The sequence below is a fragment of the Somniosus microcephalus genome, unplaced genomic scaffold (assembly GCF_052327205.1).
Source record: "Somniosus microcephalus isolate GS21.2 unplaced genomic scaffold, FLI_Smic_1.0 unresolved_chr9, whole genome shotgun sequence".
Classification (NCBI taxonomy): Eukaryota; Metazoa; Chordata; class Chondrichthyes; order Squaliformes; family Somniosidae; genus Somniosus; species Somniosus microcephalus.
Genome location: NW_028225187.1, coordinates 36786285 through 36858373, shown reverse-complemented (window position 1 = coordinate 36858373; position 72089 = coordinate 36786285). Strand labels below are relative to the sequence as shown.

At 43.0% G+C, this 72089-nt stretch overlaps 1 protein-coding gene across 1 annotated transcript; it reads left to right on the top strand.

The window, feature by feature from the left end:
- Positions 1–37137: 37137 nt before the first annotated feature.
- Positions 37138–57509, top strand: LOC147085073 (uncharacterized). The gene is made up of 9 exons (XM_085979420.1): positions 37138–37153; positions 38842–38877; positions 39861–40151; positions 42156–42461; positions 45066–45167; positions 48892–48919; positions 49088–49140; positions 56413–56450; positions 57343–57509. Exons 1-9 carry the CDS (start codon positions 37138–37140, stop codon positions 57481–57483), a joined length of 1011 nt encoding a protein of 336 aa, XP_085835546.1. The 3' UTR covers positions 57484–57509.
- Positions 57510–72089: the final 14580 nt, after the last annotated feature.

Here is a 72089-nt window from a genome sequence, read left to right as displayed (position 1 = left end):
CTTGCTGTAATATATTCTCCTTAATAAACTGTGTTATGTATTGTCACAGATGTGATTCTTATGTTAAAAGTTATTAACTGTTAAAATTAAAATAAACGAAGACTGAACATGCCCAGGTAATTCAGTTTCTCTTCTGATGGGAACAATTGTTCTAATGATGCACGATGCTGCATCATTCTTCCAGCGGACACTAAATCCATCCAATCAATCATCTTAAAGCTTGCCATAAACAGAGGGACAACCAGTAAATCTAAGAAAAGAGTGTATACAAATTATATGAATGTATATTTATACATTGTATATTTATAAACATCTGTTTATACACTGTATGGATAGATCTGTGTTTGTGTTCAACCATAAATGTTTTTCGATGCTTTGGCAACATAAGATGCACCTTGTCATGCCAATAAAGCGATTTGAATTTAATTGAATTGAGTGAGATTGGGAGGGAAACCAGGAAAAGGACACGGGGGAGCTGGAGGGGTGTCAAGAGCAGAGGGTTTGGGAATGCGGACAAACTGAAGAAACGGGTGAGGAGACAGAGGATTCAATGCAGGGGGAGGAGAGGCTGGGATTCACAGGGAGAGACTACAGCAGAGAGTGAGAGGAAGTTAATGTATAGATCACAGTAACACCACTCAAATAATAAATTCAAACATTCATTTCTGTGTTTACTGGTGTCAGCTTGTTGGGTTTAAAATGTGGTCAAATAATTAACTCAGCAATTCAGTTACATCAAATTCAAATTCAAATATATCCGTTATAACTGCCTCATTTTTTATTGAATTCATCTGTTGCACAGTTTTAAAAATCCACTATTCCAATAATTGATTACGATTACTAATTCATGCATCCTATATGTTAATTAATTTTTAAGAATGTGTACTTATAAGTCATAAAGTAAGGAAAAATAACATTCACGAAAACAGACAGAGGATCTGACGCACAAACACAGGGAGCGGGTCCAACAATAACATCTCACCAAATCTGACCACATCCTAATAACACCTTGAAGTCACATCTACTTGTAATTTTACTCGAGGTTTCAGTAGCTCCCTCTCTCTCACTTTCACTAAACATATCCTTCTCGCTTGCCTTCTCCCTCCCTGTTTCTCTATAGCTCCTCTATCATTCCGCACTGTCTGTACTCTCTTTGCCAAAGCTTTTTCACATCCGATTCAATCCTATCCTACAACGCCGAAATTCTGCTCACATGCTCCGTGCTCATTGATCCTATTCTCAGTGTCAGTTTGTCCATTGGCGAGATCTCTGAAAAATTAAATATCTCTGCAGATGATCCACGTCTCCTCCTGTTCATCTGCACTCTTCCCTTCATCTGTAATACATGGAATCAACAGAATCGAATATCTCTACCAAACAGAACTATAAGTAATTGAAGTCCTTTCTCCTGTAATTATAAATTGCAGCATTAGATGGGACGATTTTTCAGTTAACAAAACGCCAACATCACCGCTGCTCCTTATAATCTCCAGATCAATAGAAGGGCTTCTGATTCCAACAGATACAGTGCAAACTGATACAGCATATCCTCAAAATATTTCATTTTACAATGAAGTCCAGTGACAGTCAGTGAGTCCATCACACTGAAGCAGAGAAGGATCTATGAAAGTGTCAGCAGCAATGAAGGTAATCACAAGGATCCAGAGATGGAGAACCGAAGGAAATCCATCATTTTACTCTTCAGTATATTTGGCAGTTTTATACTGTTATGGGTGACCCTGATTTTATATTTATTCTCTATCAGCGAATTGCAAAGATTTATGCTTCCTCCGTCAATGACCCTCTTTATATCCCAGGAGCCACAGCAGGAATGCTGCAGCTTCTCAGTTCCTGCACCAACACGTGTATTTATGCTGTGACCCAGACTACATTCAGAGAGGAGCTGAAGAACGCGGTGAAATACCCTCTCAATCTAATAGTTAAATTAGTTAAATCATAGAAAGAGCGGAAGGGTTTCAAGCAGTAAAACTGATTCCCATTCCATGCTTCATTCCCTCAGTCCCCACTGGGCCGAAACTACATTTTTATTAACAGCCCAGAGTCCTAAAATGATCTTAAATCTGATCCTGTTATTATTTTTTGTTGATGATCTGACCTATTGAGGCGGGACTCGCTCCGATGACGACACATTAATTGTTTCTCAAAAAGGCGGCACTAAAGTGCTCAGCTGGAGTTCCAGTAAAGGCCTGCCCTGCACCGACAGCAACATGGGCAAACCCGCCAATCACAGTCGCCGCTCTGGGCCTGGTCAGAGCTCTGCACTGCACATAAATGGAGACACAGAATGACAGAGATAGATAAAGAGATAGGTTATCAATAGATAGAGAAAGGCAAAGAAAAGAATATAGAGTTACATAGAGAGATAAACATACATATAGTGGCAGGTGGAAAGTGGAAATGACAGATAGTGAGAACCCTAAAACAGAGACAAAATATAGGTCAGAACTCAGAAGGGAAGAAAGAGACAGAAAAGAAACGTAGAGCAACCGAAAGTGAAACTGATTGCAGAGCGTAGAGGGGCAGAGGTAACACGTTAAAGAAAGTAAACACAACAAGAGACCAATCAAAATAGGTAAAGAAGCAAAGAGTAAGAGATGTAGATGTTGAAATGGATAGAGAAACAGGAGAGAAAAAAGAATAGAGAGAAAGAGGGAGAGAGGGAGAAATTAATGGGCAAATACACTGAGAAGGCAGAAAGAGAAACCGGCAAAAGATGAGATGGAGGAAAATAGAAAGATATAAATATAATGAGGAAAGTTACACGGAGGATAAACATAAACAGTAAAGGCACAGGTATATAAATTTAAAAAGCAGCACACATTCAGCAGAAATTAAGAGAAAGATAGGAGTTTGTGAGCAAGAGAAAACTGCGAGAAATTTTTGGAGAAATGGAGACAGAAACTGACAGAGGTAGAGGAAAGTTAAAAAGGAATAATACAGTCACGCAGGGGATTTATCAGCTTTCATTCCCATTAATTTCTCCAGCACTATTTTTTTACTATTAATGATTTCCTTTAATTCCTCCTTCTCACTAGACCTTTGGTTCGATAGCATTTCTGGAAAGTTAACTGTTTCCTCTTCCATGAAGACAGAACCACAGTATTTGTTTAATCACCGCACCATTTCCTTGTTCCCCGTTATAAATACTCCCGTTTATGACTGTAAGGGCCCTCCATTTGTCTTCTCTAATCTTTTACTTTTTACATACTTGTAAAAGTTTTTACAATCCGATTTTATGTTCCTTGCAAGTTTTCTCTCATTCTCTTTTTTTCTCCTCTTAATCAATCTCTTTTCCCTTTTTAGATGAACTCTAAATTGCTCCCAATCCTCAGGCTTGCTACTTTTCCTGGCAACTTTATATGACTTCTCTTTCGATCCAATACTCTCCTTAATTTATTTTGATAGCCGTGGTTGTGGCTCTTTTGCTTTTGTGTTTTTGCGCCAGAAAGAAATGAATAACTGTTGCAATTTCACAGTGTTCCGTTTGACGGTCAGATGTAGTTTTAATTACATTAATAGAGCCATGTTCAGAGATGTTTGATGACACTGAGCTGCTTAAAAAATGCGATGTTCAAAAGTGACTCCCGCTGTTACACTGCCTCCGATCCCTCCCGTGCTGATGGCAAGAATTCAGTCATGGCCATGTGATGCCGCGTTGACAATCACCCTATACATCGATGATAAGCAGAAACTGCACCACGGGCACATAAGGTAAATAGCAGAGGATCCACAGTGCGAGTTAGGAATTTTTTTTATGCAGCAAGATGTTATGTTCTGGGCTGTCCTACTTGAAATGGTCGTGCTAGCAGATTGAATGTTAAGTCTTGAAAGAAAATTGGATGTACACATGTAAAATGAAAAACGTGCATGGCAATGGGGAAAGAGCAGGAAGTGGGATGAATTGGATAGCTCTTTCAAAGAGCCGCCACAGGCCCGGTGGGCCGAATGGCCTCTGTCGGTGCTGTACCATTCTAAAATTCTATGATTCTATGATTCGGTTTCTACGATTATATAACAAGTTAGGAAGTGACAACATCCAAGCTTCGACAATTGTTGTATTTGCCTGGAGATCACTAAGCTGCTCCTGTGCAAAGTTTTTCAATTGCTCCATTATGCTTTTCCATTTAGTTCTTCTCCATCCGCTGGTCGGAGAGGCGATAGAAAGTGAGCATGTGACATTAAAATTAATGCCCAATTTATTAATATAAACCTGAGTGCACTATTACGTGACTGATTCATGATTGATTGATAATCGTAATAGATGTAGAGCTCTAGGGCGCGTTAAGTTATCACATAAATTGTTATTTATTCATTCATGGGATTTTGGTGTTGAAGGCAAGTTCAGAATTTATTGCCCATCGCTAATTGCCCTTGAGTGTTATATAGGCCAGACCAGGAAAGGACGGCAGATTTCCTTCCCTAAAGGACATTAATGAAACAGATGGGATTTTTTGACAATCCGGCAGTTACATAGTCACCATTACTGGTACGAACTCTTTATTTTGGATTTATTTAATTAATTGAATTCCAATTCCCCAGTTGCATTTGAACTCTTGTTCCCCACTTATTAGCCCAGGCCTCTGGATTACTAGTCCAGTAACATTAACACTATGCTACCGTTCCCACAATGGAACATTAGAGAACAGTTTCTTAAATTTCTAACATAACCAAATAATATTTCTTTTTTCTCGAGGGGTCATCACCATATTTCCCGTATTTTAAATTTGTTTTTAATAACACTGCCTTTTGCTGTACAAACAGCTTTTATTTCACGTGTTGTATTCATTATTTGGATTTGGCCGTCGCTGATAATGCCAGCATTTATTGCCCATCCCTAGTTGCCCGTGAGAAGGTGGTGGTGAGCCACCTTCTTGAACCGCTGCATTCCGTGTGGTGAAGGTACTCCCACAGTGCTGTTAGGGAGGGAGTTCCAGGATTTTGATCCAGCGACAATGAATAACCGGCCCGATTTATTTACAAGTCAGGATGTGTGAGCTGAAGTGGAACTTGGAGGTGATGTTGTTCCTATGCGTATGCTGCCCTTGTCCTTCTAGGAGTTTGAGGTCATGGATTTGGGAACTGCTGCCGAAGAAGCCTTGGCGAGTTGCTGCAGTGCATCTTTCAGATTGTTCACACTGCTGCCACAGTGCACTGGTTGTGAAGGGAGTGGTGTTTAAGGTGGTGGATGGGGTGCCCATCAAGCGGGCTGCTTTTCCCTTAACGGTGTCGAGCTTCTTGAGTGTTGTTGGAGCTGCACTCATCCAGTCAAGGGGAGAGCATTCAATCACAATCCTGACTTTTCCCTTGTAGATGGTGTAAGGGTGTTGGGGAGTGAGGTGGTGAGACACTTGCCGCAGACTACCCAGCTGCTGACACGCTCTTGTTGCCACAATGTTTTTGCGGCTGGTCCTGTTAAGTTTCTGGTCAATGGTAACCCCCCCAACATTTAATACCGTTGAGTGTCATGGGAAGATGGTGAGACTCTCGCTTATTGTCGATAGTCATTGCCTGTCACTTGAGTATCGCAAATGTTATCTGCCACTTATCCCTGAAGGCTAAATGTCATTCACGTCTTTCTGCATGCGGTCATGGATTGTTCATTTTCTGCATGTTACTGATATCTCTGTAACAATCATTAAAAATTGCATGTCAGTTCCGAAGATGTAGAAGCATTCAAAAGCAGAGAGCATGCTGCCTTCTGACAGTATTTCCATTGATTGACGGATGCCTTTCTGGTACAGAACACATTGAACATGCTGTATTACAATAAGATAAATGTAGGAACCTCGGCTGCCCCGTGTCCTAACACGCAGCAAATTCCCTTCACCCATCACCCCTGTGCTCGCTGTCCGACATTGGCTACCGGTAAAGCAACACCTCGATTTCAAAATTGTCATCCTTTTCTTCAAAACCCTCCAATGGCCCTCGACCATCCCTATCTCTGTAATCTCCTACGGCCGCACAGCTCTGCGAGATATTTGTGTTCCTCTAACTTTGCCCTCTTGAGCATCCCTGATTATAATCGCTCAACCATGGTGGCTGTGCCTTCTATTGCCTAGGCCATAACCTCGGGAGAGCCCTCCCTAAACCGCTCCACCTCTCTACCTCTATTTCCTCATTTAAGACGCTCCTTAAAACCTACCACTTTCACCAAACTTTTAATCATCTGCCCTAAATTCTTCTTATGTGGCTTGCTGTCAATTTTTGTTCGTTTTATCGCACTCCTGTGAAGCACCTTGGGACGTTTTACTAAGTTAAAGGCGCAATATATATATATATATGCACAAGTTGTTGTTGTAGCTTCCTTAAATGAATTCCCTTGCGCAGGAGATGCAACACATGCCCTTATACCAGTCCCTTCCCACTGCCCAGGGCCCCAAACACCCCTTGCAGGTGATACAGCGATTTACTTGCAATTCCTGCAATTTAGTATACTGTATTCACTGCTCACGGTGCAGTCTCCTCTACCTTGGGGAGATCAAACACAGATTGGGTGACCGCTTTGATGGAACACCTCCATTCAGTCTGTAAGGGGGACCGCGAGCTTTCAGTCGCCTGTCACTTTAAGTCTCCACTCCACTCCCACTCACACCTCATGGTTTGCCGCCTTTTACACTGTTCCAATGAAGCTCAACGTAAGCTTGAGGAACAGCACCTCAATCTTTCGATTCGGCACTTTACAGCCTTTTGGACACAGCATAATTTTCAACAATTTCAGATCATAACCTCTGCCCCTATCTTTTTTTATCTATATTTTTCTCTCTCTCACATGGCAGCTGTCCTTCATTCTGCCATTGCCATTTCCCCTTCATCTAGAGCCATCTTTTGTTTCTTAACTTGACCCATTGTCATCTACTTTTGCCTTGCACATCATCCCTTTTGTATCTTAATCTCTCCTGCCTTCCATCCTATCACAGACCTTCCCTTTTGTTCTTTCCTCCCCTCCCCCCTGCCCCCTCCACCTGGCCCTGCACTTCCATCTCCAACCTTATGCCAGTTCTGACGAAGGGTCATCGACCTGAAACGTTAACTCTGTTTCTCTCTCCACAGATGCTGCCTGACCGGCTGAGTATTTCCAGCATTTTCTGTTTTTATTTCAGATTTCCAGCATCCACAGTATTTTGGTTTTGTATCACGATTGATTTAGTTGAAAACACGGTTGCCTTCTCTGATTAATGGTAAGAGTGAATGAAATCATGCAAAGAGTTCATCTCCCAATGCCAAAAGTTACAGTTTCAGATGGGAAAACACACAGTTCAAATCCGAGCGTCTCCGGCCATGGTTTCATTCCTTAATGCTCTTTTTACATTGAATTAGATGGAATTAAAAGCACAGAAAGAGGCCCTTCGGCCCAGTTGGTCCATGCCGATGTTTAGGCATCACGTGAGTCTCCTCCCACCACTTTTCATTTAACCCTATAGCATAACCTAATCCCTCGTGATTTATCTATCTTCCCTATTAACTGCATCTATGCTATTAGCACCAACACTTCATGTGTTAGCCAGCTCCACATTGTAACCACACTCTGGCTGAATACATTGCTCCTAAATTTCCTGTTTGACTTACCAGTTATTCTCTAATATTTATGGCCCCAATTTTGGTTTCCCCACAAGTGGAATCCTTTCAATTTCTCTCATATTCTTAAAAGTCTCTTCAACCCTCAGCGTTCCTTTTTCTACAGAAAGGATCCCCAGTCTGCTCAATCTTTCCGGAGATGTATTACTTTCGGTTCGAGTTAACTCAATTCGTGTATATTGCTCTCTGAGATAAATCCTTAGTTTGGCACTAACCTGAAAGTGTGTTCTCTGATCCTGACACACAGTTAAACTATTCGCAATATTCCAAGCATAGCTTATTGTGCTTTAGTGAAGGAAACATACGAATACAAGAACATAATAAATAGGAGCAGGAGTATGCCATTCGGCCCCTCCAGCCTGCTCCACCATTCAATAAGATCATGGCTGATCTGATCGTGGCCTGAACTCCACTTTGCTGCCCGCTCCCCATAACCCTTGATTCCAATGTGTTTCAAAATCTGTCTATCTCCGCCTGGAATATATTCAATGACTCCGCCTCCACAGCTCTTTGTGGTACAGAACTCCAAAGAATCACGACCCTCTGAGAGCAGACATTCCTCCTCATCTCCGTTTTTAATGGGCGACCCTATATACTGAAACAATGCCCCCTAGTTCTAGATTCCCCCACGAGGGGAAACATCCTCCCTGCCTCTACCCTGTCGAGCCCCCTCAGAATATTATAGATTTCAATAAGATCACCTCTCGTTCTTCTAACCTGCTAAACATTTCCTCATAAGAAATCTACAGTCCTTACCCGGTCTGGGCTATAGATAACTTCAGCCACACATCGATGTTTTTGATTTCTAACTGCCCTCTGAATTGGTCAAACAACCACTCAGTTGTATCAATACAGCTAGAAAGGAATAAAGCAATAACATCGAATTGATAATTACGCTATGATCTAGACATTGAATAAAATCACAACAACGGCTTATCTCGCACACTAGACCCTGCAATGTCCTCCTCACTGGCATCTGTGGACTGCTGGCCAGTTTGGGCGAACCTAGTGAAGTAAAAGCCTGACGTACGCATATTCATAGAATAATAACTTTCAGCTAACGTCCGTGGTTCTGTCCTGCCCCACCAGCAATGTCTAGCTCTACAATAGGCTCGGAAATAACAACATTGACCGAACTGGCCGGGACCTGAAGGGCACAGATGCCAGACCGGACTTGCTGCAGGTGGAGAGAGAACCAACACGAGCAAATAAGCTATTCAGTAAACCGGTCGCAGAATTATCAGCTCAAATCTGGGCATCGATGTGGCGTAGTTGGCAATCAGCAGCAGCAGAATTGTGTTCCTGCACAATCTGTAACCTCATGGCCTGGCATATCCCTCACTCAAGCATTACTGATAAGTCATGGGACAAACCCTGGTTCGAAGAGATGGAAGGTCTCATCGACAGTTGTATCAAGCAACACTTACTCACCAATAACCTGCTCACTGATGACAAGTGTGGGTTCCGTCAGGACTACGTGACTCCAGCCCTCATTACAGCATTGGGCCAAACATGGACAAAGGAGCTGGCTTCCAGAGGTGAGGCGAGATTGACTGCCCTTGACATCAAGGCCGCCTTTGACCGAGTATGGAATCAAGAGCCATAGTAAAGCTGAAGTCAATGTGAATCGGGTGGGGGGGAACAATCCACTGGCTTGAATCAAACCAAGCAAAGAGGAAGATGATTGTTGCTGTGGATGTCAATCAGCGCAGCCCCAGGATATTGCTGCATGAGTTCCTCAGGGAAACCTCGTAAGCCCAACCATCTCCAGCTGCTTTATCAATGGCCTTTCATCATCATAAGCTAACAAGTGTGGATGTTTGCTGATGATTGCACAGTGTATAGTTCCTTCCGGAACTCCTCAGGAAATAAAGCATTCCATGCCCCATGCAACAAGACCTGGATGACAATCAGGCTCGGGCTGATAAGTGGCAGGTAACATTCACGGCACTCAAGCTCCAGGCAATAAAGATCTCCAACAAGCAAGATTCTAATCACCACCCCTTTACAGTCAATAGCATTGCCGTCGCCGAAACCCCCAACATCAATATACTGGGGGTCAGCATTGACCATAAACTTAACTGGACCAGCAACATAAACACCGTGGCAACATGAGCTAGTCAGAGACGACGTATTCAGCGTCGAGTGTCTCACCTCCTGACTCCTTAAAGATTTTCCACCATGTACAAGGCAAACGTCAGGAGTGTGATGGAACACTTGCCTGGATGAGTGCAGCTCCAACAACACTCAAGAAACTACAAAATCCATGTGAACGCAGCCCTCTTGATTGGCAGCCCAACCGCAACCTTCAACTTACAGTCCCTCCACCACCGGCGCACTGTTGCTGCAGTGTGTACCATCTACAAGATGCACGGCAGCAACTCGCCAAGGCTTCTTTTCCAGCACCACCTAAACTCGCGACATCTACCACCTACAAGGACAAGGGCTGCAGGCGCATGGGAACAACGTGACCTGCAAGTTCCCCTCCAAGTCACACATCATCCTGAATTAGAAATATATCGCCGTTCCTTTATCGTCGCTGGGATAAAATCTTGGAACTCCCTTACTAACAGCACTGTGGGAGCACCTTCACTGCAAGGACTACATCATTTCACCACCTTCTCAAGGGCAAATAGGGATGGTCAATAAATGGCAACCTTGGCAGCGATGCACTCATCCCAGAACGAATGAAAGGAAAAGATCCACTTGGCATGATAGGATTGGCAGGATGATCAACTCACAGTACTGGTAAAGACCAGGTCCTATCTTTATATTGAGGACGCCCTCTGTGGTGAAGTATAGCATTATCGCCATTAAAAGTGGGATAGATTAAGGGCAGATCTATGAGCTCTAAAGTGTGCATTCAAGAGTCGTTGTGCAACATCAGCAGCAGTAGAGTTGTATTCCATCACAAATATGTAGCCCACAAACCAGCATAACCCTCACTCCTCTGACACAAAGATGTCAGATGAACAACTTAAGTTTAATGCGTTTCAAAGTGCATGCGATGATCATAACCAGGTGAACCAGTAAATGAAGTGCCTCTCGGGTGAAGCTGGAACACATGCCTAAATGCAAGATAAAAGTCGGAAGTAGCATGACAGCGCCATTCCAGAACCAACAAATCAGGTCAGAGGTCTGCCATCCTACAACATCCAGTCGTGAATGTGGGTGCAAAATTGTGCAACTAACTGGAGGAGGAGACGGTTAGAACATCGCCATCCGACATAATGACGTGTGAATGCAAAACGCAAGGGGGATGAGTTCGCAAGCATGCTCAGCCAGAAGTGTTGTGCACATGCAGTTTCTTGTACAGCTCCTGAGGTCCTCAACAGATGCCAGCATAAAGCCAATTCAATTCTCTTCACGTAAGCTCAAGAACCTGCTGAGTGCCCTGGACACCTAAAGAACTATGCGGCCTGACAAAGTAGTGCTGGATTCCGCTCCATCAGACTAGTCACAATCATCACCTCACATTCTGCGCCTTTAACTCAGTAGGTGCTTCCAGTAATTGTTGGTCAACATGGAAGAGCACTAATTCATCACTTGTCGAGGAAAAGATGTTCATTGTCAGGAAGACTCCTTCAGCTTGTTTGACTCAATTCCTCAATCCATGAGATTTATTGAGTCTGGATTCAATGTTCATTACCCAATGATCGTGCATTTTTGTCCGGATATAGCATGTTTGGCCTATCCTGAGGATGACACTCGAACTTTACAGGCTTGATGGTGGGATGCTAAGTCATAGCTATGACTCGTTGTAAACAACTATGGGACGCTGTCTATGGGACAGAAGAACGGAAGGTCATCAGAAATAGGAGCAGGCTTTGGCCATAAGGACCCTGGAGACTGATCCTCTATTCAAAAAGATCATGGCTGATCATCGACCTCAACTTCACTTTCCCACCCGAGCTCCATATCCCTTCAATCCATTTGCATCAGCCTTGTATATAATCAAAGACTCAGCATTCACAGAACTCTGGGGCAGAAAACTCCAAGGATTCACAACTCTCTGAGTGAAGACATTCACCCTCAGCTCGGTCTTAAATGGCTGACCCCTTATTCTGAGTCTATGCCTCCAAGTCCTAGACACTCCAGCCAGGGGGAAAACAACCTCTCAGCATCTACCCTGGCAATCCCTTCAGAATCTTGTATATTTCCATGAGATCACCTCTTATTCTTCTAAACTCCAGAGAGTACAGGCTCATTCTGCACAACCTCTCAACACAGGACAGCCCGCTCATTGCATCTTGGAGGCCAGACTGCCCATGGCATTGATTGTGGTGGGAAATACTGGATTGGAGGCAGATTCTCCTCGGTGAAAGACTTTAATGAAACAATTGTAATTTGTATAACAACGCACAGCTTTGCTGAGTATTTTTGCTGCTGAAACTGGCTCGGAAATACCAACACTACACGTAATTTCTAGGCTGCTGTTTCCATACCATAATCAACACACCAAGTGTTCACACCTCGTCTGCAGGTCGGATGTTAAAGTGACAGCAAATCCATCATTGCAATATCATGAAGAGGTTGAGTCAATAATCAAAAAGGCTAATGGAATGTCGGTCTTTATGTCTGGATGACAATATATAAGGGTTTATAAGTTATGCTACCACTAACCAAAACATTGGCTAGACCAAACCTGGTGTACTGTGAGCAGTTCTGGGCAGCACATCTTAGGAATGATATGTTGACCTTGGAGGGAGTGCAGCGTATGTTTACCAGAATGATACCCGGACTTCAAGGGTTAAGTTCAATGTAGAGCTTAAACAAATTGGCTTGTATTCCCTAGAATTTAGAAGGTTAAGGGGTGATCTGATCCAAATTTTCAGGATATTAAGGGAAACAGATAGGGTAGATAGAGAGAAAATATTTCCGCTTGTTGTGGATTCTAGCACTAGGGGGCATAGTCTAAAAATGAGAGCCAGACATTTCAAGTGTGAAATTAAGAAACACTTCCACACACAACGGATGGGAGAACTTTTGAACTCTCTTCCATCAATGGCAATTGGAGCTAGGTCAATTATAAATCTTAAATCTGAGATTGGTAGCGTTTTGCTAACTAAAGATATTGCGGGATATGGGGCAAGGGTGCGTATCTGTACTTAGGCTCGAGGGGCTGAAAGGCCTATTCCTGTTCTTATGTTCCTACATTCCTATGTTCAAACTGCAATGGATAAGGTATGAATTGTTGAAGGTATGAATTGCAGTGCCTCAGAAAAAAGCAGATGGGTTCAATCTTCATCTTAGGAAATGCATTACATTAATAATTCGGGAGTGTATAATTTAAATGTTTGAATAATTTTATTTTCACTTGAGGCAAACAGATGTATGTCTGCGATTGTATCTTCAAACCTGTTCAGTCGCAATGCCCAGAAAATGTCCTCTGTGGAACGATTGACTACATGCCTGTTATCTCACTCGCCAGATAACTTCTCCAACGGCAGGAAGTAGAACAGAACCGTTATGAGATTGTATGTTGCAAATAGGGAAGTGGTGGCAGGCCAGTTAGGCAGGAGATATATTATAATACTGAGAACTCGACATTTTTATGTGCACATTGTGTTTGAATATTTAACCCTTCCATTGTCAAATCAACCGGCATTGTAAATATTAGTTTTCATTTTTTTAGACAATATGGCAGAATGTTGTTCTGTCCCCAGGAATAGATATTAATGCCGCTGCTCTTTTTTACATAGACTTTGACTGGATTTGGTAATAAAGGCAAAATTTCAACGTTTGCAGCTGACACGAAATTTGGAACAGACGGAAACAATGAGGAGGTTCTGGAAACCGATTTAATTTAAATTTTCAATAAGGAATTGGATACATCCTTGGAAAGGAAACTTTGGCAGGGCTATGGTGAAAGAGCAGGTGAGTGGGAACAGTTGGATAGCTCTTGCAAAGAACTGCCACAGGCACCATTGGCCGAATAGTTACTTCCCACTGTAAACACAATTTGGCAATCGAAGAGATCTACTACAGCCTTCTGAGCTGATTCACAACATAATCAAATTACTCTTCATTATCCGTGCTCAATAATTGCGAGTTTACAAGCAGTTTGCGCCACTGGATTTTTGCTCAGGTACAATCGCGTTGCCATGACGTTGTGTTTCAAGGGAAAGAGAATAGAAGAGTTATTCGCTAAGAGAGAAAATATGATCATCCGCCATGTTGCAATGAATTGGAGTGAGGAGCGGAACGTAGATGGACAGGACCGGAAAAAGTAATGATCTGGAAGTAGAGCAATGCCGAGGTCATAATCCGTTGCGTAGGTAGCACAACAGCTGCAGAAGGAAGTGCCAACAAAACCATTTAATGAGGGTAAAATGTATCGTAACAAAATCCTGTCAGTAGCACAGCATTCGTTTTTGTCAGGTTTCCTGAATTGTAGGTGTAGTTTGCTGAGAATTGTCTTTAATGGTGTTGCCCTTTTCTCCCTTTACTGCAACCCTGTGATTGATATATGGAACGTAGAGTCAGTGAAACAAATCCATCTGTAATACCAGTAAGAGTAAATTGCATGTTTTGAATACCCACATATTTTAATGATGCATAACAAAAAACTCTTCCAGATATCTTATGGCTGCAATGCGAAGGAAAATTTCAAAGATATTGTAAAGCTCCCACTTCCTGTTGCTGCACTAACCCTACTCTTAATGCAATGACATGAAAGCAGGAAGGAAGGAGCAGGCTCTTGCTGTGTGAATGCAGTGGCTGCAGAATTTATCAGTTCTGAGTGGACCTCAACAGAAACTGGCCGCTTCAGAAATAGTGAAAGATTTCTCCTCTGATCAGGTTCCATATTTCATGATACCTGTGAGTGGTGAGTATTAACCTGTTCAGACAGTAAGTTATTGTTACATCTCGGTAACGGGAACTGTACTTTATTTGATTTTTTCCAATGCTGTCAACTCTGGTTTAAAATTGTTTAGTTATCTTCTGTACAGTACGCAGTGTAGTTAAACAGGCATTACAGGTGATTGTAAAAGCTGACATTCAAACGTATGGCTTTATCAGCAGGACTACAGTGGAAGTTTGCAACACATAACAGGGCCATTGAATTCATTCTGTCTCTGCTGGCTGTTTGTTGCAGCTAGCCAGAACACATCCTAATATCCTGCTGCTTCCCCACAGCCCCTGGGTTTTCATCTGATTAAAACGTTTATTCACTTAAAACTTTACACGTGGCAATGTACAGTGCTTGCGCTTGCTGCTGGCCCTGACACTTCATCCGGATCCCTCCTGTTATTCCTCGACTTTCAATTAATATTTAGTGACTGTAATTTCTATAGTCGTGGCTGCTTATTGTCGTTCCATCAATTATATTATTAGTAGGGCAGTAGCAGCGTGCATACAACATTGGCTAATGGACAATAAGCACAGTGGTGCTGCACGCTTATTTATCAGCCTTGGGGGGAGAACTTCGTGGTGTTCCTCCGACGTCGGTTATTGAGAACGCTGCTCTTTTTAAGATACATTAATGACCTGGACTCGTTTATAAAGGGCATAGTTTCAAATGGGCAGGCACATGCCATCTGAAATATAATGCAGAGAAATGTGACGTGAAGCATTTGCGAAGAACTATGAGATGCAATACACATTAAATGGTTCTGTTTTAAAGGAAGTGCAGTAGCAAAGAGAATTGACAGTTCACATTGACAATTGTGACGATGACAGGACAAGTAGATACGGCTGATAAATAAAATCATACGGCAGCTGGGCTTTGTAAAGAGAGGCACAATGTAAATTAAAATGAACACATAACAACATAAGAAATATGAGCAGGAGTCGGCCACTCGGACCCTCGAACCTGCTCCGCCATTCAACAGCTGATTTTCAAACTAAACTCAACTTTCCTGCACTATACCCATATCGATTGATTCCCTTAATATCCCAAAATCGGTCGATCTCTGTCTTGAATATACCCAGTTATAGTCCAACTGTTTTATTTGAAATCACAAGCTTTTGGAGTGCTGCTCCTTCGTCAGGTGAAGTGGAGAGATGCCTATAGACACAGATTATATAGCCAGAGAATAATGCCAGATGATTACAGGTAATCTTTCTAACTGCCATTTATCACACCTCGGCAGAGAGATAATCACAGCAATCATCATTGATGTAATGTTTTCCTGACTGACCTGTTTGGACACCATTCACACCTTTGATTGCTGTGATTATCTCTCTGCCGAGGTGTGATAAATGGCAGTTAGAAAGATTACCTGTAATCATCTGGAAATATTCTCTGACTATATAATCTGTGTCTATAGGCATCTCTCCACTTCACCTGACGAAGGAGCAGCGCTCCGAAAGCTTGTGATTTCAAATAAAACTGTTGGACTATAACCTGGTGTTGTGGTGACTTCCTACATTTGTCCACCTCAGCCCAACAGCGGCATCTCCACACCTTGAAGCTACTCAACGACTGAGCCTCCAGAACCCTCAGGGGTGCAGAACTGCAAAGATTCACTACACTCTGAGAGAAGACATTTTTCAACTCAGTCCTAAACGGTGCCCCACTTATTCTTAGACTGTAACCCCAATTCTAGATTCCCCAACCAGGGGAAACATACTCCCTGCATCTAACATGTCAATCCCATTAAAAATGTGTATGTTTCAATTAGATCACCTCTCATTCTTCTAAAATCTAGGGAATATAGACCTCAATCTCTCCTCACTGGACAATCACCACATCTCATGAATCAGTCTGGTGAACCTTTGTTGCACCTCCTTTATGACAAGTATATCCCTACATAGGTAAGCAGAGCAAAACTGTACATATTAGATGTGGTCTAAACAAGGACCGATGAAATTGCTTTAAGATGTCATCACACTTATACTCAAATCCTCTTGTAATAAATGCCAACATATCATTTGCTTCCCAAATTGCTTGATGTAGCTGCATGTTAACTTTCAAACATTAGTGCACAAGGACACCCAGGTCCCTCTGAACACCAACATGTTCCCCGCGAGAATCGGCGGGAATCACGGGCTGAGCGGCTGTATAAAGGCTCGAGAGACACAGGTAAGGCCTCAGTGCGAGAATCGGCGGGAATCGCGGGCTGAGCGGCTGTATAAAGGCTCCAGAGACCAGGTAAGGCCACAGTGCGAGAATCGGCGGGAATCGCGAGCCGAGCGGCTGTCTAAAGGCTCCAGAGACCAGGTCAGGCCTCAGTGCGAGAATCGGTGGGAATCGCGGGCTGAGCGGCTGTATAAAGGCTCCAGAGACCAGGTAAGGCCTCAGTGTGAGAATCAGCGGGAATCGCAGGCTGAGCGGCTGTATAAAGGCTCCCGAGACCCAGGTAAGGCCTCAGTGCGAGAATCGGCGGGAATCGCGGGCTGAGCGGCTGTATAAAGGCTCCAGAGACCAGGTAAGGCCTCAGTGTGAGAATCGGCGGGAATCGCAGGCTGAGTGGCTGTATAAAGGCTCCAGAGACCAGGTAAGGCCTCAGTGCGAGAATCAGCGGGAATCGCAGGCTGAGCGGCTGTATAAAGGCTCCCGAGACCCAGGTAAGGCCTCACTGCGAGAATCGGCGGGAATCGCGGGCTGAGCGGCTGTATAAAGGCTCCAGAGACCAGGTAAGGCCTCAGTGTGAGAATCGGCGGGAATCGCAGGCTGAGCGGCTGTATAAAGGCTCCAGAGACCAGGTAAGGCCTCAGTGCAAGAATCGGTGGGAATCGCGGGCTGAGCGGCTGTATAAAGGCTCCAGAGACCAGGTAAGGCCTCAGTGTGAGAATCAGCGGGAATCGCAGGCTGAGCGGCTGTATAAAGGCTCCCGAGACCCAGGTAAGGCCTCAGTGCGAGAATCGGCGGGAATCGCGGGCTGAGCGGCTGTATAAAGGCTCCAGAGACCAGGTAAGGCCTCAGTGTGAGAATCGGCGGGAATCGCAGGCTGAGTGGCTGTATAAAGGCTCCAGAGACCAGGTAAGGCCTCAGTGCGAGAATCAGCGGGAATCGCAGGCTGAGCGGCTGTATAAAGGCTCCCGAGACCCAGGTAAGGCCTCACTGCGAGAATCGGCGGGAATCGCGGGCTGAGCGGCTGTATAAAGGCTCCAGAGACCAGGTAAGGCCTCAGTGTGAGAATCGGCGGGAATCGCAGGCTGAGCGGCTGTATAAAGGCTCCAGAGACCAGGTAAGGCCTCAGTGCAAGAATCGGCGGGAATCGCGGACTGAGCGGCTGTATAAAGGCTCCCGAGACCCAGGTAGGTTTAACAATCTCCAGTCTTGGAACTCGGAGGGAAGGAGAGAGGTAAAAAGCAATCCAAGTGTGACGTCACCAGAAAGCGGGTAAGTGATTGGTTGGTAAGTATTTCTCCCTTTTTAAGCTTAAATCTCTTTGGTTTATAGTTTCTAAGGTGTGATATTCACCAGCTAGAATCGGGGCAGAGGGTATTTAAGATTAATATTAATAAATTTAATTAATTACATAGAATGGGAGATCAGGTGATGTGTTGCTGCTGCAATATGTGGGAGCTGGTGGACACCATTGATGCTCACGGTGATCACATTTGCAGTAAGTGTTGGCTGCTCGAGGAATTCCGGCTCCGTGTTGAAGAGCTGGAGTCCGAGCTTCAAACACTGAGACACATCATGGAGGGGGAGAGTTACCTGGACTCTGTGTATCACGAGGGATTCACGCCAATTAGATTAATTAATTCAGATGTAGTCCGTGGCCAGGGTCAGGATGGTGTGACTAGAATTTTGGCAGGTACGGGGATCCAGGAGGTAGTGTTGGAGGAACCACAGCCCTTGCACTTGTCCAACAGGTTCGAGGCTCTTACTCCCTGTGAGAATGGGAACAGGGACTGCGGGGAGGATGAGCAACCTGGCAACAGAACCGTGGAGCACGGGGGCCATTCAAGTGGCGGGAGTTAAAAGAAATGTTGTAGTGGTAGGGGATAGTATCGTTAGGGGGATAGATAGAGTTCTTTGCAGCCGAGAGCGAGAGTCCCGAAGGCTGTGTTGCCTGCCCGGTGCCAGGGTTAAGGACATCTCCTCTGGACTGGAGAGAAACTTGGAGTGGGAGGGGGAAGATACAGTTGCCGTCGTCCATGTTGGTACCAACGACATAGATAGCACAAGGAAGGAGGTTCTGCTGAGGGAGTTTGAGCAGCTAGGGGCCAAATTAAAAAGCAGAACCACAAGGTGGATTATTACCTGAGCCACGAGCGAATTTGGCAAGGACAAATAAAATTAGAGAGTTGAATGCGTGGCTCAAAGACTGGTGTGGGAGAAATGGGTTTTGATTCCTTGGACACTGGCACCAGTACTGGTGCAGAAGGGAGCTGTTCCGTTGGGACGGGCTTCACTTGGCCAGAGCTGGGACGAGAGTCCTGGCGGATCATATAACTAGGGCTGTAGAGAGGGCTTTAAACTAACTCGTGAGGGGGAGGTTCCTAGAGAGCAAATAATAAAAATTACAACAGAGAAGGTCATAGACTTAGGTAGAAGTGGGGAAATTAAAAACGAGAGCGTGTCAGGAAGTGGCAGAAGGTATGGAGTATAATGTAAAGTAATAAAAAGGGCAAAAGCAGGAACTAAGTGTCACAAAACATCTTTGAAAGTTCTCTATCTGAATGCACGTAGCATTCGTAACAAAATAGACGAGTTAATGGCACAAATAACTACATATGGCTATGATCTTGTGGCCATTACAGAAACATGGCTGCAGGGTGACAATGCCTGGGAATTAAACATACCAGGTTATTTAACGATCAGGAAGGACAGGCAGGAAGGAAGGGGAGGTGGGTGGCTATGTTAATAAAGGAAGGAATCACTATAATACAGAGAAATGATATTGGGTCAAAAGATCAGGGTAATGAAACAGTTTGGGTGGAGGTAAGGAATAATAAGGGGAAAAAAACACTAGTGGGCGTAGTCTATAGGCCTCCGAACAGTTGCAACTCTGTTGGATGGAGTATCAATCAGGAAATAGTTGAGGCTTGTAATAAGGGAGAATCTATAATTATGGGGGATTTTAACTATCATATTAATTGGACAAATCAAATTGGGCAGGGCTGCCTTGAGGATGAGTTAATTGAATGTATTAGGGATGGGTTTCTTGAGCAGTATGTAACTGAACTGACCAGGGGGCAAGCAACCTTAGATCTGGTCCTGTGTAACGAGACAGGATTAATCAAAAATGTCCTAGTAAAGGATCCCCTTGGAATGAGTGGCCATAACATGGGTGAATTCCATATTCAATTAGAGGGTGAGAAGGTTGGTTCTCAAACAAGCGTGCTAAGCTTGAATAAAGGAGACTATGAAGGTATGAGAGCGGAATTGAGTAGAGTGAATTGGGAAAATAGATTAAAGGGTAAGACGATACATGATCAGTGGTGTACATTTAAGGAGCTATTTTACAACTTCCAAAAATATTTATTCCACTGAGAAGAAAAGGGTGTAAAAGAAAAGACAGCCATCCGCGGATAAGTAAAGAAATTAAGGATAGTATTCGACTAAAAACAAGGGCATATAAGGTAGCCAAATCTAGTGGGAGGATAGAGGATTGGGAAAACATTAAAAGACAGCAAAAAATAACAAAAAGATTGATTAAGAAAGGGAAGGTAGATTATGAAAGTAAATTAGCAAAAAATATAAAAACAGATAGTAAGAGTTTTTATAGTTATATAAAAAGAAAAAGGGTGGCTAAAGTAAATGTTTGTCCCTTAGAGGATGAGACCGGGAAATTAATGGTGGGAAATATGGAGATGGCAAAAACACTGAATGAATATTTTATATCTGTCTTTACAGTAGAAGACACTAAGAATATCCCAACACTGGACAAACAGGGGGCTAAAGCGGGGGAGGAGCTAAACACGATCAAAATCACTAAGGAAGTGGTACTCGGTAAAATAATCGGACTCAAGGCAGATAAATCACCTGGACCTGATGGCTTACATCCTAGGGTCTTGAGGGAAGTGGCGGTAGGGATTGTGGATGCATTGGTAATAATTTTCCAAAACTCCCTGGACTCGGCAAATGTCCCGGCAGACTGGAAAGCTGCTAATGTAACACCCTTATTTAAAAAGGGCAGCAGACAGAAGGCTGGAAACTATAGACCGGTTACCCTAACATCTGTGGTAGGTAAAATTTTGGAGTTCATTATTAAGGAGACAGTAACAGGACATTTGGATAATCATAATTTAATAGGACAAAGTCAGCATGGTTTTCTAAAGGGGAAGTCATGTTTAACAAATTTGCTGGAGTTCTTTGAGGAAGTAACATATAGGGTGGATAAAGGGGAACCAGTGGTCGTAGTGTATTTAGACTTCCAAAAGGCATTTGACAAGGTGCCACACAAAGTATTATTGCTTAAAATAAAAAATCACAGGATTGGGGGTAATATTCTGGCATGGATAGAAGATTGGCTATCTAACAGAAGGCAGAGAGTTGGGAGAAATGGTTCATTCTCACTGGCAATCAGTAACTAGTGGTGTTCCGCAGGGGTCAGTGCTCTTAACTCTTTACAATCTATATTAACGATTTGCAGGAGGGGACCGAGTGTAACATATCAAAGTTTGCAGATGATTCTAAGATGGGAGGGAAAGCAGTGAGTGAGGAGGACATAAAAAACCTGCAAGGGGACATAGACAGGCTAAGTAAGTGGGCAGAGATTTGGCAGATGGAATACAATACTGGAAAGTGTGAGGTTATGCACTTTGGCAGGAAAAATCGTAGAGCAAGTTATTATCTTAATGGCAAGAAACTGGAAAGTACTGAAGTACAAAGGGATCTGGGGGTCCTGGTGCACGAAACTCAAAAGGTTAGTATGCAGCTGCAGCAAGTGATTAAGAAGGCCAATGGAATGTTGGCTTTCATTGCTAGGGGGATAGAATATAATAATAGGGAGGTATTGCTTCAGTTGTACAAGGTATTGTTGAGACCGCACCTGGAATACTGCGTACAGTTTTGGTGTCCATACATAAGAAAGGACATACTTGCTCTCGAGTCAGTACAAAGAAGGTTCAATCGGTTAATCCCGGGGATGAGGGGATGGACATTTGAGGAGAGGTTGAGTAGATTGGGACTCTACTCATTGGAGTTCAGAAGAATGAGAGGCGATCTTATTGAAACATATAAGATTGTGAAGGGGTTGGATCGCGTGGATGCGGCGAAGATGTTCCCGATGATGGGTGAAAGTAGAACTAGGGGGCATAGTCTTGGAATAAGGGGCTGCTCTTTCAAAACTGAGATGAGGAGGAACTACTTCACTCAGAGGGAGGTAGGTCCATGGAATATGTTGCCCCAAATAGCTGTAGAAGCTACATCATCACATAAATTTAAAACACAAACAGACAGTTTCCTAGAAGTAAAGGGAATTAAGGGTTACGGGGAGCGGGCAGGAATTTGGACATGAGTCTAGGTTCGGATCGGTCATGGCCCTGTGGGTAGCGGAGCGGGCCCAGGGGCCGTGTAGCCTGATCGTGCTCCTATTTCGTGTTTCTAATTCTGTGAGATTCAGGAGGTGGTTCTGTGATAGTGGATTGGCGGTTAGGATCAGATCAGCCATGATCTTATTGAATTGCGGAGCAGGCTTGAGGGGCCGATTGGCTTACTCCTGCTCCTATTTCTTATGTTCTTTTGTTCTTATGTTTTCTCAATTATATTAATTAAGAGCCAGTGGCAGCGTGGGTATAAAATCAACTCAGGGTCAGAAAGAAGTGAGTGGAGCTGAAGGCTAGTTTTTCAGACTGGAGAGAAGTATGTAGGGGGTCCCCCATGGGTCACTTATTGAGACCCCTGCTCTTGTTCCTATATATTAACGACCTGGACTTGGGGTTAAAGGGCATCATTTCAAATGTGCAGAGACCTGGCTGCTGAAATGTAATGCAGGGAAGTGATGCCTGTTGGAAGGAAGAATGAGGTGAGACAATATAAATAGCTTGGTGTAATTTTAAAGTGGGTGCAGGAGCAGATATACCTGGAGGTTCACGTACACACATCTTTGAAGTTGGCAGGCCAATTGTAAAGGCTGATAAAAAGTATACCGTATCATGGGATTTATAAATAGACCCATAAAATAGTGATGAATAATTATGAGGTGATGCTAAATCATTACACATCATTTTTAGGGCTCAGATGGAACATTGTGTCCAGTTCTGGCCATCAGATTTTACAAAGTATGTAAAGGCCTTGGAAAGGATGCAGAGAAAATTTAACAGAATGGAACCAGATGAGGAACTTCGATGATGTGGACATAGTAGAGAAGCAGGGTGATGTTCTCTATGCAGCAGAGAAGGGCAAGGGGTTTTAATAGAGTTGTTCATAATTAGAAATTATTTTGAAAATGCAAATATGTATAACCGTTTCACTGTCCAGAGATCAACAACCAGAGGGTGCACATTTAGGGCAGATGGTAAAATCGCCAGAGGGAGCGCTGCACTGTCGGAGGTGCCCTCTTTAGTATGTGATGTTAAACTGAGGCCCCTTCGTCCTCCCTCAGGTGGATGTAAGTTATCCCACAGCATGATTCAATGAAGAGCAGGGCAGTGTCCTGGTCATTATTCCTCACTCAGCCAACCCAAAATAGCATTTGTAAAATCCACCCGTTTGTGAAGTTGTTGCAAATTTGAGGACAAATGACTATAAGATGAAACGCATTGGAGAATAAATTATCAATATGTATATCTCGGGTACAGGTCTGAGAATAAAACGTGAAATAAGATAATTAACTGAGCAATCCTGGCACCGGCAGTTATAGAAACAGAATAATTAGTCAAAGTCTTCCCTGGGCTGAATCACCAGCTGCCTGCAGTTAGAGCAAGCGTGATTCAGTCATTGCAAATTTTAAGGTGTTTCCTGTGAAAACTGATATCTCTGCTGAAAGCTACTGCTGGCATTTTCACAGCAATACCATCAGGTCCCTATAATCCAAATTTCTCTGTGCAGAATAGTATAGTCGGGAAAGTCTATTTCTGTACTCCCATCGCAAAAAAGTTAGCACCTAAGATTATTGAACCATCATTTTTCACATTGTGCTCTTTGTGATCAGTGTCACAGATACTGTAAATTGTGATACAGCTCCTCTCTAATCAAAAGCGCCAGGAATCTTAGCTCATAGGACATGCCTGTAAATGTATTCTGGATATCAATCAATACATTTTCAACAATGGGCCAGAAATTAGGATCGGGGGCTTGCCGCGCGTGCATGCCCCCGATGTGCACTCACCCGGCGCACCGACATCTGAAGCCCGAGCCTGCTTGCATTTCCTGTCATGGGCCCGGTTCAGATGTCGGCGCGATGTGCTTACCTGATCCAGTGGCGTAGCTGGTGCGATGTGCCGGGTGGGATCAGGTGAGCACTGTGCATCCAATCAGGGGAGGGGAAACTCATTCATGAGTTTGATAGTAAAGACTGTCAAACTCATGAAAAGTACAGGCGCCCAAAAGACTTGTTTAACTTTAACTAAAATTTAGAAAAACATCCCAATAATTAAATAAACTATAAATAAATTTAAAAAACTATTTAAAACAATTAATAACATTTTTGAATTTTATTTTTTACGAGTTCGGATCTAAAAATAAACTTACCTTACTGTAAAGTCCATAAAAACAATGAAGCTATGGAAAAAATGAAATAATTTTAAATATTAAGCCACTTACCTTCAAGAATCCACTGCTTATGCCTCCTTTTTTCATTTCCAAAAAGTTCAGGCCCTTGCACACGCGCAAACCTGTCAAAACGTTGGACCTCTTAACCCCTTAGTTTGATGGAGAGGAAATGCTGGTTTCCCGCGCATGCGCTATGCATGCTGGAATCCAGCAGTTGCAACGGGCCCACGCGTGAGTACACCGTCCGTACTCACGTGTTGGGCCCGGAATTACTGGCCCAATGTATTCATTATTAAGTTTATCCGTGTCCTGCATATATGTAAGCTTATATAAATGTCTCTCTCGCTAAATGTACATTAGAGACAGAGAGAGAGAGACAGAGACAGATAGAGACAATGAGAGACAGACAGACAGAGAGAGACATAAAAAGAGAGACAGAGAGAGACAGACAGAGAGAGAGAGACAGAGAGAGAGATAAAGGGAGAAGGGCAGGGGGAGAGAGAGACAGAGAGATCGAGACACGGATGGAGAAAGAGAAAGTGAAGTACAGGGAGAGAGAGGTAGAGAGAGAGACAGATAGAGAGAGAGGGTGAGAGAGAGATACAGAGAGGGAGAGAGAGAGAGAGAGTGACAGAGAGAGTGACAGAGAGAGATACCACAATCTGCACCATGTCTCTGTGAAGAAAATAAAGTGTTGTTAATTATGAACGGTTTGGATACAGTGAATAAGGAACAAGGTTTCCATTGGCTAGAGGTCGGTGACCAGGGGATGCACAATTATGATAATTAGCAAAAGCATCAGAGGGGAGATGAGGATTTTTTTTAATAACCACTTATTTTGTATCTGTCTTCACTGTAAAAGACGCAAAAAGCAGACCAAAATTTCTGGGGAAGCAAGAGTCCAATTAGGGTCAGGACTTAAACTTACTAATATAAGTAGAGAAAAAGTACTAGAGAAACTAATGGGAGTAAAAGCCAACAAATCCCCTGGACCTGACGGCCTACAAGCTAGAATTCTAAAAGTGGTGGCTGAAGAGACCGTGGATGCATTGGTTTTGATCTTCCAAAATTCCCTAGATTCTGTAGAGGTCCCAGCGAATTGGAAGGTCACAAATGTAACACGGCTATTCCAGCAAGGAGGAAGAGAGAATACAGGGAATGACAGGCCAGTTAGCCTGACATCAGTCATCGGGGATATACTGGAATTCATTGTTACGGAAGTTGTATGAGGGCACTTGGAACATTTTAACATGTTTACGCAGAGTTAACATTGTTTTATGAAAGGGAAATCGTATTTGCCAAATTTGTTAGATTCTTTTGAGGGCAATCTGTGGATGTAGTATATTTTGATTTCCAAAAGGCATCCGATAAGGCATCACGTAAAAGGTTATTACACACGATAGGGGCTCATGGAATAACAGCAGAAAATGCTGGAAAAACTCAGCAGGCCAGGCAACATCCGTGGAGAGATAATAGAGTCAACGTTTCCGGTGAAAACCCTTTGTCGAGACTGGAAAGGCACAGGAAATGAAATAGATAAAGAGGTCAGGCTGGGAGAGAACAAAAGAGTAGTGAAGAGACATTAAGAGGTATTCAAAACAAGACGAGATCGTGATAGGACTAGTGGAGAGACAAAAGACGGCTCTAGATTAGATGTGAAATGCGCTGGCAGAATGGGAGACAGCTGCCATGTGGGAGAGAGAAAAAAAAGGTGGGGGGGAAAGGTCAAAAACAAAGGTGTGGATAAAAATATAAGAAAAAATGGAATAGGGGCCGAGGTTATGATCTGAAATTGTTGAACTTGATATTGAGTCCGGAAAGCTGTAAAGTGCCGAATCGAAAGATGAGGTGCTGTTCCTCGAGTTTACGGATAGGGGCTCATGGGGTTGGGGGTAATACTGTAGCATGGATGGAGGATCAGTGTTGGGGCCTGAGCTTTTTACAATCAGTATCAATGACCTAGATAAAGGGACCGAGTGTAATGTATCCGAGTTCCGGATGACACAAAGATAGGTGAGACATTAAGCTGTGAGGAGAACTCAAAGAGTCTCCCAAGGGATATAGATCGACTTAGTGAGTGGGCAGTACGGTGGCAGCTGGAGTATAAATAAGTGTAACATTGTAGGAATTGGTAAATTCCTGACGAAAATACTGAGAGCGAGTCAATCAGATAACCAAACGATGTTTAATGCAAACTGGAGGAAGTAACATTCAAAACTGCAGGAGAACTAATCAACAGGTGTTTGCTTAAGGCTGGCTCCAAGAGGACTGAGAGGGGAGGCTCCTCAGTCCGACGTCATGACGTCATCACGTTTCCCGCCGTTGGGAACATCACGTGACCCACGTGGTGACGTCATCTCGTTTGGTCTTAATCCTTTAGCGACCGCGCTGCTTACATGCAGCAAACGAATACAGATACCGATTCACTCTGTTAAAGGCAATTATGTACATCCATATAAGAGTCCCTTGGTGGCTCTGCCACAACCTGACGTTATTCACTTTGGTAGGAAGAATAGAGAAACATAATCTTTTTTCGATGGTGGGAAACTTTTAAATGTTGGTGTTCAGACAGATTTGGGCGTCGTCGTGCAAGACACACTGACAGCTAGCATGCAGGTACGGCAAGCAATTAGGAAGGAAATGGCATGTTGGCCTTTATTGCAATGGGTCTGGAGTATAAATGTAAGGAAGTCTTGCTACAATTGTACAGGGCCTTAGTGAGACCACACCTGGAGCACTGTGCACAGTTTTGTACTCTTTATCTAAGGAAGGAGATACATGCCTTGGAGGCGTTGCAAAGAAGGTTTACTAGATTGATTCCTGGGATGAGAGGGCTGTCCTGTGATGAGAGGTTGTGTAGAATGGGCCTATACTCTCTTGATTTTAGAAGAATGAGAGGTGACCTCATTGAAACATACAAGATTTTGAAGAGAATTGTTAGGGTAGATGTTGGGATGTTGTTTCCCCTGGCTGGATTGTCTTCAACAAGGGGGCATGATCTCAGGATAAGTGGTAGGCCATTTAAGACCGAGATGAGGAGGCCTTTCTTCATTCAGATGTTTGCGAATCTTGGAACTTCACTGCCCCAGAGGACTGTGAATGATGATTCTTTGAATATATTCACGGCTGAGATAGATTGATTTTTCAACTCCAGGGCAATCAAGTGATGTGGAGATCGGGCAGGAAGGTAGAGTTGAGGTCAATGATCAGCCATGATCTTATTGAAAGTGGGAGCAGTCTCGTGGGGCCATATGACCTACTCCTGCTGCTATTTCTTATGTTCTTATGTTCTTATTATCAGGAATTAATTGTCTGAAAGGGTAATGTAATCAGATTTAATAGTTATATTGAGGCAATTGGATCTATGCTTAAAAATAAAACATTTACAGAGCTATGGGTAAACAACTGGGGAAAGGGATAAATTGAATAGGTCTTTCTTGGAGAGTGCATAGGCGCAATGGGTCAAATGATCACATACTGTACTGTTTCGTTCTAAAATTCTATACATATATGCATATGTATATTTAATACATATTGCAAAAACATTGTCAAGACCTCAATTTATTTATTTATTTATATGAATTCATTAATACAACAAATTGCCACTAATCAAAAAAATATCTCGTTGCAACATAACTATTTCTAAAATAACATAGGGAATATATAGGAGCAGGGAAGATCACATTTATCTATCAACTAACCAATTTATTCCATTGGTTATGTCTGTGGTCTGTAGCCGTTCCAACCTTAGAATAGAAATGAAATCTTGAAACATTAGCACACTTGGAACATGAGGAGGCCATTCAGCCCCATGAGACAGATTTGATATTCAATGAGATCTTGGATGGTCTGAACCTCAAATCCATTTACCCACCTTTGCTCCATATGTTTAATACAATTAAGAAACAAAATTGAATTTATCAATCTTGTCATCTCTATCTGATTCAAGATCCAAAGCGTTTTGATGGGATTGTTTGGGCCTTCAAAAATCCTATGTTTGAAATATATTCTCCTTATCTCTCGCTGTTTTTTTCTGCCAGTTGTCTTCAATCTGTGATCTTTGGTTACCCGCCCTCCTAGCAGTAAAACCACTTCCTCCTTGCTTACTCTATCAAAACAACTCATAATTTGCAATAGCTCTAGCAAATCTCCCCTTAACCTTCTCTGCTCTATGGAGAACAACCCCAGCTTCTCCAGTCTCTCCACATCACTGAAGTCCCTCATCTCTGGTACCATTCTGGTCAATCTCCCCTTAACCTTCTCTGCTCTAAGGAGAACAATCCCAGCTTCTCCAGTCTATCCACATCACTGAAGTCCCTCATCCCTGGTACCATTCTAGTCAATCTCCCCTTAACCTTCTCTGCTCTAAGGAGAACAATCCCAGCTTCTCCAGTCTATCCACATCACTGAAGTCCCTCATCCCTGGTACCATTCTGGTCAATCTCCCCTTAACCTTTTCTGTTCTAAGGAGAACCCCAGCTTCTCCAGTCTCTGCACATAACTGAAGTCCCTCAACCCAGGTTCCATTCTATTAAATAACTTCTTGTACCTCATCATGGCCTTGACACACTTACTGAAGTGTAGTGCCACAGTTGCACACAATACTCCACCTAAGGCCAAACACGTTGTTTATAATTTTTACCATCACTATAACTTCACTGTATTTGTTCTAAAGTTTTAACATAATTGATTTAATCTATTAATCGGAAAAAACGTTTGCATCACGTTCTTTTCATATACTGGAATGTATCTCTTGATTCTCCCAAATATTGCCAATTGATACATTCCCATTGTGTTTGTTCGCCATCTTATCTGCCAAACTCTCTTCCCAATTTTATCCAGCGGTTACCTTTTATCTCATCCAAGTTGACTTTTTTATTTCCAGTACAGTGACATTGTTGTTGACTATCTGCTTTCAGATTCATTTAACGGCCTGCCTAATGACATATTGGCTCTTTTATAATCCCATATTCCTAATTCATTTAGTAGAGTTGTGCCCAGGGATGCCACCTTTCCTTTGCTTTTAGTAATATTGTAACCTAGTAATAGTTGCAGGCAGCGGAATATCTTGTCCAGCTCGCCCACCTATCCCAGGTGTCAGCCTTGTCTAAGTGGTAACACTGTTTCATCTTAATCAGAAGCGCATGGGTTAAATTCTAACGTGAGAAATTTGATCACGTAATTTAGACTCACACATCAGTGCAGTCCTGAGGGAGCGCAGCAGTGTCGGAGTTACCGCCTTTATCATGAGACGTTAAACCGAAGCACCATCTGTTCTCTCAGCTTGAACAGCATTATTCAATTAAGAGCAGAAGAGTTTCACTGGTGTCCTAGTGACTACCTAGTGACTAGTGAGCCCTAAACCAACCCAGGAACTTCCCGACATTGGCCGTCTGGTCTCACACGTTGGGAATGCTTCCAACATTTCGACGTTAATCAATGTCCTGCCTTGGAAAAGGAAGAGGAACTTCAGGCATGAAGCAATATAAAAAAAAGCAAGTGTCAAAATATCCGTTGATGAGCAATTGAATGTTTGAAGACAAATGATTATGAGATAAAACACAATGGAGAATAACTGATCAACATGCATATCTTGGGTAAGGGCCATAGATTAAAGCATGGAATGAGATAATTAACTGAGGTTTCCTGGCCCATGCACTATTAGATGCAGAATAATTTGTCAAAAACTTCACTGGGCTGATACGCCAGATGCCGGCAGTTAGAGCAAGTTTCGTTCAATCATTGCTCAATTTAACATTTTTCCTGTGAAACTGACACCTCTGCTGAAAGCTGCTGCTTGCAATTTCATAGCAACACCATCAGTTGAGGAATATGCCTTGAATACAACTGTTTGTGCAGAGCAGTGTATCTAGGGAAGTATAACTTCTGTATTCACATCTCTGTCAGCTGTGCTTCAGTTGCTAGCACACTCGCCTCTGAGGCAGAAGGTTGTGAGTTCAGAGTCTCAATCTAGGGTCTTGAGCACGTAAAGCCTTGCTTAATGCTCCAAAGCAAAGCTGAGGGAGAGCTGCACTGTTGGAGGTGCCGTCTTTCAGATGAGATATTAAACCGAGGCCATGTCTTCTCTCTCAGGTGAATGTTAAAAAGATCCCATGGCCACTATTTCAAAGAAGTGCAGGGGAGTTATCCGCGGTGTCCTGGCCAATATTTATCCCTCAACCAACCTAACAAAAACAGATTATCTGGTCATTATCACAGTGCTGCTTGTGGGACCTTGCTGTGTGCAAAATGGTTGCCGCATTTCCCACAATACAACAGTGATTTCCCTTCAAATGTACTTCATTGGCTGTAAAGCGCTTTGAGATGTGCGATGGTCGTGAAAGGCGCTATATAAATGCAATTCTTTCTTTTTTTTCAATTTTCCTTCTGTCTTCTTTGCAGATAGATCAGTGCCGCTGAAGCGATACATTAATAATACAGCTCCCTTCTAATCAATTAGCGAAGGAAAACTGTGGCTCAGACAAGGTGCGTTTATATGTTTTCGGGATATCAATCATTACATTTTCAGCAATGTATTCATTTTCGGTTTAATTTTATGTTTGTCCTGTATATATGTAAGCTTGTATAAATGCCTCTCTCTCTCTCTCTCTCCGGAGCAGGAGGTGAGTTGGGGTCACTCGGGCCGGGCCTCACAACCGATCGGCCCGAGACACAGAGCGGGGGAGTGGCAGCGGCCGGCCGTAAACAGCGCGGCCCTGTAAACTGCCATTTTATAAAAAAGCCTTGGCAACGCCGGGCCCCCCCCCAGCTACTATATATGTAGTGAGGAAATAAAATTAATTAAATCCGCACACTAGTCTGTAAATAGTAAAATAGCCAAGCAATTTATTTAAAATACAAAATTATTTAACAGTACAATATGGACAGTCCGCGCAGGTATCTAAGGGCTGATCAGGGAGTACAGCTTAGAGTTCCTGCCAATTGTTGCTGGCTGACTCCCCGATTGTCTTTGGTCTCTGGTATTTAAGTGTACAATAACCGTGGCAGGCTGGTGCATAATCCATTAATTGGCTTAAAGCCCACGTGCACATTTGCTAATTGGCTGATTCCCTATCTCGCATCACATAATCTTTCCCCTGTATTTATTGTCACATGATCTTTATGACCTCACCTATTATTGTATCTTTGCGACCTCTAGTAAAGTTGCATGTCTACATTTCTATCTCACTGTGGCCCGTGTGATTTTACTTAACTCTAGGTTCCATTATTTGTGGTTGGTGCTTCTGTACCTGTTTTATCTAATCTTGCAAAAGCATCAAGTCCTTGCGGTTAACATGTCTGAACTGTCTCCGCTGTTGTCTCGTGTGCAAGCTGCATTGTTAACCCCTTAATTCCTGAAGGGTGCCAATGCTTCACTTCTGAGCCATATGCAAAGCCTCTTTATTTCTGGCTGTTGTTGCCAGGCAGAAATGCATTGACTACTTATTCTTACACATGAAGCTATGCTTCTGCTAAGTGTGATTTCTAAAAATCCACTTCAATATATATATAGTGAGAGAGAGTGATAGAGAGAGAGAGAGAAAGAGAGAGAGAGAGAGAGAGATACCACAATCTGCATCATGTATCTGAGAAGAACCTAAAGTGATCATAATTATAAAGGGTTTTGATAGGTTGAATCAGGACAAACGGTTCCCACTGGCTAGAGATCATTGACCAGAGGATACACATGTATGGTAATTGGCAAACAAAGAGGGGAGTTGCGGATATTTTTTTAGTACCCTATTAATTATTACCTGGAATTCATGGCTTGAAAGGAAAATAGAAACAGATTTCAGAGTTAATTTAAGGTAAGTGATTTTATAGTTGAAAATGAAACATTTACAGGGCTTTGGTGAAACAACGGGGGAGTGGGTCAAATAAATAGTTCTTTCAAAGAGACTGCACCGGCGCGATGTCCACAATCTGTGCTGTTTTATTATATATATACAATCATTTGTAAAATGTCTCTGAAAAGTACACAGAACACTTTTGATTAAACAAATTGTTTGCTGCATGTCTTTGGAATAATACAGGGTATCATTATCAGAGATGAAATATGTGTAAAGTGATTTGTTCACTATCCATGTGTATTAAACATTTCTTCCTCCTAAATATTGAAATGGCTGCAGATAGGCTACAGTAGGTGAAGCCAATATTTAAACAAATCTGCACTTTGAATAATGTAGTGAGTAATCTTATTGTTGTACAGAGAAATAAACAGCATTGTTGTGTGTTTAGCAATTAAATGTAATAATATGTACATATATATGCAAATATATTAAGATAACGTCAACATACAATTAACATAATCTGGAATAGAAATTAATCCTTCTGAGCTTCTCTCTGCGATCCTAGAAAAGTCTCTGATTTTTTAAATTATGGTTTTCAGTCCTTTATCATTGAAACAAGATGTTTAATATTGAAAGGTCTTCAGAGAGGCGCCGGTAAGTTATATGTGATTGCCTAAAACGCACTGTCATTGTAGGTGATTGTTTCAATACATTGTTTAATATGAGCTACAGGCTTATATATAGGTATATAGGAAAAGGAGGCCATTCAGACCCTCAAGCCTGTTCTGCCATTCATTGAGATCATGGTTTATCTGCGATTTATTTCCACAAACCCGCCTTTGGCCCATATCCCTTAATTCCTTTGGTTAACGGAAAGCTATCAATCTCCGATTTAAAATTAACAATTGATCTAGCAACAATTGCCGTTTGCGAGAGATAGTTTCAATCTTCGACCAGCATTTGTGTGTAAAATTTTGGAATTTCATATTTTCACTCCTGATAGGTCTGGCTCTAATTTTAAGACTATGCCACCTAGTCAAGGAATCCCTAACCAGCGGAAATCGTTTATCTCTATCTATCCTATCTGTTCCCCTTGCTATCTTGAAAACATCGAACAGATCACACCCTCACCTTCTAAATTTTAGGACATACAATCCTAATTTGTGTAATCTCTCCTGGTAAATCAATATATTAAACACACACACACACACTGATGTAACATGTCAAATTCATGTTCAGAATGAGTGTGTAGCAATTATATGAGCTGACAGGTCAGGAAGAGAGTGTTTGAAGATCAGGACCTCAAACCTGACACTAAGCTCATGGTCTACAGAGCAGCATTGATACCCGCCCTGCTGCACGCCTCAGAGACATGGACAATGTACATCAGGCACCTCAAAACACTGGAGAGGTACCACCAACTGTTCCTCCACAAGATCCTGCAAATCCTTTGGCAGGATAGGCGCACCAACGTCAGTATTCTCGCTCAGGCCAACAGCCCCAGCATCGAAGCTTTGACCATGCTGGATCAGCTCCGATGGATGGGTCACATTGTCCGCATGCCCGATACGAGACTTTCAAAATAAGTGCTCTAATCGGAGCTCCGGCACGGCAAGAGAGCCCCAGGTGGGCAGAGGAAACGCTTCAAGGACACCTTCAAAGCCTACTTGAAACAGAGCAACATCCCTACTGACACCTGGGAATCCCTGGCCCAAGACCGCACAAAGTGGAGGAGAAGCATCCGGGACGGCACCGAACACCTCGAGTCCCTTCGCCGGGAGCAAGATCAAGGAGCGCACGTCCACCCAAGCACCCTACCCACCCGTGCCTTCAACCACTGTCTGCCCCACCTGTGACAGAGACTGTAGGTCCTGCATTGGACTCATCAGTCACCTGCGAGCTCAGTTTTATTGTGGAAGAAAGTCATCCTCGGTTCCGAGGGACTGCCTATGAAGAAGAAGAAGAAGATTATTCGTTCCTTTAGTACCAACTTGATTAACGTGATATCTGTGTTGCAATCTCGGTTACTACAGCAACAGCCACATCATATCCGTTATGTCCAAACCAATGAATAAGGATATTAAGAAAGAAAACTATCTCGGTCCTTTGGAGGATCCGAAAATTGTGCACGAATCTAATTAGAACATGTATACTCTCTCAGTTCTTCTTGGGATCGGTGAGTATGATTCTAGTGTCTGTTAATTTTAACACCTCGAAGATTTTTATTTCAATGAAAAGTTGAAATAGAGAGTTACGCAAACTGTTTGAATTGAGGAACAGTCTACACAGGGCATTGCTCGCTGCTGTTTTTTTTTCTAATGAGCATAGACGGTCAAACTCGACCTGTATTTGTAATTGTTAAAAGGTGGGCGAGCAATTCACAGGTTACAAACTGGATGATGTGCTCTGGTAGCTTAACAATAAATCACACAGACGTTTCTCAAGATCTGGACACTGTTCTCGTACAGTTTTAAAAGCGGATTAAAGGATGTAAGGGCAGGGTATGTGTGGCTGCTGTATCACTAATTCAAAGACACATTGTCTATCTAACTTACTTCAAACAGTAAGTGCTGGACACACTCAGAAGGTCAGGCATCAACTGTGGAGAGAGAGTAGAGTTATTGTTTCAGTTCAAAGAACTTTCATCAGAACTGGAAGTTGTTAGTGATGAGCAGCTTTTAAGAATATAAAGTGCCAGGATAAAGTCGACGGGAAATTAATAAAAGGAGGCAGTCTGTGATAGATTGGAGGACATGAGTGATTCAGTGACAAAATGGATGATGGTGTAAGGCAAATGGGAGTGCTAATGTTGCAAGTCTACAAACACATATTGGGTGCGAAGGATTTTTAATGGTTACAGTAGAACAGCAACAGGTAAAGGAATCGTGGAAAATCTAACAAGGTGGAGAAGCTTAACCTGGTTCGGGAATGAGGCGGAAGATAGTAGGTAAACTCCCACGGGTGCGGTTGGTGGTCGGAAATTGTTTCTGGGAGGGAAGGGCTGATGGTGGAAGTGTGCGAAAGAGGTTTCTGGGAGTTGTTCCCAGTCCCTGCTCTTATTTTAAAAGCACCTCATCTCTAATATCTTCTAGTTCTCATTTCAATTATCGACCTGAATCGTTAACTCTGTTTCACTCTCCACAGATACTGCCTGACCTGCTGAGTGTTTCCTGAATTTCCTGTTTGTATTTCAGGATTCCAGGATCACAGTGTTTTGTTTTATCTATCTGCCTCACTATCTCGTTGTTTTTTCTTTCTTACACTCTCTTTTTCTTTCTTTCCTTCTTTCTTTATTTCTTTCACTCTCTCTTTCCTTCTGTGCCTCTTTCTTTACTTCCCTCTTTCTTTCTTTCTCCCTCTTTCTTTCTTATTTACTTTCTTTCTACCATTCCTTTTTTCTTTCTCTCTCTTCTGTCATTCTTTCTTACTTTCTTTCTATCTTTCTTTCGTTCTTTCTCCTCTTTCTTTTTTCTTTCTTCATTTCTTTCTACCACTCTTTCCTTCTCATTCTTTCAATCTTTCTTTCTTTCTTTCAATCTTTCAATCTTTCTTTCAATCTTTCTTTCAATCTTTCTTTCTTTCAATCTTTCTTTCTTTCAAACTTTCTTTCAATCTTTCTTTCAATCTTTCTTTCTTTCAATCTTTCTTTCTTTCAATCTTTCTTTCTTTCAATCTTTCTTTCAATCTTTCTTTCAATCTATTTTTCTTTCAATCTTTCTTTCAATCTTTCTTTCAATCTATCTTTCTTTCAATCTTTCTTTCAATCTTTCTTTCAATCTTTCTTTCTTTCAATCTTTCTTTTTTTCAATCTTTCTTTCAATCTTTCTTTCTTTCAATCTTTCTTTCTTTCAATCTTTCTTTCAATCTTTCTTTCAATATTTCTGTCTTTCTTTCAATCTTTCTTTCAATCTTTCTTTCAATCTTTCTTTCAATCTTTCTTTCTTTCTTTCAATCTTTCTTTCAATCTTTCTTTCAATCTTTCAAACTTTCTTTCAATCTTTCCTTCAATCTTTCTTTCTTTCTTTCAATCTTTCTTTCAATCTTTCTTTCAATCTTTCTTTCTTTCAAACTTTCAATCTTTCTTTCTCTTTCTTTCTCTCTTTCTCTCTCTCTTTCACTCTCTCTTTCTCTCTCCCTTTCTCTCTGTTTATTTATTGCTCTGTGTCTATATCGATGTGTGCATCTATCACCTTTTGCACTATTCCACAGGTTGTTCCCCTGTGTCTATTCCCGTGAGCTATTTGACTGGCAGTCTGGACCCGAGCCGTTCATTTCTTTTTCCACTTTCTCTCCCCTTTTACTTTTCTTGCTATCCCTCCATGACCGTGCCCTCCTGTTGTTCTGCCTCCTTCCCTCTCTCCACTTTTGGATAGTCTACCCTCCCAAATCCCTACTACAATCCAACATAAAGAATAAGAGAAGTTATCCATTCCTTTTCATGACAACTTGACTAATGTTAACCCAGTGCCCTAATAAGTGACTTCAGTCTGTGTTGAAATCTCGGTTACTACAGCAACGTTCCTGTCATATCCATTATCTCCAAATCAATAACAAAGGCAATTAACAAAACACAATATCTCGGTATTTTGGAAGATCCGAACAGTGTGCACGAATCTAATTAGAACATGCTTACTCTCGCAGTTGCTCTTGTGATCAGTGGCCATGGGTGTACTGTCTGGTAACATTAACTACTCGAAGATCTTTATTGCTTGAAATGAGGAACTGCCGACACAGGGTTCAGCACACAGCTGTTTTTTCTCTAAAGTGCATATTTGATCATATTCGACATTTCTTTGACATTTTAAATACATGAAGTAGCAATTCACAGGATACAAACTGGATGATGTGCTCTAGTAGCTTATAATATAAATCGCACAGATGTTTCTCATGATCTGGACAATCTTATCGTACAATCTAAAAGCTTATTAAAGGAAGAAAGCAGAAGGTATGTGAGGCTGCTATAGACATACGTCAAAGACACATTGGCCCTGTATTTCCGATCGGTGGCTTTGTGCGTGCGGATGTCTCCGATCAGGAAAAATCTACGCATTAACCTGTTGGCTCTGTAGGTGCCGAGGATTGCGATCCTCGTTCTCTCCACTACAAAATGCGAGGAGGACCATGTATCCCAGGGACTCATGTGGTTCGGAGGCTTGCCCTGTTCAAAGTGCAGAGGCTTGTCCTGGATCGGCAATGTGGCAGACGGAAGGTAGTTAGACTCCCAAGGGGGGCGGATATTTATTATAAATGCTCTTCATCTCTAATATCTGCTACTTCTCATTACATTTATACACCTAAAACTTTAACTCTCTCTCTCTCTCTCTCTCTTTCTTTCTTTCTTTCTTTCTTTCATTCTCTCTTGACAAATGTTTGAGGAGGTTGGGCCTATACCCATTGGAGTTTAGAAGAATGAGAGGTGATCTTATTGAAACATATAAGATTCTGAGTGGGATTGCCATGTTGGATGCTGAGAGGATGTTTCCCCTAATGGGGGTATCTAGAACTAGGGGGCATAGTTTCAGAATAAGGGGTCGCCCATTTTAGACGGAAATGAGGAGGAATTTCTTCTCTCAGAGGGTCGTGAATCTTTAGAATTCTCTACCCCAGAGAGCTGTGGAGGCGGAGTCATTGAATATATTCAAGGCGGAGATTGACAGACATTTGAACTACAGGGGAGCCAAGGGGTATGGGGAGAGAGCGGGAAAGTGGAGTTGAGGGCAAGATTGGATCAGCCATGATCTTATTGAATGGCGGAGCCGGCTCGAAGGGCCGATTGGCCGATTCCTGCTCCTGGTACTTATGTTCTTATGTTTCTTATGATCTTTAACTCCCTCCTTCTTTCCTTCCTTCTGATTCTTTCTTTTTCTTTCTTTCCTTCTTTCCGTCTTTCTTTCTGTTGTTCTTTCGCTCTTTCTCTGTTTCTTTCTTTCTTTCTTTTTCCTTTGCTCATTCTCTATTTCATTCTTTCTGTTTACGTGATTATCTCGATGTATCCGTCAATCTCTTTATCCCCCTGACTATCTTTCTTTCTTTCTTTCTGTTCACTTGATTACCTCGATGTATCCATCAATCTCTTTATCTACCTGACAATGTTTTTCTTTCTTTCTTTCTTTCTTCTTCTTAGTTTTTCTTTCCTTCTTTCCCTCTTTTTCTTCTGTCGATCATTCCCTCTTTCCTTGTTTCTTTCTTTCTTTTTTCTTTCTATCTTTTTTCATTCTTTCCTTCTTCTTTCTTTTTTCTTTTTTCTTTCTTTCCTTCCTTCTTACCATCTCCTTTTTTCTTTCTTTTTTCTCCTTTATTTCCTTCTTTCTTTCTTATTTGCTCTTTCTTTCTTTGGTTCTTTCTTTCTGTCTATATGACTATCTCGATGTATGCATCAATCTCTTTATCTACCTGACTTTCATTCTTTCTTTCATTCTTTCATTCTTTCATTCATTCTTTCTTTGTTTCTATCTCTTTCGTTATTTATTGCTTTTTAATTTATTTTTCTCTCTTCCTTTGTTTGTTTCTTTCTTGTGCTCATTCTCTATTTCTTACTTTCTCTTTCTTTCTTTGCAACTATCTCTTTTTGCAACAGTCTAGAACAAAATGTATTAACATTTATATCAACTACGAAACACAAAGTGGCATTTCAAAATGTTTTTCTCGGTGTATACGATCTGTTTAATTATGTAGTAGTATAATTATGCTTGTTGTTGTCTGATAATTTTGATTCAATTTGAATTTTGTGCCATACCTGTACTGAATTACAAAGGTACACCTAATTCTGGGAAAGAAAATCTGATGGCAATTTCGGAAGTGATAACATGCGAGCTCTGGGAGCAGTTGGTTAATGCGACAAGTCAACCGGTTATTGATAGGCAAAAACTTTTCATTGATTCATTTTTTTTCTTTCAGTTCATTTCCAGGCGTTGTTCGTACAGAAAATAAAATGTATGTATGCGACATTAAAATGAATAGTCAATTCATTAATATAGTCATCAGTTAGCCGAAATTAATACTTCATAGTTGGAATTTCGTTTAACTCCAGGGCGCACTGATCTAATGCAGGAAGTGTTGTGCAACATCCCGCAATTGTTTCTTAAATTCTGATATTCAAAAAAAAAAATTGCACTTATTTGAATGGCGATCACGGCTTGTACGCGTTTTGTAAAATTGTATTTATTAATACTGTCCATCACTATTATTAGATAGGGCTCAACATTCATCTCGGGCGGGGCGCAAAACGGGCAGCATCGGATCAGCCGCCCGTAATACACAGCGCCTGATATTCAGTATTTGGGTGGATCAATTGGTTGGCGACCCTTTCGGGATGCCAAAGTCGCCGGCGCTAATTTTTGCGCCCCGTAAATGTTAGCGCCACTCCGCCGGAAATTCATTAGTAGTGTCCCAAGCAGAATGTGGAGAGCGACTGGAAGAGCCCCACCTCCTTCTTGGGCTGCCATAACGGATGATCGGGTGGCTATGTGCAACAGCATCACGTGCGTTGGAGCATACCGCTGCCTCATTGCAGGGTTCCTCCCCTGATTAATAGGGTGGAATCTAGCGCCGCATATATCGGGGCCCTGCTAGACCACCAGGGAGCGGGGTGCAGTTAAAACAATCTGGTATGCCCCTGTGGGCGCTAACGGGAGGCGCTAATCCACCTAATTTACCCGTTTCTAATATGACTGCTGTTGCACTTTCCTGTTGTGTTGTTTGAAACATCATGTCACTGTTACAGCAATTTAAAAATTGCACATTAATTCCAATGATCTACAAAGCGGAGAGCTCGCTATCTCCTGACACATTTACCATTTCAGTGCGGGGGCATACATTGGTAAAGGGCAGGTTGAACTTAGGTTATTGCAGTGATATTGATGTTAATTGATTGAAGCTTTTCGGTGCTTAAACTCTTTTGACTGTGCTTTCCTCAGATGATTTATCGAAGCCAATCTTCACTGTGAATCCACCATATGAAGTCATTTTAGATGGAGAGACAGTAACTATGACTTTTCGCTGTCAGTGTCCCCTCACAATGAACCGTTATTACCGAAGGCAAGGTTTATTCACGGAACTGGAAGCTCCTGAAGGACAATGTTATACCGCTTGTGAATTCATCGCAGATCATGGCTATCAAAATCGTTACTCATGTGTATGTCTACACTCAGAGAATGAACAATGGAGATCTTCAAGACCGAGCAACACTATTCAGATAATTATTCGAGGTATGTTAACAAAACCTATTCTCCCAATGGGATTAGAACAATTTGTGCTTACTCAGCAATCAAACGATCCAGTGGAACAGAAGGACACTTGCGCTGCAGTTATATTGGACCTTGGATGTTAGTTTTCAAACCCAACCTCTTTACATGGTGTGAGCGGATTTCTTAATGGTTACCAGCACAGCAAAGGGTTATCCGGTGACAATAACTCAACTTAAGATTCACACACGATTTTTTTTTCTATTAACAGGTTTAGTACATACACTATTAACATTAATTTTATATAACTGTTCTACAAGGTTATATTATTTCACAATAGAACCTTAGATTGGTTACAGCACAGAAGGAGGTCATTCGGCTTGTCGAGCCCATGCCAGCTCTCTTCAAGAGCATTTCAGCTATTCCCGCTCCTCCCGCAATTTCTCCATAGCCCTGCCATTTTTTTCCCTTCAGGTACTTATCCAATTCCATTTTGAAAGCCATGATTGGGTCTGCCTCCACCACCCTTTCAGGCAGTGCTTTTCAGATCTTGTTGCTCGTACATCAACATTCTGTATTGTCCAGTCAATGCACATTCCATCAGCAGATTCATACCCACACATGTTGACATTTCTCATACATCAATATTCAGTAGTTACTGGTCTTTGCACTGTAATTCAGACGCCTTGTATGCACACAAGTTTACACTTCTCGTAGATTAACATCCCATTGCTTAGTTTGCAATTGGGCCAGAAATTCGGGTCAGAGGCTTCCCGCGGGTGCAAGCCCCCGACCTGCACTCACCTAGCATGCCTGCCATTGTGCTGTGGGCCCGCGTGGGATCCCGATCCTGGGCCTCCTCCAGCTGCCGGCGTGCAGTCCTTGCATATCCCAGGGGTGCAGTTAGTTCAAAGCGTATCCTGGGATCACGTGGGCCATGGAGAGCCAATCGTAGCAGGGAATCTCTATTCATCAATTTGACAGGAAGACCTGTCAAATCTATGAAAAGAGATCAGCCCCAAAACCTAACTAAAACTTCAAATACATTTTTTAAAATCACATTTTTAAATAACTATAAATTACATAAATTAACTATTTTAAACAATAATTTTAATTAAAAAAAAATTAATTACAATTTTTAACGGGGCTAAAATTAAACTTACCTTTCTTTAAAGTATTTAAAAATAATAAACCTGTGGAAAAAATGTTTTAATTTTACATAATTCACCACTTTCTTTGTTAAAACCAGGCCTTATGTCTGCTTGTTATAAGCATAGCTGCTGGAGACTTACACTCCTGAGCAACCTGGAAAAAAACAGAATTTCCATGCATACACGCTGCCTCTCTGGCGCATGCGTTTGACCTCCGAACTCCTTCCTTCAAGGGAATGGAAGTTCCAGTTTCCGGTGCATGCACGAAACCGGCACTTCCGTTGGGCCTACGCATGAGTATCCAGCGCATACTTACCCGTGGGGACCCGAAAAGGTTAGTTGATGGGATGTTTATATTAAGGCAATACAATAAACATCAATCTTGAACACTGGCTGTTGCTAAGTGAAATCACTCTCTCGCTCTCTCTCTCATTCTCTCTCCAATGATGCCAACAGCATTTATTTGCTGTGTACTGAATGAACTATACATGAAAACCTTTCAGAAGCCGATTAATCCGAGTTCCAACAGAATCAGATAAATGGAACGTCGGCCTGGGAATGGGAGGTCATTTAAAGCGTTGAGCCAAAAGAAGGTCGGGTTTTGTAGATTGAATGGAGATGTTCAGGAAGCGGCTAACCAAAGGTGATTATTGAAAGCAGAAAAATAAAGACTGAATTAAATAACTTGCATAATAGAAAAAATCAGCACATTCTGGTTCACCCTGTGTCCCATCTGTCCTTTCCTTGAAATAATAATAAAAAGCGAAGTATGCATTGGAATGAAGGCGACAGATTTTGTTCCATTTTCACAAAAGTGTCCTGATATGTTATTGAGTAGACTTTTGACACACAATTTCATGCGGTATTTTTGATACAGATGAACTCCCGGAGCCGACTTTCTACATGGACCCACATTCCGGTGCAGTTTCAAATGGGGAAAATGTTGGCATTTCCTGCAAAGGCGACATTCGCTCAAGAGGGGGTACATTTCTATTGTACAAAGATCAGAAAATAAACCATGTACAGGCTCGCACTGTGACTGGCGATGAGCGGAATGTGACCTTCAACATAAATACCCGAAGCAAAGGCTTTGTGGGAAATTACAGTTGTCGATATCAAACAGATGTTGCAGGACGTTCGATAAATTCGCCATTCAGTAAAGATGTCCCGATTATGGAGACAGGTAGGGACCAACACATTTCAAAATGAGGTTGTGTGTTCTTGTATCTCAATGTCTGTCTCGTTCGCTCATATATTGTAAATATAGATGACCAATTCCCTTTAAAATCGAACTGAGACATACATATTTCGCTGCAGCTGTTAACTGGGGATCGTTCTGTTATCTGCTGGCTTAAAGTTCCCATTAGTTCTGCATAGCCTGCAGAGGCTGAACCCCTCCGCCTGTTATCCAGAAATAATGGTCACGAATTAAGAGCTGGAAGCGTTATTTAACGCTGTTTCTTCATAAGCGTTGAAACGCCAGAAAGCTCCTGAATTTGATTTCCATTCGCTTTGAGCGCTGTGCATCAGCAGCAAACATACCAGGGAATGGTCTCTGCATACATTCAGTGCTGCCTGATAGGGTGCACCACAGTTCTTGTGTCTGTCTCCACCAAGAGAACTGTGCAAAAGATTAATAATACATGAACCAGTCTGCGGCTGAGAAAATTCCCAGGGCAGAGGTACGAAAGCGTCGGTATCGGATATGCCGCCCGTCTTAATCAGCAGTCGAATATCTCGCCCATCGATATCTTCTGATTTTTAACTTGGGCACTCCTCCATTTTCTGCATGGTCTGATGGGCGTGGAAGGCCAACTCGGACTATCTGTGATCCATCCAAGTAAGGAGATCACACATTGAATGAAATTGACACGTTAAAGATGGCGCAACGCAAATTCACTGTGATGCTGCCTGGTATGATGAGATAGAGATATGAAAAAATCCTTCAAATATACAGGCTAGTTTTATTGGACCAGATATTCTGATTCCTACGGGTGGGTATGCGCTGTGTACCCGCAGGAGTAAGACCTGCTTATACCAGGATAAGAGTTCAAAAAAGAAAAAAACATTTCACTGATTTATCATTTTAAAATACTTTTTAAAAAAATGTTAGTTTATATGTAGCCCTGTAAAAAACTTGAATTAGTTCTTTCAAAAAATTATTATTTTGTTTAAAATGCTTAATTTATTGTAATTTCAAGTCATTTTAAAAATGTGTTTTTTAAAATAACATTATTTAAAGTTTTGCTATGTTTTTTCATTGATCTCCATTCATATATTTGACAGGTCTTCCTGTGAATTGCATGAAGGGAGATTCCCTCCTGCGATTGGCTCCCCAAGGCCCACGAGATCCCAGGGATGCTGTGATTGGAAAATATGGGCCATTATAAAAATGACAATTAAAATGGCCCTGAAATTCAGGTCGGGGGCTTCCCGCGGGTGCAAGCCCCCGACCTGCACTTACCTGGTGCGCCGGCCGTTGAGCTGTGGGCCCGCGTGGGATTCCGATCCTGGGCCTCCTCCAACTGCCGGCACGCAGTGCTCGCGTATCCCAGGGGCGCAGTTTGTTCGATGCGTCCCCTGGGATCATGTGGGCCATGGAGAGCCAATGGTAGCAGGGAATGCTTCATTCATAAGTTTGAAAGGAAGAGCTGTCAAACCTATAAATACTATAAGCCCCAAAACATCACTAAAACTTCAAATATTTTGTTTTTAAATCACACTTTTAAAATAACTATAAATTGCATAAAATAACTATTTTAAACAATAATTTAAATTTTTGAAAAAATGAATTACATTTTCTAATGGGGCTATAAATAAACTTATCTTTCTTTACAGTATTTAAAAATAATAAACCTGTGGAAAAAATGTTTTAATTGTAATTAATTCACCACTTACCTTGTTAAAAGCAGGCCTTGCGCCTGTTTTTAAAAGTTTAACTTCTGGACACTTACCCTCCCGGAGAAACCTGCAAAAAAAAATGTAAGTTCGATGCGCACGCGCTGCCTCTCCGGCGCACGCGTTCCACCTCTGAACCCTTTCCTTTAAGGGAACGGAAGTTCCGGTTTCTTGTGCATGCGCAGTGCATGAACGAAATCGGCACTTCCATTGGGCCTACGGGTGAGTACCCCGAGCGTACTCATCTGTGGGGACCCGAATTTCTGGGCCATATATGTTTTTTAAATTATGAAAGCACGGAAGTTGGCTTCTATGATAATTTAAAATCATGATAGAAGCAAACTAGTGTCAATAGTTAGGGGCCTATAAGGAAGTGTAGTAAATACAATATTAGAGGGGAGACAGCAGGAAAAGTCCCTCTATACAGAGAGATGTGAGGATATGGGGCTTAGAAATTTGGCTCGGGCATTGGCGCAGAACGGGCGCCATATTGGCTGTATCGGTCTGCAATGGAATTGAATATCATGAGCTTCATATAATGGATAGCCGATCTGATATCGCCAATCCTGCGCCACCGCCCGAGTGGAATTTCGAGCGCAATGTAACTGGAAATCAAACGGGGCGTAAAACAAGATAACAGTGCGACACTGACGTTTTCTTTGAATTTTCTGCCCATGTTCAATTTCACCCCAATATAATCATACTCACGTCAAATTAATTTAATTTCAGGCGTGGGGTAGAATGTGTCACTGATGCAAAGCCATCAGTCAAGCAGAGATTAGCATCTCGTGCCATTTTATGCACCGGATATTCTGCTGGGCGTAAGTGCTGACAGTTCTTGTGTGCTGATGAAACCTTAGCAATCTTCCATCTTTCTATCACTGTATAGGTGCAGATAACAGTTTATTGCTGAACATTGGCCTGGGATGTGCTGCTGGGCTCATCGTTTTACTGGTTGTGGTGCTGACCTGGTTCGTGATCGCGAAGAGAAGTGAGTGTTCATGGGGGGGAAAAAGTACGAATTTTCACATGAACTAAGACCGTTGAAAAGCTGGTCAGGCCTTGCAAACAGCCTGCAGTCCTCAGTCCAGCATTAAGATTGTGAAAGGTGACGGTAAGGCAAATGTTGAAGAGTTCTGTCTGCTTGCTTTGGAAAGGCTTCTCTGTCTAGTCGGATCTCCAGAATATATTGGCCCGGACATTGCGGGGCCGATGACGGCGTATGCACAGCGTACACACCATAGGAAGCCCTCAGAATAGCCCCGCAAGTTCCAGGTTTCGGCATAACGCTGCGCATGCACGATAAACCGGAATTTGTGACCTGTCGAGGTGATCATCGCATGCGCTATAAAAAAAACTCTATTGCTGGAGCAGTTTTGGATTTGACTATCTCGGGATTAAAAAGAAGCTGTGCGCATATGGGGTCCAGAATTGCTCTCTTTTTTACCAAATGGTAGATATTTATTACATACCCTTGCAATTTAAAACAAAATCCCATTGCTGATCTACAGTCCTGTCTGTCAAGCTTTGTCTTTCCACCTTGCCTCAATCCGCTCACTCATCTTTGCATAAACCTTTTCTCTTTCTATTTGGACCTGAAACCGTGTCATTTGTTGGTCACTACTCCTGAGATGACTCATCTACTTCAGTGAGTGCCCAGGAAAACACTGACGCCTGGTAAAAGCAGGCACTGGCCCTGCTTTTACCAGAGTAAGGATTAAAATAGATGTTAAATTACATTTTCTAAATGATAAAAATATAAAAAACCTTTAAAATTAACTCATCTAAATTTTGTCCTGAATTAAAATTATTTTTCAGACAATTCAATTTTTATTTTAAATGCTTAATTTGGAGCTTTTAATTAATTTTGTACATGAGAATATTTAATTTTATTAGAATTTTGTAAATTATTATTTATTTGGGGATTTTTCATTTGCTTATGTGGATTCTCCCTTCTAATGTGTTTACGTAGGATTACATAGGATATACGGCAAAGTAACAGGCCATTCAGCCCATGCGAGTGTTTATGCTCCACTCGAGACTCCTCCCGTCTTTCCTCATCTAACTCTATCAGCGTAACCCTCTATTCCCTTCTCCCTCATATGCTTGTCCAGCCTCCCTGAAATACATCTATACTATTCGCTTCAACCACTCCCTGTGGTAGCGAGTTCGTCATTCTCACCACTCTTTTGGTAAAGAAGTTTCTCCTGACTTCCCTGTTTGATTTCTTGGTGACTATCTTATATTGATGGCCTCGAGTTATGTTCTTCCCCACAAGTGGAATCATTTTCTCTATATCCACTCTATCGAAACCTTTCATAATTTTAAAGACCTCTATTAGGTCACCCCTCAGCCTTCTTTTTTCAAGAGAAAAGAGACCCAGACTGTTCATCCTTTCCTGATATGTATGCCCTCACATTTCTGGTATCATCCTTGTAAATCTTCTCTGCACCCTCTCCAGTGCCTCTATATCCTTTTTATAATATGGCTACCAGAACTGTACGCAATACTCCAAGTGCGGTCTAACCAAGGTTCGATACAGGTTTAGCATAACTTCCCTACTTTTCAATTCTATCCCTCTAGAAATAAACCATAGTGCCTGGTTTGCTTTTTTATAGCCTTGCTAACCTGTGTCGCAACTTTTACAGATTTGTGAATTTGTACTCCGAGACCCTTTAATCCTCTACACGACCGAGACTCGAATCCTCCAAGTGACCAGTGACCTCCCCACTCTCCCTCTCAAAGTGTAGTACATCATATTTTTCCGTGTTGAACTTCATGTGCCAATTATATGCCCATTCTCCGAATTTACTGACGTTCTCCTGTAATTTGTTGCAGTCCTCCTCAGTATTGACTATCCCCCCCAATTTGGTGTCATCCACAAACTTAGAAATAGTGTTTTTGATTCCAAAGTCTTAATCGTTAATGTAAATTGTGAACAGCAGTGGTCCCAGCACTGATCCTTGTGGAACACCACTACCCACCTTCTGCCACTGTGAATAGCTACTCTTTACCCTTGATAGTGTCATCTGTGGTCCAGTTCGCCTGAGTCCGTAGGTTGTGGGTTCAAGTCCCACTCCAGATAATTGAGCACAAAAATCTAGGCTGACAGTCCTCACTGTAGTACTGAGGGAGTGCTGCACTGTCGGAGGTGCCGTCTTTCAGATGAGACATTAAACCGAGGCCCCGTCTGCCCACTCAGGTGGATGGAAAAGATCCCACAGCCACTATAGAAACATAGTAACATGGAGTAGGCCATTCAGACTTTCGGGCCTGCTCCGCCATTCAATATGATCATAGCTAATCCTCTATCTCAATACCATATTCCCATTCTCTCCCCATACCCCTTGATGCCTTTTGTTTCTAGAAATCGATCTATCTCCTTCTTAAATAGATTCAGTGACTTGTCCTCCACAGCCTTCTGTGGTAGAGAATTCCACAGGTTCACCACCCTCTGAGTGAAGAAATTTTTCCTCATCTCAGTCTTAAATGTCCTACCACATACCCTGAGACTGTGACCCCTCGTTCTAGACACACCTGCCATTCTGAGTAGCTACACGTTACTCCTACTCACTGCTTTCTGTCCTGAAGAGAGCCAGCAATCCATTCTGCTACTTGTCCCCTGACCCCGCATTCCCTGACCTTGTTCATCAGTCTATTATGGGGTGCTGATCTGGCTCATGGGAATCGAGGAACGCTTCCTAACCACCTGCCTACCTGGGATCCGTGGGCCTTTATGCGGCCCGAGGACGCAACGGCTCTGATGCCCGTGACAGAAGAACATAATAAGTAAGAGCATGAATAAGCCATACGGCCCCTAGAGCCTTCTCCGCCATTCAATAAGATCATGGCTGATCATCGACTTCTACTCCACTTTCCCGCCCAATCTCCATATCCCTTGTTTCCACGAGAGTCCAAAAATCTATCGATCTCAGCCTTGAATATACTCAAAGACTCAGCCTTCACAGCCCTCTGGGGCAGAGAATTCCAAAGATTCACCGCCCTCTGAGTGAAGAAATTCCTCCTCATCTCAGTCTTAAATGGCCAACCCGTTATCCTGAGACTATGACCCCTAGCTCTAGACTCCCCAGCCAGGGGAAACAACCTCTCAGAATCTACCCTGTCAATCCCCCTCAGTATCTTGAATGTTTCAATGAGATCACCTCTCATTCTTCTAAACTCCAGAGAGTACAGGCCCATTCTACACAATCTCTCACCATAGGACAGACCTCTCATCCCAGGAATCAATCTAGTGAACCTTCGATCCACCACCTCCAAGGCAAGTATATCATTCCTGAGAGCCGGCAGGTACTTTTGAATTTATTTTTCGGGTCGGAGGCGTACTCCGGAGGTACACTTCCAACCGCAAATTTAGGCCCAATACTATTTAAGGTGGTAATAGCTTCCGACTTTGCTGTCAATATTTTGGGGTAGGAAGAGACGAATTTCTAGACCGAAAACAGCAAGCAGTTCGCGTTGTTGCTGAGGTAACCAAGTAGAGGAAACTGTTTTTTTCTTTCTCATTCCATATTTTCTTGCACCTTTTGTGCGTATGCACGTCTCCATTCCTTGATTTCTTCTGGGAAGGGTGCATATTAAACAATTTAATCTACTTCACTTGTATTAATATTGAACAGTGGAAATGTTGATAGTTTGGGTCACTTTATTGCGAAATTTAACATAGTGATTTATATGTTCCCATTGTTACCTTGCAGGACAATTAAGAAGGCAAAATATTGAGAGGTGAGAATACCATGAGACACACTTTATTTTGATACTCATAGTTTTATGCAAATTATGCAATTATACTTTAATCACTCAAGTTCATTGCATCTTAGGTAATGGTGCAGAGACTAAACATTAATTTGGGGCTATATTTAGGATAATATAACATGTTTGTGTATGTTACAGAAGGGCAGCCTCTGCAGATGGAGTTACGAGTCACGAAGATGCTGATAACACGTGTAAGTGCGGTGTTGCTTTAATGAATAAGGTTAAATATAATGGGCCAGTATTTGCCATGGAAATGTGCAGCACGTTCGGAATTTCCACATGCGAATGCACGTGCACAACATCCCGAAATTGCTCTCTGTTCCGTTCCAACTTGACAGATGATTTGCACCGATGGGGATATTTTAATTGCTGGCCAAAAATTAGGGCTAATTGCTCAGCAACATTACAATTTTAACAGCTTATGCAAACAGGCGCAGGGCATGACACATACCGCCTGTCAATTCCAAGAATTTCTAAAAGCTATATGCGGCCGGAAAGGGAAGCATTTTCAGATTTTGCTCAGGCAATTTTTCTAATGTCCATGTAAAGCTCGGAGGAAGTGCTTGGTACATTGAGCTAAGTGCGCATTGCGTTCGGAGTAGTTACGCTGCCGACCGTAAGATCCAGGTCAATATGATTCTATGCGACGCTAACAGCGACAGATATCTTAATGGCTTAATTTGTAATATTTGTAGCTGGATCGGCTTTTAGTTATTAATGCACTGGTGTAACTAATATGGAACGAAAAATGCAAAATAATACCCTGCATACGATTGAATTAGATACAATGCAGGTGAAATTTGACACGGGCCTGGAAACAAACAGGCGGATTTACATTTTTAAAAATTAGTTTATGGGATCAGGGCATCGCTGGCAATGCCAGCATTTATTGCCCATCCCGAGTTGCCCTTGAGAAGGTGGGGCTGAGCCGCATTCTTGAACCGCTGCAGTCCGTGTGGTGAAGGTGCTCCCACAGAGCTGTTAGGGAGGGAGTTCCAGGATTTTGACCCAGTGACGTTGAATGATCGGCGATATACTTCTAAGTCAGGATGGTGTGTGACTTGGAGGGGAATTTGGAAGTGGTGGTGTTCCCGTGCGCCTGCTGCCCTTGTCCTTCGAGGTGGAAGAGGTCGCGTGTTTGGGAGGTGCTGCCGAAGAAGCCTTGGCGAGTTGCTGCAGTGCATCTTGGAGACGGTGCACACTGCAGCCATGGTACACCGGTGGTGGAGGGAGTGAATGTTTAAGGTGGTGGATGGGGTGCCAATCAAAGGGTCTGCTTTGTCTTGGATGGTGTCGAGCTCCTTGAGTGTTGTTGGAGCTGCACTCATCCAGGCAAGTGGAGAGAATTCCATCTCACTCCTGACTTGTGCCTTGTCGATGGTGGAAAGGCTTTGGGGAGCCAGGAGTTGAGACACTCGCCGCAGAATATCTAGCCTCTGACCTGCTCTTGTTGCCACAGTATTTATGTGGCTGGTCCAGTTAAGTTTTCGGTTAATGGTGACCCCCAGGATGTTGATAGTGGGGGATTCAGCGATGGTAATGCCTTTGAATGTGAACAGTTGTACGACACGTCTGATATTCCAATCTATTCAAGTTAATGGAACTGAATGACGACTTGAGCGGATTACAGATGACAGGAGCGATAATGCCTTTATTGCATCACACCCATGCACAAATTTGTCCCCCAAATATGTGAAACAATTAATAATGTCGTGGAGTCAAATTTAGCTCTTTGGAGCCTGGCTACCCGGCACCATCTGAACGGGGTGGAAATGGTACTAGCTCCATGGAAGGGACGCATGCCTACATAAGAACACAATAACATAATAAACAGGAGCGGGTTTAGGCAATTCGGCCCCTCGTGCCTTCTCCGCCTGTCCATGAGATCATGGCTGATCATCGACCTCAACTCCACTTTCCCGCCAGATCTCCATATCCCTTGATTGTCCTAGATTCCAAAAATGTATCTATTTCAGCCTTGATTATACTCTACGACTGAGCATCCACAGCCCTCTGGGGTAGAGAATTCATAGATTCAAAACATTCAGAGTGAAGATTTCCTCCGTATTTTGTCTTAAATGGCCGACCCCTTAGCCTGACACTATGCCCCCTAGTTCCAGACACTCCAGCCAGGCAAAACATCCTCTCAGCAGCTACCCTGTCAATCCCCTTCAGAATCTTGTATGTTTCAATGAGATCACCTCTCATTCTTCTAAACTCCAGAAATATAGGCCCATTCTAAACAATCCTTCATCATAGGACAGCCCTCTCATCCCAGTAATCAATCTAATGAACCTTCGTTGCACCGCCTCCAAGGCAAGTATATCCTTCCTCAGATAAGGAGACCAAAACTGTGCACATTACTCCAGGTGTGGTCTCACCAAGGCTCTGTACAATTGTAGCAAGGCGTCCTTACTCTTATACTCCAACCCACCTTGCAATAAAGGCCGACATGCCTTTTCCATTACATATTGCTTGCTGTACCTTTATGCTAGTTCTCTGTGTTCCTTGCAGGTGGACACCCAAATCTTTCTGAACACCAACATTTGAAAGTTTCTCATCGTTAATAAAATATTCTGTTTTTCTATTCTTTCTACCAATGTAAATAACCTCACATTTCCCTACATTATAGTTGGTCTACCACCTTAATGCCCACTGACTTAATCTATCTGTATCCCTCTGCAGACCCTTTTAGTTCTCCTCACAGTTTACTGTCCCACCTTGCATTGTATTGTGATCAATTTTGGATACATTTAAGAACATAAGAACATAAGAAATAGGAGCAGGAGTAGGCCAATCGGCCCCTCGAGCCTGCTCCATCATTGAATAAGATCATGGCTGATCTGATCCTAACCTCAAATCTACTATCACTCGCAATCGCACCCGAACCCATGTGAGCTCCCGGGAGAGGCGAAGAACCAGATAAAAAACCCAATGGCCAATTTGGGGAAAAAAATCTGGGAAATTCCTCTCCGACCCATCTAGGCGATCAAAACTCGTCCAGGAGATCAATCTGTCCCTGTATTTCCTACAGTACTTACCTTCTGTAAAAGTTGATCTCCACCCCAGCCAGGAACAGGCCCAATTTACTCTTGAAGGACACCTAGCTGGCAGCCTGTTCGATGTCTCCACTAATCCCTGTGAATAGAACCATCTCCAGAAATCTAACACAGAATTAGAACACAAGAAGTAGGAGCAGGACCAGGCTACACGGCCCCTGGGCCCGCTTCGCTACCCACAGGGCCATGACCGTTCCGAACCTAGACTCATGTCCAATTTCCTGCCCGCTCCCCGTAACCCCTAGTTCACTTTACTTCTAGGAAACTGTCTATTTCTGTTTTAAATTTATTTAATGATGTAGCTTCCACAGCTTTCTCGGGCAGCAAATTCCATAGACCTACTACCCTCTGAGTGAAGAAGTGTCTCCTCATCATGGTTTTGAAAGAGCAGCCCCTTATTCTAAGATTATGCCCCTAGTTCTAGTTTCACCCATCTTTGGGAACCTCCTCACCGCATGCACCCGATCAAGCCCCTTCACAATCTTATATGTTTCAATTAGATCTCCTCTCATTCTTCTGAACTCCAATGAGTAGAGTCCAAATCTATTCAACATCTCCTCATATGTCCACCCCCTCATCCCCGGGATTAACCGAGTGAGCCTTCTTTGTACTGACTCGAGAGCAAGTGTGTCTTTTCTTAAGTAAGGACACCAAAACTGTATGCAGTATTCCAGGTGCGGTCTCACCAATACCTTGTACAACTGCAGCAATACCTCCCTGTTTTTATATTCTATCCCCCTAGCAATAAAAGCCAACATTCCATTGGCCTTCTTGATCAGTTGCTGCACCTGCATACTAACTTTTTGAGTTTCGTGCACCAGGACTCCCAGATCCCTTTGTACTACAGTACTTTCCAGTTTCTTGCCATTAAGATAATAACTTGCTCTATGACTTGTCCTGCCAAAGTGCATAACCTCACACTTTCCAGTATTGTATTCCAACTGCCAAATCTCTGCCCACTTACTTAGCCTGTCTATGTCCCCTTGCAGGTTTTTTATTTCCTCCTCACTCACTACTTTCCCTCCCATCTTTGTATCATCTGCAAACTTTAATATGTTACACTCGGCCCCCTCCTCCAAATCATTAATATAGATTGTAAAGTGTTGGGGACCCAGCACGGACCCCTGCAGAACACCACTAGTTACTGATTGCCAGTCTGAGAATGAATCATTTATCCCAACTCTCTGCTTTCTGTTAAATAGCCAATTCCCCACCCATGCCAGAATATTACCCCCAATCCCGTGATTTTTAATCTTGAGCAATAATCTTTTGTATGGCACCTTGTCAAATGCCTTTTGGAAGTCTAAATACAATACGTCCACTGGTTCCCCTTTATCCACCCTGTATGTTACTTCCTCAAAGAACTCAAGCAAATTTGTCAGACATGACTTCCCCTTCATAAAAACATGCAGACTTTGTCCGATTAAATTATGTTCATCCAAATATCTCATTACTGTCTCCTTAATAATGGACTCTAAAATTTTACCAACCATAGATGTTAGGCTAACAGGTCTATAGTTTCCAGCCTTCTGCCTACTACCCTTTTTAAATAAGGGTGTTACATTAGCAGTTTTCCAATCTGCCAGGACCTTTGCTGAGTCCAGGGAGTTTTGGAAAATTATTACCAATGCATCCACAATCCCTACCGCCACTTCCCTCAAGACCCTAGAATGTAAGCCATCAGGTCCAGGGGATTTATCCGCCTTGAGTCCCATTATTTTACCGAGCACCACTTCCTTAGTGATTTTAATCATATTTAGCTCCTCCCCCACTAGAGCCCCCTGTTTGTCCAGTGTTGGGATATTCTTAGTGTCCTCGACCTTAAAGACTGATACAAAATATTTGTTCAGTGTTTTTGCCATCTCCATGTTTCCCACCATTAATTTCCCAGTCTCATCCTCTCAGGGTCCAACATTTACTTTAGCCACCCTTTTACTTTTTATATAACTATAGAAACTTTTGCTGTCTGTTTTTATATTTTTTGCTAATTTACATTCATAATCTATCTTTCGTTTCTTAATCAATCTTTGAGTTATTTTTTGTTGTCTTTTAAAGACTTCCCAATCTTCTATCCTCCCACTAGATTTGGCTAACTTATATGCCCTTATTTTTAGTCGGATACTATCCTTAATTACCTTACTTTGCCAGGGATGGCTATCTTTTCTTTTACGCCCTTTTTTCCTCAGTGGAATATATATTTTTTGGAAGTTTTAAAATAACTCCTTAAATGTACACCACTGATCAAGTACCGTCTTACCCTTTAATCTATTTTCGCAGTCCACTCTAATCAATTCCGCTCTCATACCTGCATAGTCTCCTTTATTCAAGCTCAGCATGCTTGTTTGAGATCCAACCTTCTCACCCTCTAATTTAATATGGAGGATCCTTTACTAGGACATTTTTAATTAATCCTGTCTCATTACACAGGACCAAATCTAAGGTTGCTTGCGCCCTGGTCGGTTCAGTTACACACTGCTCAAGAAACCCATCCCTAATACACCCAATGAACTCATCCTCAAGGCTGTCCTGCCCAATTTGATTTGTCCAGTTAATATGATAGTTAAAATCCCCCATAATTATATCTGTTCCCTTATTATAAGCCTCAACTATTTCCTGATTGATACTCTGTCCAACAGAGTTGCAACTGTTCGGAGGCCTATAGACAAGCCCACTAGTGTTTTTTCCCCTTATTATTCCTTATCTCCACCCAAACTGTTGCACTATCCTGATCCTTTGACCAAATATCATTTCTCTGTATTACAGTGATTCCATCCTTAATTAACATAGCCACCCCACCTCCCCTTCCTTTTTGCCTGTCCTTTCTGATTGTTAAATAGCCTGGTATGTTTAATTCCCAGTCATGGTCACCCTGCAGCCATGTTTCTGTAATGGCCATCAGATCATACCCATATGTAGTTATTTGTGCCATTAACTCGTCCATTTTGTTACAAATGCTACGTGCATTCAGATAAAGAAATTTCAAATACGTTTTGTGACACTTAGTTCCTGCTTTTTCCCCTTTTACTACTGTATCTTTTACTCCATACCTTCTGTCCCTTTCTGACACGCTCTGGTTTTTAATTCCCCCACTGCTACCTAAGTCTATAGCCTTCTCCGTTGTCATTTTTATTATTTGCTCTCTAGAAATCTTCCCCCCACTAATTAGTTTAAAGCCCTCTCTACAGCTCTAGTTATATGTTTCGCCAGGATTCTAGTCCCAGCACTGGCCAAGTGAAGTCCGTCCCAATGGAACAGCTCCCTCCTGTCCGAGTACTGGTGCCAGTGTCCCAAGAAGCAAAACCCATTTTTCCCACACCAGTCGTTGAGCCACACATTTAACTCTCTAATTTTATTTATCCTAGCCAAATTCGCTCGTGGCTCAGTTAATAATACAGAGATTATTACCCTTGAGGTCCTGTTTTTTAATTTGACCCCTAGCTGCTCATACTCCTTTAACAGAACCTTCTTCCTTGCCTATCTACGTCGTTTGTACCAACATGGACCACGACAACTGGATCCTCCCCCTCCCACTCCAAGTTTCTTTCCAGCCCAGAAGAGATGTCCTTAACCCTGGCACCGGGCAGGCAACACAGCCTTCGGGACTCCCGCCCTCGACTGCAGAGAACCCTATCTATCCCCCTAATGATACTATCCCCTACCACTACAACATTTCTTTTTACTCCCCTCACTTGAATGGCCCCCTGTTCCACGGTGCTGTGGCCAGGTTGCTCATCCTCCCTGCAGTCCCCGTTTCATCCCTCACAGGGAATAAGTACCTCGAACCTGTTTGACAAGAGCAAGGGCTGCGGCTCCTTCAACACTACCTCCTGGATCCCCGTACCTGCCTCACTTATAGTCACACCATCCTGTCCCTGACCACGGACTTCATCTGAATTAATTAATTTCATAGTTGTGAGTACCTCCAGAAACATACTTCTCCCCCTCCCTGTTTTCTCTTGGTCCCTTCATCTCGCCCATTAATATAGATTGTAAATAGCTGAGGCCCCAACACTGATCCCTGCTTGTAACCTAACCCGCCAGATTTCCCTTCCTTTGAAATGAAGTGCCATGTTATACTTGTTGTGATATTTTGCTTTCTGAAATGTGGCCTTGTGATTGTTATTACCCATTAGGTAAAGACAAATATCTAAACATGATTTTAATTTTGCGCTAAATTTGTGGTAATGAGTGATTAGTGAGGACATTTTTTAATATCGGGGAAGATTTTCAGTGCGGGGATGAACTGCCCATCAACTGATTTTAAAGGAATTTAGTAACTAGGCATTTGCTATAAAGCATGGCAACGGCAGTTGTCTGCCCGAGCAGCCAGTTGGCATTCTAGCCCTTTGAAACTCACTGGAAAAACAGGCAGAGACTTCACAAAATAAATGTCCTTCTTTTCAGATGAGACTGCGAATCTTCCTTTAGATCCTGACAAAAACGTAAGTTCAATTTTTCTCAAATACCAATCATTACGCCTCTTGCTTTGCAAACACCGATAAGCTGGCTCCTGTAGAGAGAGTCGGAAACTTACAGAATAGTGAGCGAGGGAGAGTGCGAGAGTGAAAGAACGAGATAGAGAGTGAGTGAGAGAGAAGGAGAGAGAAAGACAAGACCGAGAGAAGAACAGATGGACACAGAGATAGAGATCGATACATTTATAGATAGATAGACAGACAGACAGACAGATAGATATATAGATAGAAATATATATAGGTAGACAGAGAGGCAGAACGACAGGCAGAACGACAGGCAGAATGAATGACAGACAGAACGACAGAGAACGACAGAAAGAGAACGAGAGACAGAGAACGACAGACAGACAGAACGACAGACAGACAGAACGACAGACAGACAGAATGATAGACAGACAGAAACACAGACAGACAGAAAGACAGACACACAGACAGACAGACAGATAAACAGACAGACAGACAGACAGAACGAACAGACAGACAGACAGACTGACCAGACAATATGAACAGACAGACAGAATGAACAGACAGACGAACGAACGAGAGTCAGAGGTGTGAGAAACAAAAGGGACAGACAGACAGACTCCAAGAGAGACAGACACAGAAACAGAGAGTGAGAGAAAGAGAGAGAGAAACTGCAGTGAGACACAGCGACACAGAGAATGATAGACAGTCAAAGGCAGAGAGCCAGATGGAGAGTAAGATAGCTGAGAGAGAGAGAGAGAGAGAGCGAGGCAGAGGAAGTGAGACAGAGAGAAAAAGATTGATATGGAGAGGCGACGAGAGTTGGAGAGGAGGAAAGAAACACATTATCTGTACATTATCTACTTCTGCCATTTTTTCATGTTATTCTTCACAGGGAGCGTCTGTTGATGTACCAGAGAGCGACCACCAGGAACTCACCTATGCTACTTTGAATATGGAAGCTCTGAACCAGAAAGAAGCTGCCTTGGCCACTGCTGCAGAAAGCATTGTGTATGCCGAAGTGAAAAAGAAATAAAAGTTCTCAGCAGCATTGATATATGTTACTCACCAAGACCTGTGGAGACAACTGCTTTATCGGGATGGATGGTGGGAGTAGGGTCGCGATTTTCGTAATTAATGCTTGGAGATTAAGCATGACCGGGGCGAACGGCAGGCTCGAAATTCCGGCAGAATATTATGCACAACTCCGACAGAACTGGCCAGAGTTCCTTTCCATTAATATCAAAATAGAAAATGAGGTGGTTTCTATTACAGGCGATTCACCCCGCTGGATTTTCAATTTTCTGCTTTGCCCAGAACATGCTTAATGCCCTAGTGGTAAACACAAAAATCTACAACTATATTGCCTCATTATTTTTTAGCTCAGCATGTTTTTTTTTAGTAGGTATAAAGGATTGCATGCTTTTCACATGCAAGCTGTTACATGTAGCAACATGTTTTATACTAATTGCTTCAATCATAACATGGAATGGATGATGTGAGGATGATGTATGGAGGCACCAAGGGGATATACACAGGCGAATGAGTTGGCAGGAATATGGCAAATGCAATATAACGTGGAAATTTGTGAAGTTATTCCTTTTGGTAGGAAAAATAGAAAAGCAGAGTATTTTTTAAATGGCGCGAGATTGGGAAATGTGGGTGTCCTTGTACAATAATTACTGCAAGTCAACATGCAGGTACAGCAAGCAATTAGGAAAGCTAATTGTATGAGGGCCTTTATTACAAGAGGATTTGAGTATAAAAGTAAAGACGTCTTACTGCAATTATATAGGGCCCCGGTGAGAACACACCTGGAGCATTGTGTACAGTGCTGGTCTCCTTCCAGGAGGACGGATATACTTCCCTTAGAGGGGGTGCAACGGAGTTTCACCAGGCTGTTTCCAGGGATGGGAGGATTGTCCTATGAGGAGAGATTGAGTAGATTCGTCCTATATTATCTAGAGTTTAGAAAAAATGAAAGGTGAACTCATTGAAGCATACACATTTCTTACAGGACTTGACATGGTTGATGCAGGGAGGAGGTTTCCCCTGGCTGGCGAGTCTACAACCAGGGGTCACAGTCTCAGAATAAGGGGTCGGCCATTCAGGACTGAGATGAGGAGACATTTCTTCACTCAGGGAGTGGTGAATCTTTGGAATTCGCTAAACCTGACGGCTGTGGAGGTTCAGTCTTTGAGTATATTCAAGACAGAGATCGATAGATTGTTGAATATTAAGGTAATCAAGTGATATGGGGATAGTGCAGGGAAGTGGAGGTAAGGTAAAAGATCAGCCATGCTTTTATTGAATGACAGAGCAGGCTCGAAGGGCCAAATGTCCTACACCTGCTCCTATTCCTTTTGTTCTAATGCTGTGGGCATCTCTTATCATATGTGACATTTACGATGCGAAGCAGTTGATTAAAAAAGCTTGAAAGCAATGTTTTAATTTCGATTTGCATGAAGCTGGAACAATAAACAATATTTACGCTTGAAAATGCCTATTTATTAGATGTAACATAGAAACATAGAAGATAGGAGCAGGAGTAGGCCATTCGGCCCTTCGAGACTGCTCCGCCATTCAACGAGATCATGGCTGATCATCCAAACCCTAGCACCCGGTCCCTACACCGACAGGCAACCCACCCAAGCCCTATCCCCGTAACCCCACGTATTTAATCCCCCCTAACACTAAGGGTCAATTTTTATCATGGCCAATCAACCTAACCTGCACATCTTTGGACTGTGGGAGGAAACCGGAGCAAACCCATGCAAACACGGGGAGAATGTGCAAACTCCGCACAGTCAGTCACCCGAGGCCGGATTTGAACCCGGGTCCCTGGCGCTGTGAGGCAACAGTGCTAACCACTATGCCACCGTGCTGCCCTTAGGAAGGATATACATTTGTAGAAGTGCCCTCGGGACCGAGAACATTTTAAGGATTCGGCCATCAGTAGTCTATTTCCTGGGAAAATAAGCTATATACCGTTTTAAATGATCGAATCAGTCATATCCCCTCTAATCAATTACAGACAACAAAATTAATCTGTTGCTCAGAGAACGTGCCTGTTAATCAATACTGGATATCAATGATAATACATTTTCAACAATGTAGTCATTCAAGGATTAATTAAGATATGAGAGAGAGAGAGAGAGACAGGGAGAGATTTAGCAAAATGCATTATTGCTCTGAGAGGGCACAATGTACTTCGGATTAACTGAATTACTTGCTGCATTTTTTGGAATAATGCAGTGGCTCATTTTCGGAGATGAGAGATTTGTGAAATGGTGTGTTAACTATCTACGGGTGTTCAAAATATCTTCCTCTTAAATACCTCACTGGCTGCATATAGTTTTCAATAAGTGAAGGAAACAGTTTATCAAATCTGTAACATGAATAATGTAGCGAGTAAACTTTTTGTTGTCTTGAAAGTTTCTTTTTGTTTTTGCAATGTCAGATTTAATTAAATATGCAAATACAATAAGATGACGTCAGTATTGTATTAACATAATACAGTCTAGAAAAATTGTAGACTTGGAAGATAAGTGTCAAATTCACTTTAATATAAATAAATGTGATGTGATGCATTGATAGAAATGTCACCTATTCCGTGTAATATAAGAACTTGAATGTGGCGAAGAGTACAATGAACTAGTGGTAAAGGTGAACATATAATTAAATGCAGCATCACAGATCAGCAAAATAATTAAAACTGCTAAAAGAGCACTGGGATTTATTTCAGGGGAATAGTGTTCCAAATTAGTGAAGTTATGTTGAACCTTTATAGGACCTTGTTCACGCCGCACAGATCAGACCTCCACATTATGATAAGGCCACAGAATTAGTGGAAAAAATGATCAAAATATTTACAAGATGGTAACATAAATGAGATTACAGCATTCGGGAAAGTTTGAACAGCTTTAGACTCTTTTCTTTGGAACAGAGAAGTTTTAAAGGTGATCTGATCGAGGTCATTATAATTATGAATCATTTGTCCAGGGTAAATGTGAAATTAGGTTTCCACTTGCGGGAGATCAAAAACAAAATAGATTATAATAATAACAATAATAATAATAATCAACTTTATTGTCATTGTTAGTGCACAAGTGCAGTACAACGAAATTTAGTCTAGCGGCTCCCGAGAGTGTACATTTAGATTAAGACATTTAACATTCGACATTCATTTGGCTTGTAATACATAAACATAAACATAATAAAGTGCATTGGCAGATGAGCAGGCTTTAGAGTTTATTTGTAGAGTTCAGTAGGATGACAGCCCTGGGAAAGAAGCTGTTCCTAAATCTGGTCGTTCGGGTGCGAATGCATCTGTAGCGTCTCCCAGATGGCAGCGGGGTGAACAAACTGTGGCTGGTGTGGGTAGGGTCTTTGATGATGGTCAGTGACCTCCGTAAACAGCGTTTCTGATAGATATTCTCTATGGTCGGCAGCCGGGTGCCGGTAGTGCGTTGGGCAGTTTTGACTACCCGCTGCAGGGCTTTCCGATCTTAGGAGCTACAGCTGCAATACCACACTGTGATACAGTTCGTCAGGATCCTCTCTATTGTGCAGCGGTAAAAGTTAGAGAGGATGAGGGGTGACAGGTTACATCCCTTCAGCCTCCTTAGGAAATATAGGCGCTGCTGGGCCTTCTTTACCAAAGAGGAGGTACGGAGGGACCAGGAGAGGTCTTCCATGATGTGGACACCGAAGAACTTAAAGCTGTCCACCCTTTCCACCACAGCCCCATGGATGTGGCGGTGGTGTGACTTCCACCTTTTGACTTCCTGAAGTCCACAATGATTTCCTTGGTTTTCTTGATGTTAAGGGCCAGGTCGTTATCGGCGCACCACTTCAAGAGATGCTGGATCTCCTCCCTGTAGGCTGACTCATCCTTGTTGGTGATCTGGCCTACCACCGTGGTATCATCCGCAAACTTGATGATGGTGTTGGAACCATGAACAGCCACACAGTCGTGGGTGAAGAGGGAGTAGAGGAGGGGCTCAGCACACATCCTTGTGGGGCCCCCGTGTTCAGGGTCGGTGGGGGAGGTGTGGTTACCTAATTTGACAGACTGGGGTCTGTTAGTTAGGATGTCCAGGGTCCAGTTGCAAAGGGAAGTGTTCAGGCCAAGAATGTGGAGTAATACATCCAATAGCGAAACAAGGGGACATTCCTTTACTCAAAAATGGATAGAATGTATGTCTCGCTACAACAGGAGGCGGTTGAAGCAAATAACTTAGATGTGAAGAGGAGAGGCATTGAAGGAAGTGGCATGAACTGGAGGAGCGTAGGATGGTGTGAAATGAAGAGGGAAAAGGGAGAGGAGAAAGGGACAGCGAATGAAGGTGGAGGCGGAGCACTGATTGCTGGTGGGAGAGGAGGATGGTAGCTAGATAAGTAAGGGAGGGGAGCAATGTGAGAGGATAAGGATAGAGGGAGGGTGAAGATGGGTTTCTAGGAGTCGTGGGTGTGGTAGGGGGGTGAGTGCAAGGGGAGAGGAATAAGCAAGGAGTTGGAGAGAGGGGAGAACAAGGGGCAGAGGAGGGGTGCAGAGGGATGAAGGATAATTAGAGAGAACGAAAGAGGATGAAATGAATGTTTTTAGCGAAGGGCGAGGTTGCAGGACCAAGCGCGAAGGAAAGGAAACTGCAACACAAAAGTGCGGGGAAGATGTTTTTTTCCCATGTGAAGCCCTGTAAAAAATATACAGCTCAGGGAATACATCTAAAAGAACATTCATACATCAGTAGGCTTATATGCAACAACTAATGAAAGCATTGCTACACTCACATCTTCAAAGGTTGAAGAAGCTCGGGCTAATGTTTAAAAAGATAGATGAAGGAAATGCCACCTCTTTCTGATACCACGATAGGTGGACACGCTGTGCACATCCACCATTGTACATTTGCACCTTCAAATTATAAACCTATAATGAATAACTCAGTACTTGTATTAATAGAAATGTAGAAACATAGAAGATAGGAGCAGGAGTAGGCCATTCGGCCCCCAAGCCTCCTCCGCCATTCAATGCGATCATGGCTGATCATCCAAATTCAGTACCCGGTCCCTGCTTTCTCCCCATACCCCTTGATCCCTTTAGCCTTAAGAAATATATCCAACTCCTTCTTGAATATATTTAATGTATTGGCCTCTACTGTCTTTTGTGGTAGAGAATTCCACAGGTTCACCACTCTCTGGGTGAAGAAATTCCTCCTCATTTCTGACCTAAATGGTCTACCCCTTATCCTTAGACTGGCCCCCCTGGTTCGGGACTCCCCGACCATCGGGAACATCCTTCCTGCATCTAGTCTGTCCAGTCCTGTCAAAATTTTAAATGTTTCAATGAGATCCCTACTCATTCATCTAAACTCCAGCGAGTACAAGCCCAATCGACCCAATCTCTCCTCATAAGTCATTCCTGCCATCCCAGGTATCAGCCTGGTGAATCTTCACTGAACTCCTCCCATGGCAAGAACATCCTTCCTCAGATAAGGCGACCAAAACTGCACAAAACACTCTAGATGTGGTCTCACCAAGGCCCTGTACAACTGCAGCAAGACATCCTTGTTCCTGTACTCAAACCCTCTCACTACGAAGGCTAACATACCATTTGCCTTCTTAACCGCCTGCTGCACCTGCATGCTTACCTTCAGCGATGGGTGCACAAGGACACCCAGGTCTCGTTGCACTTCCACTTCTCCCAATCTATTGCCATTCAGATAATAATCTGTTTTCCTGTTTTTGCCACCAAAGTGGATAACCTCACATTTATCCACGTTATATTGCATCTGCCATGCTTCTGCCCAATCACCCAACCTGTCCAAATCATCCTGTAATTTCTCGGCATCCTCCTCACAGCACACACGCCCACCCAGCTTTGTGTCATCTGTAATGCAAACAAGGACTCAGTAACACACTTCAGATCGTCTGCCTGGTTCAGCAGAGATGGCAAAACTCATCTCATTTGAAAGGCTTAAATATGTTAACGGCCAAAAAATGCGCGAGCAATACCAAATTTAACTGAAGCAAACAGTAAAAATGTAAAGTAAAGCATCCGACTGCAAGAGCCCACAGGTATATGGTGGGTTTGATTGATATTTGTAATTAAAATGGAAATCCAGTCAAAGAGAGAATTGGGCTGTATTTTCCGATTGGAAGCTTCCTGCATGCGGAGGCCTCCGATTTGGAAAAAATCTACAGACTTACCTGAGGGCTCCCAAGGTGCGTACACTTCCATTCCTGGGCCTCTCCAAACTCGAAATGTGCAGGGTCCACGTAGCTCAGAGGCGCATGCGGTTCGCAAACGTCCCTGGGATAACTTGGGCCATGGGGAGCCAATAGGAGAAGGGACTCTCCCTTCATACACTTGACAGATAGATCTTTAAATAAATGAATGGCGATCACCCCAAAACACAGTAAAACATTAAATACATTCTTTTTTAAATCACATTTTTAAAATGAGTTGAAATGACAATAAATTAAATATTTTAAACAAAAATTTTATCTTTTGCGAAAAATAATTAGTTTTTTATGGGCCTGTAACATAAACTTAACTGTTTTAAAAGTTTTTAAATGATAAATGAGTGGAAAAAAATTCTCTTTGTGGGAGCTTGCTGTGCGCAAATTGGCTGCCGCGTTTCCTACATTATAACAGTGGATACACTGCAAAAGTACTTCATTTGCTGTAAAGCACTTTAGTACGTCCAGAAGTCATGAAAGGCGCTATGCAAGTGCAAGTCTTTATTTGACCAAAACTAGTATATTTTTGGTTATTTTAAATCATTCTGAACTCAAGTTGCTCTTTACTCTCCAATTAATAAAGTTATGATGCATGGCTGTAGGTCAAAATCCTAACGAGCATATAAGGGATGGAGCGGAAAACAAAACCCTGAAAATGCATTGCTGCCGTGTCTGCGGAAAATAGCAAGGCCTAGAAAGTCCGTGGGCTGCGCCACCCATTAGCACCTTAAGAGGGCGCGATGTGGGTCGTAAGCCACTGGCCGTGCCTCCCGCTAAATTCAGCGGGACGCTAATGGTGGCACTAGCCGTTAGCGTGGCGCCACTACTGATGACGTCATCGGTGTGCACAGCGCCCAGCTGACGCCCCGATCCCGATATTTAGATGCGCCACCTGCTTTAACGCCGGACGCTATGTGCGAACAGTTCAGGGGGGCCTACCTGCGGCGGTAGAGGCGCTAATTGAAAGAGAGGTGCGGAGGGCTGCCATTTTTGTTGCTGGCCGCCTGCCAGCACCTCTCCGCGCTGCTGTCCCCGGCCTCCTGAGCCCCCCAGCCCCTGCGGATTGCTGACTGCGTTCCAAGAGCCCAGCACTTCTCCTCGGTGCCGGGCTCTTTTGCCGGCACTCGCGATCCTCGGGGGTCCAGCTGGGCCTCAGATCGCGCTGCACAAAGCCCCTCCCTTTCAAGAAGGGGAGGAAGGCCTGCAGTACTGCAGTGCGACGTGCCACAGCGATATTCAGCTGCAGCGCCCCAAGAGGGATGCGGGGCGCCTCCAGCAGCGTCGCGCTTCCCTCTGGGGCGCAACAACTGAATTTCCGGCAGGCGGCCGCGAGGCTTCTGGGGCGCTACTTTTAGCGCCCTGGCGAGGCTGGCACCCCAAATGGGGCGATAGTCAATTTCTATGCCCAAAACTTTTACTGGATATGTTTAATTACACGACCAGCAAAGATTATTTCTACCCCCTAGACTTTGCACCCTTATTAAGCCGGAACAATAACTGGCTCGGAGCACTGTTTAGAACTTAGTACTCTCTGCATAACTCACCCAAGACCTGCTCATCCACAGTTGTTGTGGTGAGAGCCAGGATTGCGCAAGGCTGCCATCAATGTGTTTCCGCTCACCATCTACAATGATGAACACATATCCCTGCTGTCCCACTACCTCATGTGAACATCAAAAATATTATTGGGGGACACGATATGCTTATTTGTGCACATAAACTCATCTGCTCACTCCCCTGCTGCCATGTCGAGGGTGCCGTCTTTCGGATGAGACATTAAACCGATGCCCCGTCTGCTCTGTCGCGCGGATTTAAATGATCCCAAGGCACTATTTCGAAGAAGAGCAGGGGTGTTATCCCCGGTGTACTGGGGCCAATATTTATCCCTCAATCAACATCACTAAAAAAATTTCAGATTATCAGGTCATTGTCACATTTCTGTTTGTGGGAGTTTCCTGTGCGCAAATTGGCTGATGCGTTTCCTACATTGATGATGAAGCACTTTTGGACATGATCGTGAAAGGCGTTATAGGAATGCAAGTTTTTCTTTGTTTCATAACAACAAATGTGTTACCTATCAAGAATATAAACTGAACCACTCCAAGACCCTAAACATCATATTCACAAATGAGAAAAACATTGCTAGTTCTCCATGTGAACCAACTGAGGGTAAACATCTGCAACATAACGATAAACGAACAAAGAAGTTTCGTAATCGTCAGCAAGTAGTTTCGCAAGTAAATTAGGAAACCATAGCAAACACAATAATATTTTCATCATTTGCACCCTTGCCTTTTAAAAAAAAACTCCACATAATATGCTGTTATTAAAGTGGGTTTCATCTGGATCCTCACATTAGTTTGCAAAGCAAAGGCAGGCGAGAAACAGATGGATATTGCCCAGACAGACATTTGAATTTGCAGCGTTCAGTACACTGATGATTTCAACTGTCACATTTAGGGTATGGAAGCATAGTGGTTATGTTACTGGACTAGTTATCCAGGGCCAGTAGACTGAGAGTTCAAATCCCACCATGGCAGCTGGGGAATGTTAATTCAATAAATCTGAATAAAGAACTAGTAGCAGTAATGATGACCATGAAAGGCAGCTTTTTATCTGAATGGCAACAGATTGGGAGAAGGGGAAGTGCAACGAGACCTGGGTGACCTTGTGCACCAGTCGCAGAAGGTAAGCATGCAGGTGCAGCAGGCGGTTAAGAAGGCAAATGGTAAGTTGGCCTTCGTAGTGAGAGGGTTCGAGTACAGGAACAAGGATGTCTTGCTGCAGTTGTACAGGGCCTTGGTGAGACCACACCTTGAGTATTGTGCGCAGCTTTGGTCGCCTTATCTGAGGAAGGATGTTCTTGCCATGGAAGGAGTTCAGCGAAGATTCATCAGTCTGATACCTGGGATGGCAGGAATGATGTATGAGGAGAGATTGGGTCGATTGGGCTTATACTCGCTGGAGTTTAGAAGAATGAGAGGGGATCGCATTGAAACTTATAAAATTCTGACAGGACTGGACAGACTAGATGCAGGAAGGATGTTCCTGATGGACGGGGAGTTCAGAAGCAGGGGTCACAGTCTAAGGATAAGGGGCAAGCCATTTAGGACAGAAACGAGAAAGAATTTCTTCACCCAGAGTGGTGAACCTGTGGAATTCTCTACCACAGAAGGCAGTAGAGGTCAATTCATTAAACATATTCAAGAAGGGGTTGGATATGTTTCTTAAGGCTAAAGTGATGAAGGGATATGGGGAGAAGGCAGGGACAGGGTACTGAATTTGGATGATCAGCCATGATCGCATTGAATTGCGGAGCAGGCTGGAGGGGCAGAATGGCCAACGCCTGCTCCTATCTTCTATGTTTCTATGAAACTACCGGATAGTTGTAAAAAAAAGCATCTGTTTCACTAATGTCCTTTAGTAAAGGAAATCTGCCGTCCTTTCCTGGTCTGGCCTATATGTGACTCCAGACCAACAAAATCATGGTTGAATCTCACGTGCTTCTCTGAGTATGGCCTAGCAAGCCACTCATTTGTACCAAACCGCATCAAAGAAGTATCCTGGACTGCAGCTTTTCAAGAAGGCGGCTCGCCACCACCTTCTCAGTCCAGGATGGCCAGTAAATGCTGGCCCTGTCAGCGACACCCACAACCCATGAATGAACAAAAAAAGGAATGTTCAACTTTAATCAGTGCTTTCCGATTTATCTTCGCCATGCCTGCTTCGATGTTAAAGGCACAGGGAGGATCGCTCAGTCTCTCATCTCACCAAATTGCATTACTCTGCAAGATTCACTGTTCAACCATGATCCTGTGGGAAGCATAACCCATCGAGTCGCTGATTCTAGTGTTTAATAATTGTGAGGATGTTCAAAGTGTCACAATTCTTTTATGTGGAACAAGGCCAATATTGGCACATCACTGAGGTTCAAACACTTGACATGAAGGCTCACTGACCATATTTCGGGGACAAATGAAAAATCAGATATTATGGGCTTTATTGAATTAGCTGTCAGAAGAAGCAAACAACAGAACCTTTCTCCTTTTTATCCTTCATCAAAGATGGCTGCAATTTAGAATAGAATGGTCACCACACAGAAGGAGGTCTTTTGGCCCCTCGAGCCCGTGTCGGCTCCCTGCAAGAGCACTTCTGCTCGTCCCACTCTCCTGCCCTTTCCCCATAGCCTTGTATTTTTTTTCCTTCAAGTAATTATCAAATTCCCTTTTGAAAGCCATGGTTCAATTTGCCTCCACCACCCTTTCAATCAGTGCATTCCACATCCTAACATGTCGCCTTTGGCTGTTCTGCCAATCACTTAAATCTGTGTCCTTTGGTTCTCGACTCTTCTGCCAACGGGAACAGTTTAAAGGGCTAAAAATTGAGTAGCGGCTCAATTGGGCCGCTTACTTCGCCGGGGTGCTAAAAGTACCGCCCTGGAAAAATTAGCATCCCCGCACCGGAAATTGAGTGGTTGCGCCCCAAGATGGAAGTAGGGCGCTTCTGGAAGCACCCCGCATCCCTCTTGGGGCACTGTGTGTCAATATTGCGGCGTTATGTGCCGCAGCGCCACACGCTGTGGCACGTCGCGCCGCAGTTTTGCAGGCCTTCCTCCCCTTCTTTAAGGGGAGGGGCATTGTGCAGCGTGACCCGGGGCCCAGCTGGGCCCCCGGGGATCAGCTGGGTCCCCGGGGATCGGGAGTGCAGGCAAAAGAGCCCGGCACTCAAGAGAAGTGCCGGGTTCTTGGAGCGCATTTCAGGGGGGGGCGTTTCAGGAGGTCTGGGTTGGGAGCGCAGGAAGGTGCTGGCAGGCAGCCAGCAACAAAAATGGCCGCCCCGCACCTCACCTTTAAATTGCGCCTCCCCGGCCGCAGGTACGTCCCCTGACCCCATCGGACTTAGCTTCAAGCGGTATGTCAGGGGGCGCACCCGAAGATTGTGGCGGGGGCGTAAGCGGGGTGCTGCGCACACCAATGACGTCATCGCCAGCAGCACAGCGCGGCAGGGCGGTACTGGTTAGCGCCACCAGGAAGCGCCCGCTGAATTTTGCGGGAGGCGTGGGCAGTGCCGCGCCCGGGCGCTAGATGCGTCCCATTAGCGCCCTCTTAAGGCGCTAACGGGAGCCACAACCAAATGAATTTTTCCCCCAATGGAAATCTTGAACATTTAAAGTTGATTATCCGTTTCCGTTTAAATATCTGAGAGAAGATTATTTGGACGAACGCATTAAGCATCTGATGCGTTAATATCCATTGATTTTAATGGTCAACCTGGTGATCAGTCGGGCAACACCTCAGTCAGCATAAATCTCAAAGTTATAACCAAATTGGGTGGCACCCATTTGGGCACTGTGCGCGGCGATGACGTCATCACCGGTGGTGCAACGGCGCGGGCTGGTACTGGCTGCCACCGCCATTTACATCCTGCTGAATTTCACGGGAGGCGTTAGCGGCACCGCGCATGAGCACTCGGGGTTTTGAGCTATGGAGAGGCCCAAACCAAACCATTTACCCCCTAAGCCTTCAAGCTAGCAACCCAAACATGCAATTCATATTATTCAACCTGGATGCCAGAATTACATCACAAAGTCTTTACTCCTTTGCTCCGTTTCTTTCTGCCTGCCTCACTCCCTCTCTAACTTGCTCCATTATGTCTCCCTCCCTTCTTTCCTCCTTCCTTCCTTCCTTCGATCATTCTCAATAAAATTACTGACACGAACCAACTCGTCGAATGCAATGCAATGCACGTTCCTACCTCATCTTAATGAGTATGTCCCAGTAAGATACAGAGAAAACGTCCCCTAGGAATTGATTGGCGCAGGGCCTGGAAAACAACGAGTAGGCTTACTGAATGTGTTGAGATCCAATGTCGTATTTTACTAACCAACTGTTGCCTGCAAATTGACGTTGCCACAAACTGCCCTTTTGGATTAGGAGTCTCACCTATGTGTGAATCATCCAGAACACGTTCATACAGCTTGTTAGCAAACAAGAACTTAGGGAAACTGAACGCGAGCATATGTCCAAAGTGTGGCTTATTAAGCTGTTCGGATGCTGCTCTGCAGGCAAGGAATACAGTAACTTCGCGTTGCTTTGATAGTTAGTTGGTGTGCTACCAAGTAGATTTATGAGCACAAAGAAAGCCACATGCAGCTAAAGAATATTATTTGATTTTTAAAACTATTTTTTTTATCTATATGGGACATCTTCAGGAGTCTCAAATGTTGAGGATTATCGCTGCCTAGGCATACACCTATCAATTGCTATAATTCTGGTGCATTACTCATAATGATTACAGCATAAACAGGGTTCAAGTCGATCTTGCACCGAACCTACGGGAGTTGATATGAAGCACCCAAGAGGAAACACCTTGTAGAATTGAACTCCGTCCAGAAGACCTCACTTCTACGTTATTCTGTGCTCATTGCAAATTGCGTTTCCCCATTCTCTGTTATGAACATTATCTTGGCACTTGCCAAGTACCATCGCCTCACTGCCACTGAAATTGAAGCATTCTACCGCGTAATTCAGATTTCCACCAATGCTAACATCCTGCTATTCAGATGATATGCACATTTATTTCACTCACGGAGAAAACATGATCCACCAACTCTTTTTGCTTACATTCACAGCACTTTTATCAGTGTCTGGGTGCCGGGCATCAGGAATTAAATCAAACAAAAAATACTGCAGATAATAATAATAATAATAATAATCAACTTTATTGTCATTTTTAGTGCACAAGTGCAGTACAATGAAACGTAGGCTTGCGGCTCCCAATAGTGTATATTTAAATTAAGACATTTAAACATTCAACATTCATTTGGCTTGTAATACATAAACATAAACATAATAAAGTGCATTGGCAGATGTGCAGGCTTTAGAGTTTATTTGCGGAGTTCAGTAGGATGACAGCCCTGGGAAAGAAGCTGTTCCTAAGTCTGGTCGTTCTGGTGCGAATGCATCTGTAGTGTCTCCCAGATGGCAGGGAGGAGGAGAGCTGAATGCTGGAAAGCTGAAATAAAAACAGGAAATGCTGGAGATACGTAGCAGGTCAGCATCTATGAAGAGAGAAATAGAGTTAACCTTTCAGGTCGATGACCTTTCATCAGGAATTAAATATTGGGCTTGGAGGGCGAGCAGTGCAGATTCCCCAGAACGACACCGGTACTGAAAGGTTTAAATTATGCGGACAGGTTGCAATTGTTAGGCTTGTGTACCCTTAAGTATTCAAGGCTAATGGGTGATCTAATTGAGGTGTTTTAGATGATGATAGGGGAGATAGGGTGAAACTATTTCCTCTGGTGGGGGCAGTCCAGCACAAAGGGGCCATATCCTTAAATTAGAGCTAGGTCGTTTAGGGGTGATGTCATGACGCACTTCTTCACACTAAAATGGAAATCAGGAGCTCTCTCCACGAGATAGCTGAGGCTTTTTGTATTGAAATTTGAAAACTAGCTTTGATTGATTTTTAATAAGTAATCATATTATGGGATACAGAATCAAGGCGGATAGATGGTGTCCAGGTACAGATCAGCTATGATCTAATAAAATGGTGAAACAGGTGTGTGGGGATCAGTGGCTTACTCCTATTCCTACGTTACTATGAAATTATCTGAATGCAGCATGAGAGTTGTATAGTTTCATTATAAGATTGGAAATATCCATATATAGAACTGTTGTTAAAGTATCTCATTATATAATTGTCCCAGAAATTCGGGTCTCCACGGTTGAGTATGCACGGGGTACTCACCCATAAGCCCAATGGAAGTGTCGGTTTCCTGCATGCACTGCGAATGCGCGGGAAACCGGCACATCCGTTCCCCTGAATGAAGAGGTTCAGAGGTCAAACGTGCACGCCGGAGAGGCAATGCGTGTGCATCGAACTTACGTTTTTTGGCAGGTTTTCCCAGGAGGGTAAGTCTCCAGAAGTTACACATAAAAAGCAAGCACAAGGCCTGCTTTTAAAAAGGAAAGTGGTGAATTAATTAAAATTAAAACATTTTTTCCACAGGTTTATTATTTTTAAATACTTTAAAGCAAGGTAAGTTTATTTTAAGCCCCGTTAGAAAATAAAATTATTTTTTTCAAAAATATATATTATTGTTTAAAATAGTTATTTCATGTAATTTATCGTTTATTTAAAAAATGTGATTTAAAAAAAAATTATTTGAAGATTTAGCGATGTTTTGGGGCCCGTAGTATTTATAAGTTTTGACAGCTCTTCCTGTCAAACTTATGAATGGGCATTCCCTGCTCCGATTGGTTCCCCATGGCCCACGTGATCTCAGGGGACGCTTCGAACTAACTGCGCCCCTGGGATACGCAAGCACTGCGCGCCGGCAGTTGGAGGAGGCCCAGGATCGGAATCCCACGGGGGCCCTCAGCTCAACGGCCAGCG

What these genes read in the sequence shown, in the direction of transcription:
- LOC147085073 (XM_085979420.1), top strand. An exon ending in GTTCGTACAGAAAATAAAAT is followed by an intron (nt 38,878 to 39,860) that starts GTATGTATGCGA and finishes TGCTTTCCTCAG; the next exon opens with ATGATTTATCGAAGCCAATC. An exon ending in GTTCGTGATCGCGAAGAGAA is followed by an intron (nt 45,168 to 48,891) that starts GTGAGTGTTCAT and finishes GTTACCTTGCAG; the next exon opens with GACAATTAAGAAGGCAAAAT.